Consider the following 72089-nt stretch of genomic DNA (forward strand, 5'->3'; position numbering starts at 1 on the left):
TAGCTCAAACACAGACTCAGATGGGGGGAGGGCGCGCTAGAGCTCAACACTAAAGGCCATAGGCGCATGTTATGCATATTTAAGTCAATTATGGGATGCATAGGTCAGACCGGTGGGTCCCCTCGGCCTTTTCTCACTTTGCAGTTTGCAGAGTCAAGTTTAAGGGTGGTGCCGGCTCAGACATCTGGGGTGGCATTTCGGCAGCACCTGTCATGCAGAGCCTGCCTGAGAGCGCACACGCAGCCCATAAGGCAGCGTTGCAAGGGGATACGTATACCTGCAAGGCGCATTCATTTCACTCTCACTCAAAGCCAAAAACGATCAAAAAGATTAGGGACGGTAGATACGTCAATATTTTTGAGCTATCCATGGAAGCTTATAGAGTAAAGGAGCTTAGCAAGGATGGCACAGGGCCTAAGAATGTGAAATGGCTGGACACCTTTGACGAGTGGCGGCGCTGTTTCCGGGTCCTCACTTCCTGTTTTATTGAACAATGGCCAGGCCGAGCGCTGGATCTATTCAAGTATATGAAAGTGATTGAGGTAATTCATGAGAAATACGGTGAGGGGGTGTGGTGCAATTACGACGCTGAGTTCCGCCGAAAAATAACTGTCAACTCCCTGCTGATGTTTGGCTCTAAGGACATAGACCTGTGGTCTGGTCAGGGGCCCGAAAAAGTCCCTAGTCTGGTCCCAGTATCTAGGGTGGGGGTGACCAAGCCCCAGAACCCCACGAAACGTCGGGAGAGGGAGTGTTGAAAATTCAATGAGCAGTGTGACAGGGGAGCACCGTGCTCCTTTCTTCATGTCTGCCTGTACTGCGGGGGCCAGCACGCAGGGGTGGAGTGTCAAAGACAGACAGCGGGTACAGCGGGGGCCTGCTAGCAACAAGAGCTCCAACCCCGCTAAAGCTGGCTGCAATTAGGCTGTGGTTGGCGGCTTATCCCGACACTGATCTGTTGCTGGGAGGGATTCAAGAGGGTTTTAGGATCCCTACGTCAGGGGCGGTAGTGGGGTCTCAAACACATCGCAGTCTGCATATGAATTCCCAACAATAGTGAGGGAGAAGCTGGCTAAAGAGCTAGCGCTGGGTCGTATAGCGGGTCCCTTTGCAGAACCCCCACTGGCTTCACTGGTCATCTCCCCATTGGGGGTGGTGCCCAAGAAGGAAGAAGGGAAGTTCCGCCTCATACAGCATCTGTCATTTCAAAAAGGCAGATCTGTGAATGATGCAATCAACCCGGAAATCAGCTCCGTAAAGTACCAGTCGTTTGACCAAGTGCTGGGTTTGGTTAGGCAGGTAGGTCGACGGGCGCTGTTAGCCAAACTGGACATTGAGTCCACATTTCAGCTCCTCCCTATTCACCCATCGTCTTTCCGGCTCATGGGTTGTAAGTTTGAGGGCAACTTATAAGTTGATTGTTGCCTTCCAATGGGCTGCTCAGTATCCTGTGCCTTCTTTGAGACCTTTAGTTCCTTCCTGCACTGGGCTTTGGTGACAAAGGCAGGAGGGGGTCTGTAGCACACTATCTCAACGACTTCCTGCTAGTAGGCAAGGAGGGAACTGAGGAGTGTGCTAGGCTGATGGTAATGCGAGCTCTAATGCTGGAGTTTTGAGTTCCCCTTGCCGAGGACAAGACCCAGGGTCCTTGTACCAGGCTGACGTTCCTGGGTATTGAGATTGACACTGTGGAGGAGCTCTCCCAGAGGACAAGGTACAACGTATGCTGGGAGTGGTTGGAAGGGCTGCTGCGGCACAACATTTACCATTAAGAGACCTTCAATCGGTTCTGGGCCTCCTCAACTTCACCTGTAAGGTGATCCCAATTGGGAGAGTTTTCAATAGAAGGCTAGATGTTCCTGGAGCTCTTTCCCATAGTTGCAGCAATTGAACTTTCGGTACAGGAGCTGAGAAACAGTTTTATAGTTTTTTGGATGGACAACATTAGCGTGGTGTTTGCCATTAACCACCTGTCAGCGTTTTTCCCACTGGTGGTGCGGTTTCTCAGACATTTAGTGCTTAGATGCTTACAGTTTAACATCCACTTTGTAGCTAAGCACATCCCAGGGGTGAATAACGTAGTTGCAGATGCGTTATTGTGCTTCCAGTGGGAACTGTTTAGGAAGCTTGTACTACAAGCAGCAGCTCACGACTTGCCATGTCCCTCTTATCTTTTGCAGATGACAAGACATGGGCCCCATACATCCACTTGATTCGGGCATCAGTGTCTCCGATGATGTGAATAACTTATACCCAGCACTGGGCCGAATGGACACAGTTTTGCACAACTTGACACTGTGAGGTATCACTGGGGTCACAGGTAACACTGCTTGAATGGCTTGGGTGTTTGAGGCTAAATGGAGTAAAGAAGGGTGCTGCGGGCAGACGGGTGGCTCCGCTATCATTCTTTCACAAACTGTTTGGGTATAGCAACCCTACCACAGCCTTTGCAGTACGCCAGGCTGTAAAGGGATGGGGGAGGTTGGAAGGTGCTAAGCTTGACGCAAGGGAGCCAGTTACGCTAACTCGACTAATTGCCCTGCTGGGCGCGTTGTGTTCATCCGAATACGAGGTGAGGCTGTTCAAAGCGGTATTCACTGTCGCATTTTTCAGGGCATTGCATCCTGGGGAATTGGTGGCAGTTTCCAAAATGGGTAAAGGGGCGGGAATACAAGCACAGCATGTTTGGCATGTTTTAACAGATACTGCAGTGCTTCTGCACATTCCACCCTCAAAGACCTATCAGGACGCATGGGGAACTTGGCTGTTATTGCCGGCCTGCCCAGGAACACCATCATGTCCCGTGAGACTGGTGGGAGAGTATATGGCAGTGAGGCCCCAGACGTCACCTCAGTTTCACATGCACGTAGACTGGTCTAGCCTATCCACATTCCAGTTTGCTGCAGTGTTGCGTAAGGCGGTTAAGACTGCGGGTTTAGAGGGCTGTAGAATCACTCCTCATTCATTCGAATAGGCGCAGCTACTAGCGCCGCAGCTATTGGGGGGCCTGAGAAGGCTATACAAGGGCTAGGCAGATGGAGGTCTCGGGGTACAAACTCTATGTGCAGCCTCCATTGGTAGACTAGGGAAGTTTGTCTTGTCTGTGTGTGCCAGGGAAAGGGTGGCCAACAGGGAGGTAGGGGGACTTTTGTAACACTGTTATCTATTTACAGGTACAAGCAAAGGTCCTACCAGAATATGGATTGTGGGCCATTCCTTTGTCCACCAGCTGGGGCTCCCAGTTTCCTCCCTGGGGTAAAAATAGGATGGTCCAATATAGTGGGCAGATTACAGTGGAGAAACTTCCCTTCCCCTAAATCATCTTATAGGGTTAGGAAGAAGGTGAACAGAGAGCTGAGTAGAGCTGTAGTGGTTGCTGGGGGATTTGTTCTCCGGCATGATTGTCTCTTGGGGGACAAGAAGTTCTTGTACAGCCAGGAAGGAGTGCACCTTTCGGACGAAGAGTGCAAATATTTTTAGCCGACCTGAAAGCAGTGTTGGCAGCCCAAAAAAAAATAAAAAAATAATAATAATTAAAAAAAAAAAAAAGAAAAGAAAGTTTTATGCTATTTAATATTAAAGGGACAGTCAAGGGGTGGGTTTTAGCTTACCAGAAAATTATAGTGAATGTAAATTTTGATGATAAAGTGCCCGGTTTTTAAAACTTCGATTAAAAACAGGGGCACTTTAATTCATCAAAATTTACATTTCGCTCGTGTTGTGAAAATACTTACCTTTTAATCTTGACAGCCGCTGCATCGCTTCCTCCGTCCGCCGCAAAGCCTCTTCCTGGGTCTAAAATGAGGAATCCGGCTTCCTCCAATCACGGTGTTGAATCAGTCACTGATTCCCCCGGGGGGAAGCCGTGATTGGAGGATGACCGATCCGTCATTTCTGACTAGGAAGAGGCTGGCGCGGCTGTCAAGATAAAAAGGTAAGTATTTTCACAACACGAATGAAATGTAAATTTTGATTAATTAAAGTGCCCCTGTATTTAATCGGATTTTTAAAAACCGGGCACTTTATCATCAAAATTAAAATTCACTTTAAAAAAGGGAGAGGAAAGTCAAAATTAAACTTGCATGATTCAGATAGAGTATGTCATTTTCAGACACTTTTAAATTCACTTCTATTTTAAAATGTGCTTTGTTCTCTTAGTATCCCTTGTTAAAAAATGAATACGCAGATATCATACACTAGTGGAAGCTGCTGCTAATTGGTTCCTGCGCACATTTGTCTCTTGTGATTGGCTAAATAGATATTTTCAGCTTCCTGTCAGTAGTGCAATGCTGTCCCTTCAGCAATGGATTGCAAGAGAATGAAGAAAATTTTATAATAGAATTAAATTGGAAAGTTGTTAAAAATTGTATGTTCTATCTGAATCATAAAAGAAAAATTTTGGGATTTACTATCCCTTTAAGCCCAGGGTTCTGCCTCTTTTTCCTGGTGACTACAGTCTGGAAGTTTTCCCTGCCCGCCCGTTCCCAACATGTTTGAGTTTTGTGAGGTGACGGCATCAGGCAGTTAGATGTCTTCCTTCGGTTGCTGGTTAGAAGCAAAGGCAGGGATAGGGTTAATTGGCCTAGTCTTAGTAAGCCCTTAGCCGTTAAAGTTTAGAACTCCCAGAGGTAGTTTACTGTAGGGCTCATTACACCGGTGCCTTAGTGGCAGGAGTATTCCAGTTAATTGTAAATTATAAAAATTGTGATTATCTCCTAGTAGCAGGAGGTCACGCCCATTGAATGTCATAGTACAGAGTCTGGAAGGGTGACAGTCGAGCTAATGGGCGGGGATGACGTCCCCCAGGGTGCCCCTCTCTGCAGGCCTGCTGGCTGAAGATCCCCAGGGCGTCTGTACACAGGTGTGTGGGTAGGGACCTGGCGAGGCCCTCCCTCCTATTTCCATTTGATACCCTCTTTCAAGGGGCGTGACCTCTGGCTGCATGAAGTTTAGTTTAGGGCCCTGCTTGCCGCCACCATAGGTTTACGGCTTATGAAGCCAAGTTTAAAAGTTAATATTTGTTATTGCAAATAAACGCAACCTTCGTATGGTTTTATACCTAGCTCTTTGTGTAGTGTTTTCATTAAAGGGACTAAAGGGGGGATATGTACATATGTTTAAGTAGTTGGTTAATGGTTCAGAATGACGATATGAGGGAGCAGCACTTAAAGGGACAGTCAATATCCGGCAGAACTTAATCCCATAATTCAGATCCTCAGAATAAGATGCATCTGCACAGCCTCCCATGTTAAATACCTGTAACGATATGGAGTAATCATCCACAGCACATACCTTTTTCTGCTGTAGACATGGCCACCAAACTCCACCCAACCTAACGTATTAACTTTCTTTTTAAACTTAGCAGACAATCAGAATAGAATCCTCGGTGGGATTCTTTACCCGCATTCACAGAGATTTACAGCAGCACTTCAGATTTCTGCTTGTGAGCGGGCAGAAATTGATATGCGCATGCACATTAGCAAGAACAGGAATGAGCATTGAATTCTATAGAGAAGGGGACGAAGGAAGAGGGGGAGAAGTTTGTCGGCCATGTCAACAGCAGGAAAACGTATGTGCTGTGGACGCTAACTCCTATAACGTTAGAGGTATTTAACATGAGAGGAGGTGCAGGTGCATTTTATTCTGAGGATCTAAATTACGGGATTAAGTTCTGCCGGGTGTTGACTGTCCCTTTAAAGCTTTTTTACATTGCTTTCCCAGGGAAATGTCAGTAGCTTATCAGCAGTTTACAAAGCACAAAACTTGAAAAATAAAAAATAAAATTAAGGAACTACCAAAGGCATAGTGATCTGTTTTTATCACAATGTGTTGGCTAACAGATGAATGTTAAGGAAGTGAAATTACATTGTAAAACACAAGAGCAAATTATCATATGACAGCAATAAAAAGAACTTACTGGTTTTCATAATGGGACTACTATTATAGAACCTAAAGAGATATGGTCATTTGCAATTCATTTTAAATTCTTAAGTGCTTTAAATTCTTCATCTAAGTACCCGTGCTTAAACATTAACCTTACAGTAGCCTTATTCTATCAAGATATTTATTTATATTTAAAATCCTATATTCTTTTAACAATAGCCAATTTGGTTAATAAATTGTTCCTAAGTAGGTTGTTATAGCCCTTAGCTCACTGTCACCTAGATTACAAGTTATGTGCGCTATAGGGAAATTAACGAACGCAACAAAAGTTGCGTTATTTAACCCTCTATAGCGCTACCATTACAAGTTTTCAGACAGCCGGCTTGTGCGTGCGATATGGTTGCATTGAGCTTTATACCGCACACAATTCAAGCGCTGTTTTGACGTGCTCGTGCACGCTTTCCCCATAGACATTAATGGGGAAAAGGTGTCAGATAAAAACCTAACACCTGAAGCGTGGAATGAAAAGCTCCGTAACGCAGCCCCATTGGGGAAAAAAAGTTATGTTTAAACCTAACACCCTAATATAAACCTCACATCTAAACACCCCTAATCTGCAACCCCCAACATCGCCAGCACCTACATAATGTTATTAACCCCTAATCTGCCGCTCCCAATATCGCCGCCACCTAAATAAAGCTATTAACCCCTATTCCCCTGCACCCCAACATCGCCCGCACTATAATAAATCTATTAACCCCTATTCCGCCGCTCCCCGACATCGCCACCACTAAATATAGCTATTAACCCCTAAACCTCTGGCCTCCCACATCACTACCACTAAATAAACCTATTAACCCCTAAACCGCCAGCCCCCCACATCGCAACAACCTAAATTAAACATTTAACCCCTAAATCTAACCCTAACACCCCCCTAACTTTAACATAATTAAAATAGAGCTAAATTAAAATTACAATTATTAACTAAATAATACCTATTTAAAGTGAAGGTCCATTTTGATGAATTAGGGCCCGGTTTTTAATAAACCATTTAAAAACAAGGGCACTTTAATTCATCAAAATTGATATTTCACAGTTTTCTTCAAAAACTTACCTTTTAATCCTGGCAGCCGCTCCAGCACTTCCTCTGCCCGTCGCAAGCCGTCTTCGTGGGTCCAAAATGACGAATCCGGCTTCCTCCAATCACAGCGTTGCATCAGGCCCAGATTCCCCGGGGGGAAACTGTGATTGGAGGAAGCCTGATTCGTCTTTTCTGACATCTGCAGAGGCTTCCGACCGCCAGGGGAATTGCTGGAGTGGCATTCAGGATTAAAAAGTAACGCCTAGATTACGAGTTTTTGTCAGTAAGGCTTGTGTTGCTAACGAGCCTTTTTTTCCCACCACTCCCTTAAGACAACGCTGGTATTACAGGTTTATTTAAACTCGGCGTTAGCCGCAAAATGGTGAGCATAGAGCAGAATTTAGCCCTACATCTCACCTCAATACCAGCGTTGCTTAAGTCAGCAGTAAGATGGCTAAACGTGCTCGTGCACGATTTCCCCATAGGACAACAATGGGGCTGAACTGGCTGAAAAAACCTAACACCTGCAAAAAAGCAGCATTCAGCTCCTAGCGCAGCCCCACTGTTTCCTATGGGGAAATGAAATTTCTTTCATGTAATTAGCAAGAATCCATGAGCTAGTGACGTATGGGATATACATTCCTACCAGGAGGGGCAAAGTTTCCCAAACCTCAAAATGCCTATAAATACACCCCTCACCACACCCACAAATCAGTTTTACAAACTTTGCCTCCCGTGCAGGTGGTAAAGTTAGTTTGTGCTAGATTCTTCGTTGATATGCGCTTCGCAGCAGGCTGGAGCCCGGTTTTCCTCTCAGTGTGCAGTGAATGTCAGAGGGATGTGAAGAGAGTATTGCCTATTTGAATTCAATTATCTCCTTCTACGGGGTCTATTTCATAGGCTCTCTGTTATCGGTCGTAGAAATTCATCTCTTACCTCCCTTTTCAGATCGACGATATACTCTTATATATACCATTACCTCTACTGATTCTCGTTTCAGTACTGGCTTGGCTTTCTACTATATGTAGATGAGTGTCCTGGGGTAAGTAAGTCTTATTTTTTGTGACACTCTAAGCTATGGTTGGGCACTTTTATATAAAGTTCTAAATATATGTGTTTAAACATTTATTTGCCTTGATTCAGGATGTTCGATATTCCTTATTTCAGACAGTCAGTTTCATTATTTGGGATAATGCATATGAATTAATAACATTTTCTTACCTTAAAATTTGACTTTTTTCCTGTGGGCTGTTAGGCTCGCGGGGGCTGAAAATGCTTCATTTTATTGCGTCATTCTTGGCGCAGACTTTTTTGGCGCAAAAAAATTTCTTTGTCATTTCCGGCGTCATACTTGTCGCCGGAAGTTGCGTCATGTTTTTGACGTTTTTGCGCCAAAAATATCGGTGTCACCGGATGTGGCGTCATTTTTGGCGCCAAAAGCATTTAAGCGCCAAATAATGTGGGCGTCTTTTTTGGCGCTAAAAATGGGCGTCATTATTGTCTCCACATTATTTAAGTCTAGTTGTTTATTTGCTTCTGGTTGTTTGAAGCTTGTTCATTGGCATTTTTTCCCATTCCTGAAACTGTCATTTAAGGAATTTGATAAATTTTGCTTTATATGTTGTTTTTTCTATTACATATTGCAAGATGTCTCAGATTGACCCTGAATCAGAAGCTACTTCTGGAAAATCGCTGCCTGATGCTGGATCTACCAAAGTTAAGTGTATTTGCTGTAAACTTGTGGTAACTGTCCCTCCGGCTGTTGTTTGTGATGAATGTCATGATAAACTAGCTAATGCAGATAATATTTCCTTTAGTAATGTTCCATTACCTGTTGCTGTTCCTTCAACATCTAATACTCAGGGTGTTCCTGTTAATATAAGAGATTTTGTTTCTAAATCTATTAGGAAGGCTATGTCTGTTATTCCTCCTTCCAGTAAACGTAAAAGGTCTTTTAAAACTTCTCATTTTCCAGATGAATTTTTAAATGAACATCATCATTCTGATTCTGTTTCTGATGATGATTTGTCTGGTTCAGAGGATTCTGTTTCAGAGATTGACACTGATAAATCTTCATATTTATTTAAAATGGAATTTATTCGTTCTTTACTTAAAGAAATCTTAATTGCATTAGAAATAGAGGAATCTGGTCCTCTTGATACTAAATCTAAACGTTTAAACACGGTTTTTAAATCTCCTGTAGTTATTCCGGAGGTTTTTCCCGTCCCTGATGCTATTTCTGAAGTAATTTCCAGGGAATGGAATAATCTGGGTAATTCATTTACTCCTTCTAAACGGTTTAAGAAATTATATCCTGTGCCATCTGACAGATTAGAGTTTTGGGACAAAATCCCTAAGGTTGATGGGGCTATCTCAACTCTTGCTAAACGTACTACTATTCCTACGGCAGATAGTACTTCCTTTAAGGATCCTTTAGATAGGAAAATTGAATCCTTTCTAAGAAAAGCTTATTTATGTTCAGGTAATCTTCTTAGGCCTGCTATATCTTTGGCGGATGTTGCTGCAGCTTCAACTTTCTGGTTGGAGGCTTTAGCACAACAAGTAACAGATCATAATTCTCATAGCATTGTTAATCTTCTTCAACATGCTAATAACTTTATTTGTGATGCCATCTTTGACATCATTAGGGTTGATGTCAGGTATATGTCTTTAGCTATTTTAGCTAGAAGAGCTTTATGGCTTAAAACTTGGAATGCTGATATGTCTTCTAAGTCAACTTTGCTTTCCCTTTCTTTCCAAGGTAATAAATTGTTTGGTTCACAGTTGGATTCTATTATTTCAACTGTTACTGGGGGGAAAGGAACTTTTTTACCACAGGATAAAAAATCTAAAGGTAAATATAGGGCTGCTAATCATTTTCGTTCCTTTCGTCACAATAAGGAACAAAAGCCAAAGCCAGCTCCCAAGTCCACATGAAGGTGCGGCCCTCATTCCAGCCCAGCTGGTAGGGGGCAGATTACGATTTTTCAAAGAAATTTGGATCAATTCGATTCACAGTCTTTGGATTCAGAACATTGTTTCTCAAGGGTACAGAATAGGTTTCAAGATGAGGCCTCCTGCAAGAAGATTTTTTCTTTCTCGCGTTCCAATAAATCCAGTGAAGGCTCAAGCATTTCTGAAATGTGTTTCAGATCTAGAGTTGGCTGGAGTATTTGTGCCAGTTCCAGTTCTGGAACAGGGTCTGGGGTTTTACTCAAATCTATTCATTGTACCAAAGAAGGAGAATTCCTTCAGATCAGTACTGGATTTAAAGATATTGAATCATTATGTAAGAATACCAACATTCAAAATGGTAACTATAAGGACTATTCTGCCTTTTGTTCAGCAAGGGCATTATATGTCCACAATAGATTTACAAGATGCATATTCCGATTCATCCAGATCACTTTCAGTTTCTGAGATTCTCTTTTCTAGACAAGCATTACCAGTTTGTGGCTCTGCCGTTTGGCCTAGCAACAGCTCCAAGGATTTTTACAAAGGTTCTCGTGCCCTACTATCTGTAATCAGAGAACAGGGTATTGTGGTATTTCCTTATTTGGACGATATCTTGGTACTTGCTCAGTCTTCACATTTAGCAAAATCTCATACGAATCGACTTGTATCGTTTCTTCAAGAACATGGTTGGAGGATCAATTTACCAAAGAGTTCGTTGATTCCTCAGACAAGGGTAACCTTTTTAGGTTTCCAGATAGATTCAGTGTCCATGACTCTGTCGTTGACGGACAAGAGACGTCTGAAATTGGTTTCAGCCTGTCGAAACCTTCAGTCTCAATCATTCCCTTCGGTAGCCTTATGCATGGAAATTCTAGGTCTTATGACTGCTGCATCGGACGCGACCCCTTTGCTCGTTTTCACATGCGACCTCTTCAGCTCTGTATGCTGAACCAGTGGTGCAGGGATTATACAAAGATATCACAATTAATATCTTTAAAACCGAACGTACGACTCTCTCTGACGTGGTGGACAGATCACCATCGTTTACTTCAGGGGGCTTCTTTTGTTCTTCCGACCTGGACTGTGATCTCAACAGATGCAAGTCTGACAGGTTGGGGAGCTGTATGGGGGTCTCTGACAGCACAGGGGGTTTGGGAATCTCAAGAGGCGAGATTACCAATCAACATTTTGGAACTCCGTGCAATTTTCAGAGCTCTTCAGTCGTGGCCTCTTCTAAAGAGAGAGTCATTCATTTGTTTTAAGACGGACAATGTCACAACCGTGGCATATGTCAATCATCAAGGAGGGACTCACAGTCCTCTGGCTATGAAAGAAGTATCTCGAATACTTGTATGGGCGGAATCCAGCTCCTGTCTAATTTCTGCGGTTCACATCCCAGGTATAGACAATTGGGAAGCGGATTATCTCAGTCGCCAAACATTACATCCGGGCGAATGGTCTCTTCACCCAGAAGTATTTCTTCAGATTGTTTAAATCTGGGGACTTCCAGAAATAGATCTGATGGCTTCTCATCTAAACAAGAAGCTTCCCAGGTATCTGTTCAGATCCAGGGATCCTCAGGCGGAAGCAGTGGATGCATTGTCACTTCTTTGGAAGTATCATCCTGCTTATATCTTTCCGCCTCTAGTTCTTCTTCCAAGAGTGATTTCCAAGATTCTAAAGGAGCGTTCGTTTGTTATGCTGGTGGCTCCAGCATGGCCTCACAGGTTTTGGTATGCAGATCTTGTTCGGATGGCTACTTGCCAACCGTGGACTCTTCCGTTAAGACCAGACCTTTCTATCGCAAGGTCCTTTTTCCATCAGGATCTCAAATCCTTAAATTTGAAGGTATGGAGATTGAACGCTTGATTCTCAGTCATAGAGGTTTCTCTGACTCCGTAATTAATACTATGTTACAGGCTCGTAAAACTGTATCTAGGAAGATATATTATAGAGTCTGGAAGATTTACATTTCTTGGTGTTTTTCTCATAATTTTTCTTGGCATTCTTTTAGAATTCCTAGAATTTTACAATTTCTTCAGGATGGTTTGGATAAAGGTTTGTCTGCAAGTTCCCTGAAAGGACAAATCTCTGCTCTTTCTGTTCTTTTTCACAGAAAGATTGCTAATCTTCCTGATATTCATTGTTTTGTTCAGGCTTTGGTTCGTATCAAACCTGTCATTACGTCAATCTCTCCTCCTTGGAGTTTGAATTTGGTTCTGGGGGCTTTACAAGCTCCTCCGTTTGAACCTATGCATTCTCTGGACATTAAATTACTTTCTTGGAAAGTCTTGTTCCTTTTGGCCATCTCTTCTGCCAGAAGAGTTTCAGAGTTATCTGCTCTTTCTTGTGAATCTCCTTTTCTGATTTTTCATCAGGATAAGGCGGTGTTGTGAACTTCATTTAAATTTTTACCTAAAGTTGTGAACTCTAGCAACATTAGTAGAGAAATTGTGGTTCCTTCGTTGTGTCCTAATCCTAAGAATTCTAAGGAAAGATCGTTGCATTCTTTGGATGTAGTTAGAGCTTTGAAATATTATGTTGAAGCTACTAAGGATTTCCGAAAGACTTCTAGTCTATTTGTTATCTTTTCCGGTTCCAGGAAAGGTCAGAAGGCCTCTGCCATTTCTTTGGCATCTTGGTTAAAATCTTTGATTCATCATGCTTATGTCGAGTCGGGTAAAACTCAGACTCAAAGGATTACAGCTCATTCTACTAGGTCAGTTTCTACTTCCTGGGCGTTTAGGAATGAAGCTTGGGTTGATCAGATTTGAAAAGCAGCCACTTGGTCTTCTTTGCATACTTTTACTAAATTCTACCATTTTGATGTGTTTTCTTCTTCTGAAGCAGTTTTTGGTAGAAAAGTACTTCAGGCAGCTGTTTCAGTTTGATTCTTCTGCTTATAATTTCAGTTTTTTTCATTATAAGATTTAAACTTTATTTTGGGGTGTGGATTATTTTTTCAGCGGAATTGGCTGTCTTTATTTTATCCCTCCCTCTCTAGTGACTCTTGCGTGGAAGCTCCACATCTTGGGTATTTATTATCCCATACGTCACTAGCTCATGGACTCTTGCTAATTACATGAAAGAAAACATAATGTATGTAAGAACTTACCTGATAAATTAATTTCTTTCATATTAGCAAGAGTCCATGAGGCCCACCCTTTTTTGTGGTGGTTATGATTTTTTTGTATAAAGCACAATTATTCCAATTCCTTATTTTTTATGCTTTCGCACTTTTTTCTTATCACCCCACTTCTTGGCTATTCATTAAACTTATTTGTGGGTGTGGTGAGGGGTGTATTTATAGGCATTTTGAGGTTTGGGAAACTTTGCCCCTCCTGGTAGGAATGTATATCCCATACATCACTAGCTCATGGACTCTTGCTAATATGAAAGAAATGAATTTATCAGGTAAGTTCTTACATAAATTATGTTTTATGTCTGCACCTAACACCCTAACATGAACCCTGAGTCTAAACACCCCTAATATTACACTTATTAACCCCTAATCTGCCGCCCCCGCTATTGCTGACAACTACATTATATTATTAACCCCTAATCTGCTGCTCCGGACACGCCGCCACCTACATTATACTTATGAACCCCTAATATACTGCCCCCAACATCGCCGACACCTACATTATATTTATTAAAGTGAATATCAATTTTACACTTACTGACGACTGCAATCCATTTCTTGACACTAGCTTAATGTAGTCGCTATTTTTTTTGTAATATTATATCCTTCATTATTAAAATATATTTATTTTAAAATCTCTACCTTTTCCCTGCCGACTCCTCCCCAAACCAACTTCCTGTTCTCCTTGTAAAGCGCATTCACGATCGTGGAACGGCGCAGGCGTCAAACCCCGCAATATTGTAAATAACAAATAGTATTCAATGAATGAATTACTACATTCATTGAGTACTATTATATCGCCGAGAGCAGCAGCATCTCCGCTATAGTGTTAACGGAGCAACCAAAGATTATAACCCCTTACGTGCATTTCTGCTTGCTCCTGTGTTTTCTGCTTGCTCCTGGCTGTGAAATGAAATTGGAAGCCCTTTAGCCACATGGAGAACACAAGACAAGTGATAAATTAAAGACAAAAATAACCACCATTTCTATCCTGTAATGCAAAACAATCTTACATTGGTACATGTCTGCCGCAGATGAATCATGCTTGTCAACTTTGATAGCCAATTGGTCATTTTATTTAGAAGGTGTGTTCCCACTGACCAATTAGATTGCATAGATTGTTGAATTGCGCGTCCCGTGAACGCGCATTGCATCTGAAGGTGGCTAAAAATTTATAACGCATGTGCTGAAGAGGCCCATGACGTTTCTGAAAAGGGGTTGAACGCCATGGGGGTAAAAAGCGGATTAGCAAGATTAGCTGTCAATCATTGCACTAAGGAGGGACAGTATGGCGGGCGGAGGAAGCGCAGCCCGAAAACTGAGATAAAAAGGTAAAATTTAAGATTTAATAATAAAATTGGGAACATTGATGAATTAAAGTCCCCCTTAATTGAATTGCTTCTCAATATTGTGTTAAGCACTAGAGGTGACTTTACATTCACTTTAACCCCTAATCTGCCCCCCCCCCAATGTCGCCGCAACTATATTAAATGTATTAACCCCTAATATGCCGCCGCCAACATCGCCGCCACTATTATAAATGTATTAACCCCTAAACCTAAGTCTATCCCTAACACCCCCTAACTTAAATATAATTTAAATACATCTAAATAAAATTACTACAATTAAATAAATTATTCCTATTTAAAACTAAATACTTACCTGTAAAATAAACCCTAAGCTAGCTACAATATAACTAATAGTTACATTGTAGCTAGCTTAGGGTTTATATTTATTTTACAGGCAACTTTGTATTTATTTTAACTAGGTACAATAGTTATTAAATAGTTATTAACTATTTAATAACTTCCTAGTTAAAATAAGTACAAAAGTACCTGTACAATAAACCCTAAGTTACAATTACACCTAATACTACACTATAATTAAACTAATTACCTAAACAGCCTACAATTAATTACAATTAAATTAAATAAACTAAATTATGGGGAAAAAAAACTAAATTACAGGGAAAAAAAAGAATTACAAGAATTTTAAACTAAATATACCTAATCTAATCCCCCTAATAAAATAAAAAAGCCCACCAAAATAATAAAATTCCCTACCCTATACTAAATTACAAATGCCCTTAAAAGGGCCTTTTGCGGGGCATTGCCCCAAAGTAATCAGCTCTTTCACCTGTAAATAAAATACAATACCCCCCCCAACATTAAAACCCACCACCCACACACCCAACCCTACTCTAAAACCCACCCAATCCCCCTTAAAAAAACCTAACACTACCCCCCTGAAGATCTCCCTACCTTGAGCCATCTTCACCCAGCCGGGCACAAGTGGACCTCCAGTGGGGCAGAAGTCTTCATCCAGGCGGCATCTTCTATCTTCATCCATCTGGAGCGGAGCGGGTCCATCTTCAATCCAGCCGACGCAAAGCCATCCTCTTCAAACGACGTCCTAACACTGAATGAAGGTTCCTTTAAATGACGTCATCCAAGATGGCGTCCCTTGAATTCTGATTGGCTGATAGGATTCTATCAGCCAATCAGAATTAAGGTAGGAAAAATCCTATTGGCTGATTGGATCAGCCAATAGGATTTTTCCTACCTTAATTCCGATTGGCTGATAGAATCCTATTGGATTGGGTGGGTTTTAGAGTAGGGTTGGGTGGGTTTTTAGAGTAGGGTTAGGTGTGTGGGTGGTGGGTTTTAATGTTGGGGGGTATTGTATTTTATTTACAGGTGAAAAAGCTGATTACTTTGGGGCAATGCCCCGCAAAAGGCACTTTTAAGGGCATTTGTAATTTAGTATAGGTTTTTTTTATTTTATTAGGGGGATTAGATTAGGTGTATTTAGTTTAAAATTCTTGTAATTCTTTTTTTTCCCTGTAATTTAGTGGGGGGGTTTTTTCATAATTTAGTTTATTTAATTTAATTGTAGGCTATTTAGGTAATTAGTTTAATTATAGTGTAGTATTAGGTGTAATTGTAACTTAGGGTTTATTTTACAGGTACTTTGTACTTATTTTAACTAGGAAGTTATTAAATAGTTAATAACTATTGTACCTAGTTAAAATAAATACAAAGTTGCCTGTAAAATAAATATAAACCCTAAGCTAGCTACAATGTAACTATTAGTTATATTGTAGCTAGCTTAGGGTTTATTTTACAGGTAAGTATTTAGTTTTAAATAGGAATAATTTATTTAATTGTAGTAATTTTATTTAGATGTATTTAAATTCATTCAGTATTAGGATGTCGTTTGAAGAGGATGGCTCCGCGTCGGCTGGATTGAAGATGGACCCGCTCCGCTCCGGATGGATGAAGATAGAAGATGCTGCCTGGATGAAGACTTATTCTGCTTGGAGGACCTCTTCTGCCCAGGTTGGATGAAGACTTCTGCCCCTCTGGAGGTCCACTTGTGCCCAGCTGGGTGAAGACAGCTCAAGGTAGGAAGATCTTCAGGAGGGTAGTGTTAGGTTTTTTTTAAGGGGGGGATTGGGTGGGTTTTAGAGTAGGGTTGGGTGTGTGGGTGGTGGGTTTTAATGTTGGGGGGTGGTATTGTATTTTTTTTACAGGTGAAAGAGCTGATTACTTTGGGGCAATGCCCCGCAAAAGGCCCTTTTAAGGGCTATTTGTAATTTAGTATAGGGTAAGGAATTTTATTATTTTGGTGGGCTTTTTTATTTTATTAGGGGGATTAAAGTAGGTGTAATTAGTTTAAAAAAAATTTTATTATTTTTTTATTTTCTGTAATTTAGTGTTTGTTGTTTTTCGTACTTTAGTTTATTTTATTTTATTGTAGCTAATTGTAGTTAGTTTATGTAATTAATTTAATGATAGTGTAGTATTAGGTGTAATTGTAACTTAGGTTAGGATTTATTTTACAGGTATATTTGTATTTATTTTAACTAGGTAGTTATTAAATAGTTAATAACTATTTAATAACTATTGTAGCTAGTTAAAATAAATACAAAGTTGCCTGTAAAATAAATATAAACCCTAAGCTAGCTACAATGTAACTATTAGGGTTTATTTTATAGGTAAGTATTTAGTTTTAAATAGGATTACTTTATTTAATTGTAGTAATTTTATTTAGATTATTTTAAATTATATTTAAGTTAGGGGGGTTAGGTTTAGACTTAGGTTTAGGGGTTAATACCTTTAATATAGTAGCGGCGACGTTGGGGGATGGCAGATTAGGGGTTAATAAATGTAGGTAGGTGTCCGCGATGTTAGGGACGGCAGATTAGGGGTTAATAAAATTTAACTAGTGTTTGCGAGTCGAGAGTGCGGTGGTTTAGGGGTTAATATATTTATTAAAGTGGCGGCGATGTCCGGTCGGCAGATTAGGGGTTAATATATTTAATAAAGTGTTTCCGATGTGGGGGGGGGGGCCCGGTTTATGGGTTAATAGGTAGTTTATGGGTGTTAGTGTACTTTGTAGCACTTTAGTTAAGAGTTTTATGTTACAGCGTTAGCCCATAAAACTCTTAACTACTGACTTTTAAATGCGGTAGAAGTCTTGACAGGAGAGGGTCTACCGCTCACTTCTTTCAAGACTCGTAATACCGGCATCAGTGGCGGCTCGTGGGTTATTCAAATGGGGGTTCACAGTACATGAACTGGGGTTAAACACCATCTCTCCTCTTTTTCTCTCTCTCTCTCCTCTTTTTCTCTCTCTCTCTCCTCTTTTTTTCTCTCTCTCTCTCTCTCCTCTTTTTCTCTCTCTCTCTCTCTCCTCTTTTTCTCTCTCTCCTCTTTTTCTCTCTCTCCTCTTTTTCTCTCTCTCTCTCTCCTCTTTCTCTCTCTCTCTCTCTCTCTCTCTCTCTCCTGTTTTTCTCTATCTCTCTCCTTTTTCTCTCTCTCTCTCTCTCTCTCTCTCTCTCTCTCTCTCTCTCCTCTTTTTCTCTCTCTCTCTCCTCTTTTTCTCTCTCTCTCTCCTCTTTTTCTCTCTCTCTCTCTCTCTCTCCTCTTTTTCTCTCTCTCTCCTCTTTTTCTCTCTCTCTCTCCTCTTTTTTTCTCTCTCTCTCTCCTCTTTTTTTCTCTCTCTCTCTCCTCTTTTTATCTCTCTCTCTCCTCTTTTTATCTCTCTCTCTCCTCTTTTTCTCTCTCTCCTCTTTTTCTCTCTCTCTCTCCTCTTTTTCTCTCTCTCTCTCCTCTTTTTCTCTCTCTCTCTCCTCTTTTTCTCTCTCTCTCTCCTCTTTTTTTCTCTCTCTCTCTCTCTCTCCTCTTTTTCTCTCTCTCTCTCTCTCTCTCTCTCTCTCTCTCACACACACACACACACAAACATAAAAACACACAAATATAGAAGCATTTAGTATCTTCCCTCACTGTTCCTTTCAGTGTTCTTAGCTATTGTGCAAACATTGTTTTCCTTTATTGATTGTAAAAACATTTATTGATATGGGATTATGTGGTGAGTTGGAGAGGGGAATATCACTGAGACAAACAGACAATGCATACAATATTGTTATTTGCAGGTCATTTCTGGCATTTTATAGAACCAGTGTAAGGCAAAAGAAGGGGTCAGCATGTCAGTTGTATTTTTTAAAAAAAGCAGAGTTCATAGGTTGGGTCAGATAACAGATTAACAACTTCATGTGTCTCCTTTCAGTAAAGCTGAGAGGAGACCCATGAGATCGTTAATCTGTTTAACGCTACTAAAACAAGTCCATTTGTCAGTACAGTCTTACTTAGCCTGTCTGTGTAAAATATCCTGGCAGTCTGCAGACCAGTCTAAACTAATAGCTTAGCAAATGTGAAACGTCTCCTGCAAACTGCCGGAGACTTTAGAACATGAATCTTAACAGATAAGCTGACAGGCGACAGCTTACAACATTTTTAAGTAAACTAAAATGAGGCTCCCACCTTGTTAGGTTTGTTAACGGCAGGCAGCAGCAGAGAAGTTTTTTTCTAACAAGCGATCATGTCAGCAACATGCCTAGTAAGACTCTGAGATGGACCCCCAGCTTGAAATAATTTCAGAGTGGCCACTCACAGATTTGGCAATTACTACTGCACCAGTGCACTGCCCTCTCTACAGAAGCCCGCGCAGGCTGTTACAATTGCTGTATGTGGCCCCTGCTGCAGCACCCCCGCTGGCCACTATTAAAAATTTTTTAAACTAAATCAACACCTACCTTACAACATTGTTGGAGCTTTGAGGCGAGCCATTTTAAAGGGAGCAGTGCTGATGGGCCCCCCACAAGTGGCAGACCTTTGCAATCGTGGAAGTTACGCCCCTGGTTTTGCGCCGCCGACCAAGCTCCTCCTCCCCTCACTGTGACACTGACATCACATGGCTCCTGCCGCACAGCTAAATCTGTGCGGTTAGGAAGATATAGGAGCTGGGTTGGGGGCGGCGCTACTAGCACTAAGAAATAAGTGCTCTGGGCTTGAAGCCTATACTTCTATGTATCGCACGTGCGATAGATAGAAGTATAGGCATTTAAGGTTAAGCCATGTAATAAAAGTCCCACTCTCCAAGTAAAAAAAGTTTAAAATTTGACTGCAACATTTTGGGTTGATTAAATATAATTTTCCAATAGTGGTGTTATTGGAAAAATTATATTTATTTAGCCAAAAAGTAGGTTTTTTTTGTTTTGTGTTTTTTCCTCTCAGCAGGGGTCAGGGCTCTCATGGGGGTTCACGTGCGACTGTGAACATATAGAGGAGCCTCCACTGACCGGCATTAGGCAAATCCCATTGAAAAGATAGTATACGCAATTGACGTAAGGGGATTTGCGGTAAGCTCGAGTCGCGGAAGAAAAGTGAGCGGTACACCTGTACCTGCCAGACTCGTAATACCAGCGGGCATTAAAAAGCAGCGTTGGGACCTCTCAATGCTGCTTTTTAATGCTAACGCCAAACTCGTAATCTAGCCGTAAGTGTTTGAAGAAAACAGGGAAATGTCAATTTTGATGAATTAAAGTGCCCTTGTTTTTAATAGGTTTATTAAAAACCGGGCATGAATTCATCAAAATTGACCTTCACTTTAAAACTAAATACATACTTACCTGTGAAATAAAACCTAAGCTAGCTACAATATAACTAATATTTATATTGTAGCTAGCTTAGGTTTTATTTTTATTTCACAGGCAAGTTTGTATTTATTTTAACTAGGTAGACTAGTTAGTAAATAGTTATTAACTATTTACTAACTACCTAGTTCAAATAAATACAAACTTACCTGTGAAATAAAACCTAAGCTGCCTTACACCAAAACCTAACATTACAAAATATAAAAAACACTAAAATTACAAAAAATAAAAAAACCTACTATTACAAAAAATAACAAACGAAATTATCCAAAACAATAAAAATTATTAATATTATCAAACTGAGAAAATGTTGTTACACCAGATATGTGATTAGGGTCCTTTTATGCCTCCAGATTGTAAGACCGTGTGTATAGAAAAATATCCTTGAAATAATCCACAGTAGAATTAAATTCACACAGCGGAAAAGCAATATAAATCTCAAAAATACACTCACGGTACTGCTGAGGATACATCTATCAGGACTCCTACAGTCTTCTGCACAGGTTATCCTCTATCGGTAGACTCCATGTTACCTCCATGCAGCATATAGCCCAGGATTCTTTACTCCGCTGTGCCTCTTCCTCCTCCCTTATGAGCTCTGGCTGTGCCCTATGGGAATCTCCAATGATTAACTACAGACAAACAGCACAATCCCAGACCGGCTCAATCCGTAGTATAAAAGGGAGGTTCTTTATTGAAAAGATATGTTAAAAAAATATACAAACCACTAACAAAAAAGCAGCACCTGCTACAGTTAAAAAGACAGAATAAAGCTACGACATGGGGCTGTGTGACATCACTGACGCGTTTCGGATATTCCCGTAGTCATAGTTAGTCACATGTAGCCTCTTTTACACTTATTTATACCAAAGAGTACAGGTAGTAGCTTCACTCTGAATCTGCTGTCAAATCTGTTTTAAAGCAACATAGCTGTATCTCAATTACTGCTCTCGACACAAGAATATATGTTTAACATTACGCATTGTTTATCCACTATATATATATATATATATATGTATAATTTTTTTTACACAGTCATCTAACAGTAAACCATGATTCAATAGAATTAATAATATATATTACTTAAACCAATATATTTTAAACAGGTTAAATTAATATTGCTAGTACATAGATAAGTTAACAAACAAATACGTGAATAGATAGCATCAACTTGTGTTACCATTTCATATGGAATTTTAAAGACCTATATTTAATTTAATTGGTTAGACAAAAAACTTTTCATTTCAGTCATCATCACAGAAAAAACTGATATATATCACTTAAGTTAAATTTAAACTTTATAACAATAATAACTATAATTTAATGTTATTTCCTAGACCTAGAGGATACGTGTACTAATCCTCCAAATCAATTATTCTGTGAGGAAATTACATTTCTTAGTTTTGCTTACTCAATCCATTAATGGAACACTTAGATATTTTGAAAATATTTCATAAGAGCCTAAAAACACACCCCAGTGCTAGCTAGATAGTATTTGATTAAAATAAAAAAATGACTCATAAATATACGTATGGATATGACTTTAACCTAAAAAGGACTAATCAATTACTCCCAGTGATTAAATAGGTCAAACATGCAATTTAATCCCTTGGGTAAGCATGTTTGGAGCTTAAAGATCCAAAACGCCTCCCTCCGATATAAAATCTTAGTCCTGTCTCCTCCTCTCTTAGGGGCAAACACCCTTTCAATTGCCTGCCATTTGAAAGAATTTACATTTTTGTCATGTTTAATAATAAAGTGGGAAGCCAAAGCTGAACATTCTCTCCCGTTATCTATATTGCTTGGATGCTCTCTGATCCTTGACCTCACCTCCCTAGTGGTGAGGCCCACATACAGCATCTTACAGTAAACACAAGAGACCAAATATACCACATATCTCATAGAGCAATTTACACATTGTAGAGTGGTATACTCCTGGCCTGTAGAAAAGGATACAAATTTGCCGGTGACCTGAATGAAGTCACAGGCCTTGTATCTGGCACTTCCACATCTGAGGGTCCCATTGTGGGTAAGCCATGAGCTCCTAGTCCCTTCGGTGGTTTAAGGCAGCTGTGTAGGTGAGAGGATATTTCCTAATGTTACTCCTCGTCTACACGAGAACATACATCCTTCTTTAACATACTTTTTAAGTTTGTTATCAGCTAGCAAGATAGGGAGATGCTAACTCACTATGCTACATACTTTTGAATACTGATTACTGTAACTTTTCATAAAAGTCATCTTATTATCCTCAGTACTGTTTTGTTTCTGTTTGTCTATTAGTAGACTTCGTCTTGAGCAGAAATCTGTGCTTTTGCCCTCTTTATTATCTTATGGGAGTAACCTCTTTCCCTCAAATGTTGGGTCAATATTGCACATTCTTGTTTATATACCTCCGCATTACTACAATTCCTTTTGACCTTCAAAAATTGTCCCTTAGCAATCGCAAAAGGGACATGTGTGGGATGATTGCTTCTTGTGTGTAGCAAGGTATTTTTAGAGATTGGTTTTCTATAAAGTTTACTTTCAATTTCATGGTTATCTCCTATAAAAGTAACATCGAGATAATTAATCTCCCTTGTATCAAACTCCATTGTAAAATTTAGGCCTACACGGTTATTATTTAAATAATCAACAAACAACACCTCTTCTCTAGTACCTGTCCATATAAATATCAGGTCGTCTATGAACCTCTTATAGACCCTGATATACGACCTGTAGGGATTTTTATCTCCAAAGATGTGCACGGCCTCCCACCAACCTAGAAATAGGTTGGCGTATGATGGGGCGAACTTAGCCCCCATCGCTGTGCCACACCTTTGGAGTTAAAATTGTCCCTCAAAGGAGAAGAAGTTATGCTCAAGAAGATAACGTATAACCATTAATACAAAATCGTTTTGATCGATAGAAAGATTGGTGACAGTGCTCAAAATTCTATAAACCGCAGTTATGCCAAATTTGTGCGGGATGGTGGAATACAGGGAAACCCCATCCACCGTGAGCCATCCAAAATGGGGTTCCCATTGTATATCTTGAACCACTCTTAGAAGGTGTTTAGTATCTCATAGATAGCTCCCAAGATGGCTCACAAGTGGTTGGATCACTGAGCCCACCCACTCCGAGAGGGGTTCCAGAAGTTAACCAATTCCTGACACGTTTGGTCTGTCCTTAACTGCATCAAGAGATTTGTGTACCTTAGGTAAATGGTGGAAGAGGGGGATCTTAGGATATTGAACAGTCACAAAATCTGCTGTTTTCAAATCAATAAAACCTTTTTCCACCCCCTCATCCACCATTGACCTCACTTGTTGCTGGTATGTCTTGGTAGGATTATATTTTAATTTGCAATAGATGTTAGTATCTTCTAATTGTTTAAGGGCTTTAGTGACATAATCAGTTCTCTTGAGCACAACCGTACTCCCTCCCTTATCTGATTTTTTATATACCAGATTCTTTTCTTCCTTTAGGGATGTAATGGCTACCTTTAGGTTTCTGCTAGTATTCCTCTGTAGCGACATACTCAAAATTCAGATCTGACTAATCGCTGACTTGTATATTATCTGTGGACGTGCGAGTGTTCTCTATAGTCTGATCTTCACTATAGTGTCTTTTTAAAGTAAGATTTCTTACAAACCTATTAAGGTCAATTAGAGTGTTAAACAACTTAAAGTTATTTACTGGGAAAAACCCAAGCCCAGATTAAGTACTTTATATTCCTCTACAGTTAACTCCTCACCTGAAATTAAATAACATTTCCTACTAGATTAATTTTCTTTTCTAGGGGGGTGACCAGATACTCTGTTGTAAGATCTATTTATCTGTTCTTAGAAATATCTGTTTTTCTCTGTTGGCTCTCTCTGTTCTTTTTTTAAATCCCCCCCCCCCCCCTTTGTTTTTTTCCTTTTCCAGGTGAAAAACCTGCTGCATAGAGCTACATTCTTCACCTGTTATAGAAATTTTGCAACTTAAAGAGACAAGACTCTTTAAGTTGCAACATTTCTATAACAGATGAAGAATGTAGCTCAATGCATGGATGTATGGATTTGAAAACAGCAGATGTTGTGACTGTTCAATATCGTAAGATCCCCCTCTTCCACCATTTACCTAAGGTACACAAATCTATCGATGCAGTTAAGGACAGACCAAACGTGTCAGGGATTGGTTCACTTCTGGAACCCCTCTCGGAGTGGGTGGTCTCAGTGATCCAACCACTTGTGAGCCATCTTGTTAGTTATCTATGAGATACTAAACACCTTCTAAGAGTGGTTCAAGATATACAATGGGAACCCCATTTTGGATGGCTCATGGTGGATGTGGTGTCCCTGTATTCCACCATCCCGCACGAATTTGGCATAACTGCAGTTGATAGCTTTTTGAGCACTGTCACCAATCTTTCTATTGATCAAAATTATTTTGTATTAAAGGGTATACGTTATCTTCTTGAGCATAACTTATGTTATCTTCTTGAGCATAACTTTCGCAATTTTCTCTCCAAAGGTGTGGCACGGCGATGAGGGCTAAGTTCGCCCCATCATATGCCACCTATTTCTAGGTTGGTGGGAGGCCGTGCACATCTTTGGAGATAAAAATCCCTACAGGTCGTATATCAAGGTCTATAAGAGGTTCATAGACGACCTGATATTTATATGGACAGGTACTAGAGAAGAGGCTACATTGTTTGTTGATTATTTAAATAATAACCGTGTAGGCCTAAGTTTTACCATGGAGTTTGATACAAGGGAGATTAATTATCTCAATGTTACCCTTATAGGAGATAACCATGAAATTGAAAGTAAACTTTATAGAAAACCAATCTCTAAAAATACCTTGCTACATGCAAAAAGCAATCACCCCACACATGTCCCTTTGGCAATTACTAAGGGACAATTCTTGAGGGTGAAAAGGAATTGTAGTAATGCTGAGGTATATAAACAAGAATGTGCAATATTGACCCAACATTTGAGAGAAAGGGGTTACTCCCATAAGATAATAAAGAGGGCAAAAGCACAGATTTCTGCTCAAGACGAAGTCTACTAATAGACAAACAGAAACAAAACTGTACTGAGGATAATAAGACGACTTTTGTGACAAGTTACAGTAATCAGTATTCAAAAGTATGTAGCATAGTGAGTAAGCATCTCCCTATCTTGCTAGCTGATAACAAACTTAAAAAGTATGTTAAAGAAGGATGTAGGTTCTCGTATAGACGAGGAGTAATAGGAAATATCCTCTCACCTACACAGCTGCCTCAAGCCACCGAAGGGACTAGGAGCTCATGGCTTACCCACAATGGGACCTTCAGATGTGGAAGTGCCGGATTCAAGGCCTGTGACTTCATTCAGGTCACCAGCAAATTTGTATCCTATTCTACAGGCCAGGAGTATACCACTCTACAATGTGTAAATTGCTCTATGAGCTATGTGGTATATTTGGTCTCTTGTGTTTACTGTAAGATGCTGTATGTGGGCCTCACCACTAGGGAGGTGAGGTCAAGGATTAGAGAGCATCTAAGCAATATAGATAACGGGAGAGAATGTTCAGCTTTGGCTTCCCACTTTATTATTAAACATGACAAAAATGTAAATTCTTTCAAATGGCAGGCAATTGAAAGGGTGTTTGCCCCTAAGAGAGGAGGAGACAGGACTAAGATTTTATATCGGAGGGAAGCATTTTGGATCTTTAAGCTCCAAACACGCTTACCCAAAGGATTTAATTCCATGTTTGATGTAATTAATCACTGGGAATAATTGATTCGTCCTTTTTAGGTCAAAGTCATATCCATATGTATATTTATGAGTCGTTTTTTATTTTAATCAAATACTATCCAGCTAGCACTGGGGTGTGTTTTTAGACTCTTATGAAATATTTTCTAAATATCTAAGTGTTCCATTAATGGATTGAGTAGGCGAGTCTAAGGAATGTAATTTCCTCACAGAACAATTGATATGGAGGATTAGTACACGTATCCCCTAGGAAATAACATTGAATTATAGTTATTATTTTTATAAAGTTTAAATTTAACTTAAATGATATATATAATTTTTTTCTGTGATGATGACCGAAATTGAGAGTTTTTTGTCTAAACAAGTAAATTAAATTAAATATAGGTCTTTAAAATTCCATATGAAATGGTTATACAAAATGATGCTATCTATTTACGTATTTGTTTGTTAACTTATCTATGTACTAGCAATATTAATTTAACCTGTTGGAAATATATTGGTTTAAGTAATATATATTATTAATTCTATTGAATCATGGTTTACTGTTAGATGACTTGATGATGATTGATGATGAAAAATTTGCTACATATATATAGGGATAAACAATGCGTAATGTGAAACATATATTCTTGTGTTGAGAGCAGTAATTGAGATACGGGCTCCTACCTGTACTCTTTGGTATAAATAAGTGTAAGAGAGGCTACGTGTGACTAACTATGACTACGGGAATATCTGAAACGCGTCAGTGACGTCACACGGCCCCAGGTTGTAGCTTCATTCTGTCTTTTTAACTGTAGCAGGTGCTGCTTACTTGTTAGTGGTTTGTATATTAGTGTTTTTTAACATATATTTTTAATAAAGAACCTCCCTTTTACACTATGGATTGAGCCGGTCTCGGATTGTGCTGTTTGTCTGTAATAAAAATTATTCTTATTCTAATACCTTTTAAAAAAAAAAAAAAAACACCCCAAAATAAAAAAGCCTTATCTAGAAAAACTACCAAGGGCCCTTAAAAGGGCCTTTTGTAGGGATTGCCCTAACGTTAACAGCTCTTTTGCTACAAAAGAAAACAAACACCCCCTAACAGTATACAACCCCCCACCATCGCAAACCCACAAAATAAAAATAAAGTAAAACCTAATTTACCCATTACCCTGAAAAGGGCATTTGTATGGGCATTGCCCTTAACCCCTTAATGACCACAATGTACCCTGTATGTCACTGGTCGTTAAGGGTTTTTTAAGGACATAATAGCACAAGTCTAGCAAGAACACGCTATTAATGCACTCCCTCCAGCAGGCTTTGTGGAATAGAGCAGTCTCAACTCTGGTGGCAAGACCGTGCTTTAAATCAATCAAGTCCCAAATAAAGGTCAGCGACATACAGGGTACGTCGCTGGTCCTTAAGGGGTTAAAAGGGCATTTAGCTTGTTTATGAAATGCCCAAGACCTAATCTAAAAATAAACCCCCCCAAACGAAAAAAATACATTACACAAAATAACAAACAAATTATCAAAAATACCCATTTAAAACACCCCAAAATAAAAAACCTAATCTAGAATAAACTACCAATAGCCCTTACAAGGGCCTTTTGTAGGGCACTGCCCTAAGTTAAACAGCTCTTTTACCTGAAAAAATACAAAGACTCACTAACATTACAACCCCCCCCCATCCCACAAAATAAAAAAAACTATCTAAAAAAACCTAAGCTACCCATTGCCCTGAAAAGGGCATTTAGCTTGTTTACAAAAAAAGCCCAAACCCAAAACTAAAAAAAAAAACATCCAAAAAAACCTTAAAAAATCCTAACACTAACCCCTGAAGATCCACTCACAGTTGCTGAAGTGCGCTTAAAGGATCTTCATCCCAGCGGCTCCATCTTCATCCAGGCAACAGGCAGCTCCATCTTCATCCAGGCGGTTCCATCTTCATTCAGGCGGTTCCATCTTCATCCAGACGGCATCTTCTATCTTCATCCCGGCGGCGTCTTCTATCTGTTGGCTGTTTTGAATAGCCAATAGAATTTAAGTAGCTCTCATCCTATTGGATGATTTGAACAGCCAATAGGATTTCAGTAGCTCTCATCCTATTGGATAATCAGCCAATAGGAATGCAACGGACGCCATTTTGAATCGCGTACCTTGCATTGAAGATTCAGTGTACGGTGGCGACCGTATGAAGAGGATGCTCCACGCCGGATGTCTTCAGGATCGATCCGCTCCGTGCCGCCGGGATGAAGATAGAAGATGCCGCCTGGATGAAGATGGAGCCGCCTGGATGAAGATGGAGCCGTCTGCCACCTGGATGAAGATGGAGCCGCCTGGATGAAGATGGAGCCACCAGGATGAAGATGGAGCCGCCTGCCACCTGGATGAAGATGGAGCCATTGGGATAAAGATCCTTCAAGCGGGACTTCAGAAACTGTGAGTGGATCTTCGGGGTTAGTGTTAGGATTTTTTAAGGTTTTTTGGGTGGTTTTTTTTTTTTTAATTTAGAGTTTGGGCTTTTCGTAAACAAGCTAAATGCCCTTTTATGGGCAATGCCCATACAAATGTCCTTTTCAGGGCCATGGGTAGCTTAGGTTTTTGTTAGAGTTAGTTTTTTTTATTTTGGGGGGTTGGTTGGGTGGTGGGCTTTACTGTTGGGGGGTCTTTGTATTTTTTTTTACAGGTAAAAGAGCGGTTTAACTTAGGGCAATGCCCTACAAAAGGCCCTTTAAAGGGCTATTGGTAGTTTCTTGTAGGCTAGGTTTTTTTTATTTTGGTTGGGATTTTGTATTTTTATAGGGCTATTAGATTAGGTGTAATTCTTTTTTATTTTTGATCATTTCGTTTGTTATTTTTCGTAATATAGTCTTTTATTTTTTGTAATTATATAGTTTGTAATTTTTAGAGTAGTGTTAGGATTTTTTAATCTGTATTTTAGCTTTATTTAATTGGTAGTTAGTGTAATTTTAGTTTAATAGTTATATTAGTGTAATTGTTAGTTTAAACTTAGTTTTTTTAATTTGACAGGTTAGTTTTAATTTAATCTAAAATAGGGAAATTGTAATTTTACTATAAAGTTAGGGGGGGCGTTAGGTTTAGGGGTTACTAGTTTAAATTAGTTTATTGCAATGTGGGGGCTTTTGGTTTAAGGGTTAATAGTTTAATTTAGTATATTTCATTTTGTGGGGCTTGCGGTTTAGGAGTTAATAGGTTTAATATAGTGGCAGCAGTGTAGGGCTTAATAACTTTAGTATAGTGGGGGCGATGTGAGGGTTCGGCGGTTTAGGGGTTAATAACTTTAGTATAGTGGCGACGATGTCAGGGAGGGGCGGAATAGGGGTTAATAATTTTTATTAGTGGCGGCGATGTCGGGAGCGGCAGATTAGGGGTTAATAACATTAATATAGTATTTGTGATGCGGGAGGGCCTCGGTTTAGGGGTTAATAGGTAGTTTATGGGTGTTTAGTGTACTTTGTAACACTTTAGTTATGAGTTTTACATAACAGTTTTGTAGCGTTAAACTCATAACTACTGCTTTTAGATTGCGAAACGGATCTATAGGCTGGAACGAAAGCTTTTTAGCCTCACCGCAAAACTCATAATGGCAGCGCTATGTAAATCCCATGAAAAAACTTAATTTTTTAGTGTGCGGGGCTGACATTGCGTTACAGACTAAAAGGCTTGCGGTACAGCTATAACGACAAGACTTGTAATGGCTGAGTTGCTGTTTTAACACTGAAATGGCAATTTTTTCAGCGTTAAAACACGAATGCACAACTTGTAATCTAGGTGTGTGTCACATAGATGGATGGGACATATGGGTACCTTTTCTGTAATCCCATCTCTAATAAACCATTTCAAGTTGCAATCATTGGCCTCTATTTATCAAGCTGTCAACCGCAAATACGCTGGAATTCCGCAGAGTATTTGTGTCGAGCCTGATTCGCCTTAGTTATCAAATGCTATAGACCGGCAAAAGTAGAATATAGTGACGTAACATACGATCCGCCGGACTCAGTCCGACACAGATCGATGGTTACGTCACTCCAGATGTTCCGAACGCAAGTTCGGCACAATCTGACTACTTTTGGAAGTTATCAAATAACTAGCAGGTACGCTCGGCACTTTTCCGGGCTAGCGTACCTGGTTTTCAATCCGCCGCCCTGGAGGCGGCGGATGCCATAGGAATCAATGGGAGTTTGACAGCAGCAAAAGCTCATGTTCTCTGCTTCCCCATATCCCATTAATACCTATGGGAAATGTCTACACCTAACACCCTAACATGTACCTCAAATCTAAACACCCCTAATCTGCCCCCCTACACTGTCGCCACCTACTTTATACTTATTAACCCCTAAACCGCCGCTCCCGGAGCCCACCGCCACTCTAATAAATGTATTAACCCCTAAACCGCCACTCCCGGAGCCCACCGCAACTAAATAAAGTTATTAACCCCTAAACCGCCGCTCCCGGACCCCGCTGCAACTAAATAAAGTTATTAACCCCTAAACCGCTGCTCCCGGACCCCGCCGCCACCTACATTATATTTATTAACCCCTAATCTGCCTCTCCTACTCCACCCCCACCTACATTATATTTATTAACCCCTAATCTGCCACCCCTACACCGCCGCCACTATATTAATTTTATTAACCCCTAAACCTAAGTCTAACCCTAACACCCCCCTAACGTAAATATTATTTAAATTAATCTAAATAAATTTACTATTATTAACTAAATTATTCCTATTTAAAACTAAATACTTACCTATAAAATAAACCCTAAGATAGCTACAATATAACTAATAGTTACATTGTAGCTAGCTTAGGGTTTATTTTTATTTTACAGGCAAGTTTGTATTTATTTTAACTAGGCACAATAGTTATTAAATAGTTATTAACTATTTAATAGCTACCTAGCTAAAATAAATACAAAAGTACCTGTAAAATAAATTCTAACCTAAGTTACAATTACACCTAACACTACAATTAAATAAATTAAATTAATTAACTAAAATTACCTACAATTAAATAATTTAAACAATTTAAAAACAAATTAAATAATTAAATAAAATAAACTAAAGTACAAAAAAATTACAGAAAATAAAAAAAATTACAAGAATTTTAAACTAATTACACCTAATCTAAGCCCCCTAATAAAATAAAAAAGCCCACCAAAATAATAAAAATCCCTACCCTATACTAAATTACAAATAGCCCTTAAAAGGGCCTTTTGCAGGGCATTGCCCCAAAGTAACCAGCTTTTTTACCTGTAAAAAAAGAAATACAACCCCCCCAACATTAAAACCCACCACCCACACACCCAATCCTACTCTAAATCCCACCCAAAGACCCCTTTAAAAAACCTGATAATAACCCCCTGAAGATCACCCTACCTTGAGCCGTCTTCACCCAGCCGGGCACAAGTGGTCCTCCAGAGGGGCAGAAGTCTTCATCCGATCTGGCAGAAGAGGACATCCAGACTGGCAGAAGTCTTCATCCAGGCGGATTGAGCTCGCATTCTATTGGCTGATTGGAACAGCCAATAGAATGCAAGCTCAATCCTATTGGCTGATTGGATCAGCCAATAGGATTGAACTTCAATCCTATTGGCTGATTGGATCAGCCAATAGGATTTTTCCTACCTTAATTCCTATTGGCTGATAGAATCCTATCAGCCAATCGGAATTCAAGGAACGCCATCTTGGATGACGTCATTTAAAGGAACCTTCATTCTTCGTTAGGACATCGATGGAAGAGGATGCTCCGCGTCGGATGGATTGAAGATAGAAGATGCCGTCTGGATGAAGACTTCTGCCGGTCTGGATGTCCTCTTCTGCCCGGATCGGATGAAGACTTCTGCCCCTCTGGAGGTCCACTTGTGCCCGGCTGGGTGAAGACGGCTCAAGGTAGGGTGATCTTCAGGGGGTTAGTGTTAGGTTTGTTTAAGGGGGTTTGGGTGGGTTTTAGAGTAGGGTTGGGTGTGTGGGTGGTGGGTTGTAATGTTGGGGGGGTTGTATTTCTTTTTTTACAGGTAAAAGAGCTGATTACTTTGGGGAAATGCCCCACAAAAGGCCCTTTTAAGGGCTATTTGTAATTTAGTATAGGGTAGGGAATTTTATTATTTTGGGGGGCTTTTTTATTTTATTAGGGGGATTAGAGTAGTTGTAATTAGTTTAAAATTCTTGTAATTTTTTTTTATTTTCTGTAATTTAGTGGGGGTTTTTTTGTACTTTAGTTAATTTTATTTAATTGTAATTAGTTTTATTTAATTGTAGTTAATTTATGTAATTATTTTAATGATAGTGTAGTGTTAGGTGTAATTGTAACTTAGGTTAGGTTTTATTTTACATGTAATTTTGTATTTATTTTAGCTAGGTAGTTATTAAATAGTTAATAACTATTTAATAACTATTGTACCTAGTTAAAATAAATACAAAGTTGCCTGTAAAATAAAAATAAATCCTAAAATAGCTACAATGTAATTATTAGTTTCTTTCATGTAATTGGCAAGAGTCCATGAGCTAGTGACATATGGGATATACAATTCTACCAGGAGGGGCAAAGCTTCCCAAACCTCAAAATGCCTATAAATACACCCCTCACCACACCCACAATTCAGTTTTACAAACTTTGCCTCCTATGGAGGTGGTGAAGTAAGTTTGTGCTAAGTTTTCTACGTTGATATGCGCTTCTCAGCATTGTTGAAGCCCGATTCCTCTCAGAGTACAGCGAATGTCAGAGGGACGTGAAGGGAGTATCACTTATTTGAATACAATGATTTCCCTAACGGGGGTCTATTTCATAGGTTCTCTGTTATCGGTCGTAGAGATTCATCTCCTACCTCCCTTTTCAGATCGACGATATACTCTCATTTTACCATTACCTCTACTAATAACTGTTTTAGTACTGGTTTGGCTATCTGCTATGTGTGGATGGGTGTCTTTGGGTAAGTATGTTTTTATTACTTAAGACACTCTCAGCTATGGTTTGGCACTTTATGCAATTATATAAAGTTCTAAATATATGTATTATACTTATATTTGCCATGAGTCAGGTTCATATATTTCCTTCTGCAGACTGTCAGTTTCATATTTGGGAATGTAAACACTTTAAGAAATTATTTCTTACCTGGGGTTTAGTCTTTTTTTCAATTTGACTACTTTTTGCAATTGCGGGTGTTAGGCCCGCGGGTGCGTCAAATGCTAGACTTTATTGCGTCATTTTTGGCGCAAACTTTTTTGGCGCGAAAAGATACGTTTATGACGCAACTTCGTCATTTCCGGCGTCATACGTGACGCCGAGACCTTTCATACGGCGGCGTCATTAGTGACGCAAGTGTGTCATTTCTGATGATTATTTCAATACCCCATTCATGTTTGCCTCCTGCTTCTTCTCTATCAAGAGGCCTATGCTTTTGCATTTTTTCCCATTCCTGAAACTGTCATTTAAGGAAATAGATAATTTTGCTTTATATGTTGTTTTTTCTTTTACATTGAGCAAGATGTCCCAATCCGATCCTGTCTCTCAAGTTTCTGCTGGAACATTGCTGCCTGACATCGGTTCTAATAAAAGCTAAGTGCATTTGTTGTAAAATTGTAGAAATTATTCCACCGAATGTCATTTGTAGTAGTTGTCATGATAAACTTTTACATGCAGATAGTGTTTCTATCAGTAATAGTACATTGCCAGTTGCAGTTCCTTCAACTTCTAATGTGCATGATATACCTGTAAATTTTAAAGAATTTGTTTCTGAATCTATTATGAAGGCTTTGTCTGCATTTCCACCTTCTAATAAACGTAAAAGGTCTTTTAAAACTTCTCATTTAGCTGATGAAATTTCAAATGACCAACAACATAATAATTCATCCTCTTCTGGTGAGGATCTATCTGAAACAGAAGATCCTTCCTCAGATATTGACACTGACAAATCTACTTATATATTTAAAATAGAGTATATGCGTTCTTTATTAAGAGAAGTGTTAATTACTTTGGATATTGAGGTAACCAGTCCTATTGACGTTCAGTCTAATAAACGTTTAAATGATGTTTTTAAACCTCCTGTGGTTTCCCCAGGTGTTTTTCCCATTCCTGAGACTATTTCTGATATGATTTCTAGGGAATGGAATAGGCCAGGTACTTCCTTTATTCCTTCTTCAAGGTTTAAGAGATTGTATCCTTTACCAACAAAATCTATAGAGTTTTGGGAAAAGATCCCCAAAGTTGATGGGGCTATTTCTACTCTTGCTAAACGTACCACTATTCCTATGGAAGATAGCACTTCCTTTAAGGATCCTTTAGATAGGAAGCTTGAATCTTATCTAAGGAAGGCCTATTTATATTCAGGTCATCTTCTCAGACCTGCTATTTCTTTGGGTGATGTTGCGGCTGCATCAACTTTCTGGTTGGAAAATTTAGCGCAACATGAATTGGATTCTGACATATCTAGCATTGTTCGCTTACTGCAACATGCTAATCATTTTATTTGTGATGCCATTTTTGATATTATCAAAATTGATGTTAGATCTATGTCTTTAGCTGTTTTAGCTAGAAGATCTTTGTGGCTTAAATCTTGGAATGCTGATATGACATCTAAATCTAGATTACTATCTCTTTCTTTCCAAGGTAATAATTTATTTGGCTCTCAGTTGGATTCTATTATTTCAACTATCACTGGAGGAAAAGGAGTTTTTTTGCCTCAGGATAAAAAACCTAAGGGTAAATCTAAGGCTTCTAACTGTTTTCGTTCCTTTCGTCAGAATAAGGAACAAAAACTCAATCCTCCTCCCAAGGAATCTGCTTCCAGTTGGAAGCCTTCCTCAAATTGGAATAAATCAAAGCCATTTAGGAAAACAAAGTCTGCCCCTAAGTCCGTATGAAGGTGCGGCCCTCATTCCAGCTCAGCTGGTAGAGGGCAGATTAAGGGTTTTCAAGGATTTTTGGATAAAATCTGTCCAAAACCATTGGATTCAGAGCATTGTCTCTCAAGGGTATCGAATAGGATTCAAAGTAAGACCTCCTGTGAGAAGATTTTTTCTCTCACACATTCCTGTAAATCCAGTAAAAGCTCAGGCTTTTCTGAAGTGTGTTTCAGACCTGGAGTCTTCAGGGGTAATCATGCCAGTTCCTCCTCAGGAACAAGGTTTGGGGTTTTATTCAAACCTATTCATTGTACCAAAGAAAGAAAATTTGTTCAGACCAGTTCTGGATCTGAAAATTTTGAATCGTTATGTAAGAGTACCAGCTTTCAAGATGGTGACTATAAGGACTATTCTGCCTTTTGTTCAGCAAGGACATTATATGTCCACAATAGACTTGCAAGATGCATACCTTCATATTCCGATTCATCCAGAACACTATCAGTTTCTGAGATTCTCTTTTCTAGACAAGCATTACCAATTTGTTGCTCTTCCATTTGGCCTAGCAACAGCTCCAAGAATCTTTTCAAAGTTCTGGGTGCCCTACTATCTGTAATCAGAGAACAGGGTATTGCGGTGTTTCCTTATTTGGACAATATCTTGGTACTAGCTCAGTCTTTACATACTGCAGAATCTCACACAAATAAACTAGTGTTGTTTCTTCGGAAACATGGTTGGAGGATCAATTTACCAAAAAGTTTCTTGATTCCTCAGACAAGGGTCACCTTTTTAGGCTTTCAGATAGATTCAGTGTCCATGACTCTGTCTCTAACAGACAAGAGACGTTTAAAATTGGTCGCAGCATGTCGGCTCCTTCAGTCTCAGTCATTCCCTTCAGTGGCTATGTGCATGGAAGTTTTAGGTCTCATGACTGCAGCATCGGACGCAATCCCCTTTGCTCATTTTCACATGAGACCTCTACAGCTTTGTATGCTGAATCAATGGTGCAGGGATTATACAAAGATATCACAATTAATATCCTTGAATCCCAATGTACGACACTCTCTGACATGGTGGATAGATCACCATCATTTGGTTCAAGGGGCTTCTTTTGTTCGCCCAACCTGGACTGTGATCACAACAGATGCGAGTCTTTCAGGTTGGGGAGCTGTTTGGGGGTCTCTGACAGCACAAGGGGTTTGGAAATCTCAAGAGGCGAGATTACCAATAAATATTTTAGAACTCCGTGCAATTCTCAGGGCTCTTCAGTTCTGGCCTCTGCTAAAGAGAGAACCGTTCATTTGTTTTCAGACAGACAATATCACAACTGTGGCTTATGTCAATCATCAGGGTGGGACTCACAGTCCCCAAGCTATGAAAGAAGTATCTCGGATACTTGCTTGGGCGGAATCCAGCTCCTGTCTAATCTCTGCGGTGCATATCCCAGGTGTAGACAATTGGGAGGCGGATTATCTCAGTCGCCAGACTTTACATCCAGGGGAGTGGTCTCTCCATCCAGATGTATTTTCTCAGATTCTTCAGATGTGGGGGCTTCCAGAGATAGATCTCATAGCCTCTCATCTAAACAAGAAACTTCCCAGATACCTGTCCAGGTCCAGGGATGTTCAGGCGGAAGCAGTGGATGCGCTGACACTTCCTTGGTGTTATCAACCTGCTTACATCTTCCTGCCTCTAGTTCTCCTTCCAAGAGTGATTTCCAAAATCATCATGGAACATTCTTTTGTGTTGCTGGTGGCTCCAGCATGGCCACACAGGTTTTGGTATGCGGATCTGGTTCGGATGTCCAGTTGCCCGCCTTGGCCACTTCCGTTAAGGCCGGACCTACTATCTCAAGGTCCGTTTTTCCATCAGGATCTCAAATCATTAAATTTGAAGGTATGGAAATTGAACGCTTAGTTCTAAGTCATAGAGGTTTCTCTGATTCAGTAATCAATACTATGTTACAAGCTCGTAAATCTTTCTCTAGAAAGATTTATTATAGAGTTTAGAAGACTTACATTTCATGGTGTTCTCATAATTTCTCCTGGCATTCTTTTAGAATCCCTAGAATTTTGCAGTTTCTTCAGGATGGTTTGGATAAGGGTTTGTCTGCAAGTTCCTTGAAAGGACAAATCTCCGCTCTTTCTGTTTTATTTCACAGAAAGATTGCTTCACTTCCTGATATACACTGTTTTGTACAGGCTTTAGTTCATATTAAGCCTGTCATTAAGTCAATTTCTCCTCCTTGGAGTCTTAATTTGGTTCTGAGGGCTTTACAGGCTCCTCCATTTGAACCTATGCATTCTTTGGACATTAAACTACTTTCTTGGAAAGTGTTGTTCCTTTTGGCTATCTCTTCTGCTAGAAGAGTTTCTGAGCTATCTGCTCTTTCTTGTGAGTCTCCTTTTCTGATTTTTCATCAGGATAAGGCAGTTTTGCGGACTTCTTTTCAATTTTTACCTAAGGTTGTGAATTCTAACAACATTAGTAGAGAAATTGTTGTCCCTTCTTTATGTCCTAATCCTAAGAATTCTCTGGAGAGATCCTTACATTCTTTGGATGTGGTAAGAGCTTTGAAATATTATGTGGAAGCTACTAAAAATTTCAGGAAGACTTAAAGTCTATTTGTTTTATTTTCTGGTCCTAGGAAAGGTCAAAAAGCTTCTGCTATTTCCTTGGCTTCTTGGTTGAAACTTTTGATTCATCAAGCTTATGTGGAGTCGGGTCAAACCCCGCCTCAGAGAATTACAGCTCATTCTACTAGATCAGTCTCCACTTCATGGGCTTTTAAGAATGAAGCTTCAGTCGATCAGATTTGCAAAGCAGCCACTTGGTCCTCTTTGCATACATTTACTAAATTCTACCATTTTGATGTATTTGCTTCTTCGGAAGCAGTTTTTGGTAGAAATGTTCTTCAGGCAGCTGTTTCAGTTTGATTCTTCTGCTTTTTGTTTTAAGTTTTTTTCTTTCAAAAGTGAAATTAAACTTATTTTTGGGTTGTGGATTATTTTCTCAGCGGAATATGGCTGTTTTTTGTTTTAGTCCCTCCCTCTCTAGTGACTCTTGAGTGGAAGACTCCACATCTTGGGTATTTATATCCCATATGTCACTAGCTCATGGACTCTTGCCAATTACATGAAAGAAAACATAATTTATGTAAGAACTTACCTGATAAATTCATTTCTTTCATATTGGCAAGAGTCCATGAGGCCCACCCTTTTTATGGTGGTTATGATTTTTTGTATAAAGCACAATTATTTGCCAAATTTCCTTTGTTGATGCTTTCTACTCCTTTCTTTATCACCCCACTGCTTGGCTATTCGTTAAACTGAATTGTGGGTGTGGTGAGGGGTGTATTTATAGGCATTTTGAGGTTTGGGAAACTTTGCCCCTCCTGGTAGGATTGTATATCCCATATGTCACTAGCTCATGGACTCTTGCCAATATGAAAGAAATGAATTTATCAGGTAAGTTCTTACATAAATTATGTTTTTATTGTAGCTATCTTAGGGTTTATTTTATAGGTAAGTATTTAGTTTTAAATAGGAATAATTTAGTTAATAATAGTAATATTTATTTAGATGTATTTAAATTAAATTTAAGTTAGGGGGTGTTAGGGTTAGACTTAGGTTTAGGGGTTAATAACTTTATTATAGTGGCGGCGGTGTAGGGGATAGGGGTTAATATATATAATGTAGGTGGCGGCGGGCTCCGGGAGCGGCGGTTTAGGGGTTAAACAATTTATTTAGTTGCGGCGGGCTCCGGGTGCGGCGGTTTAGGGGGTTAAACAATTTATTTAGTTGCGGCGGGGTCCGGGATCGGCAGGATAGGAGTTAATAACTTTATGTAGGTGGCGGCGGGCTCCGGGAGCGGCAGGATAGGGGTTAATAACTTTAGGTAGGTGGCGGCGGGGTTCGGGAGCGGCGGTTTAGAGGTTAATATATTTATTATAGTTGCGCGGGGTCCGGGAGCGGCGGTTTAGGGGTTATTACGTTTATTTAGTTGCGGGGGGCTCCGGGAGCGGCGGTTTAGGGGGTAAAACTGTATAGTATATTGTGCTTAGTGACAGTATAGCAAGAAAGCTGCAAATAAGCTGAAGAGCAGCGAGATCGTTGACTGTTAGTTAACAACAGTCCGCTGCTCATCACACCGTACTTGGTGCGCGGCTTTTTGACAGCTTTCTTGATAAATTTGGCAAACGTATTCAGGTCCGCGGTGGCGATGTTAGAGGAGCGTATTGGGGCCGTCGAATGCAGGTAAGTAGACAGCTTGATAAATAGAGGCCATTGCATGAAACAAATCCTACAGTTTTCAGAAAACACAACAATGGCAAAATTCCACCGTGCAGAATGGAAAAATAAAGTTTGTGTGTGTCATTATTTCCTATATAGTTTAAAGACATATTATATTATACAATAAAAGCTGCTTAATTAAAATGATTGCCTCTTTGCACCAGCTTGCAGTTTATACATAAAATGGGTATGGATAATATCTAACTACAAAAATATAAACTACACAGAATTCTGATTTCCCAGAGGGTTAACATAAAGGGACAGTCTAGTGAAAATTAAACTTTCATGACTCAGATAGGGCATGAAATTTTAAACAACTTTAATTTTTTATATCAAATTTGCTTTGTTCTCTTGGTAATTGTTTTGAAAGCTAAACCTAAGTAGGCTCATATGATAATTTCTAACTCTAAGCCCTTGAAGGTCGCCTCTTATTTCAGTGCATTTTGACAGTTTTTCACAGCTAGACAGTGCTAATTCATGTGTGCCATATAGATAGCATTGTGCTCACTCCCGTATAGTTATTTATAAGTAAGCACTGATTGGCTAAAAGGCAAGTCTGTCAAAAGAACTGAAATAATGAGGTAATCTGCAGAGGCTTAGATACAAGGTAATCACAGAGGTAAAAAGTATATTAATATAACCGTGTTGGTTATGCAATACTGGGGAAGGGGTAATAATGGGATTATCTTTTAAAACAATAACAATTCTTGAATAGACTGTCCTTTTAAGCTAATTTTCATAATGTCTGCATCAGGGACACCCTAAGCATTTGCGGGGGCCTGGGCAAGGCAAATTTATGGGGGCCTCACAGCCAAGCGCTCTTATTTCCCACCCCTTGTATGGCCCACCCCTGTCCCAACATTCAGTGTTACCTATGTAAAGAATAACAGTATATATAACAACTCATGGTACCATAAACACTTATTCATAAACTACTGGATATTCATTGCACCTTCTCACACCCTCATCCCTAAAAGTGTAGGCCCCCCAAAGTGTGGGGCCCTGGGCGGGTGCCCCTCTCACCCTGCCCAAAGGGCAGGCATGGTGTGCATGTTCCTACCTTTATTACTAGAAATTCTTACTAGCAATTCAATAAGAATTTAGGATATGCTCTATTACCCTTTTCAAATACTAAATATTATTAAATATTAAATAATACCACTAACAGTTCTTCTAAGAAATGGCCAGCATCACTACTTGCTGAGAAATGTGTTGCCTAGAATTGTGTATACATTTATTAGGCTTTGATTGTCATTTTTAAACAATAAATATTTTATGAGATACAGATCTTGGAGTGTTACCTTCCAGTGTAAGTATTGTGGAAAGATTTTGTATGTATGTGGAGCAGATAGAGACTTAGTGGATTCATTGGTTCTTAAAACCAGGCTCACCCAGATGAGGGGTTGCTAATTTGTATATATATATATATATATATATATATATATATATATATATATATATATATATATATATATACATATATTATATATATATATATATATATATATATATATATATTTATATATATATATATGGAGGAAGTAAAAATATAGATAAAGGGTAATCAGTTGATGTGATATACTTGGATTTTGCAAAGGCGTTTGATACAGTGCAACATGAGAGATTAATGTACAATGGGAATAGCTGAAAATGTTAGCTCATGGATAAATAACTGGATAAAAGACAGGGAGCAACAAGTGGTAATAAACAGGTCATACTCAGATTGGACAAAGATAATCAGTGGAGTCCCCAAGCGATCAGTACTGGGAAAACCACTGAAGAATCCGGCTAACTGTAGAACACATCCACGGACTCGTAATAGAGTAATAGAGTAAAAAACTCTGACTTTATTTGCAAGGTGAGATGAATATTCATCAAACCTTGCAAATAAAGTCAGAGTTTTTTTACTCTATTACGAGTCCGTGGATGTGTTCTACAGTTAGCCGGATTCTTCAGTGGTTTTCCCTGTGATTTTGACGTCATTGGACGGAGATGTCCTTTCTGGCTACTGCAGGCACCCATAGGAATGTCCACAGAGGGCACACGCTGAAGACACGCTGCCGCTACGCAGAAGAGGCCTGTCTCCTTTACGCTGGGGGGTAAGCACCGCTTTCTTTCATGTAATTAGCAAGAGTCCATGAGCTAGTGACGTATGGGATATACATTCCTACCAGGAGGGGCAAAGTTTCCCAAACCTCAAAATGCCTATAAATACACCCCTCACCACACCCACAATTCAGTTTTACAAACTTTGCCTCCGATGGAGGTGGTGAAGTAAGTTTGTGCTAGATTCTACGTTGATATGCGCTCCGCAGCAAGTTGGAGCCCGGTTTTCCTCTCAGCGTGCAGTGAATGTCAGAGGGATGTGAGGAGAGTATTGCCTATTTGAATGCAGTGATCTCCTTCTACGGGGTCTATTTCATAGGTTCTCTGTTATCGGTCGTAGAGATTCATCTCTTACCTCCCTTTTCAGATCGACGATATACTCTTATATATACCATTACCTCTGCTGATTCTCGTTTCAGTACTGGTTTGGCTTTCTACAAACATGTAGATGAGTGTCCTGGGGTAAGTAAATCTTATTTTCTGTGACACTCCAAGCTATGGTTGGGCACTTTATTTATAAAGTTCTAAATATATGTATTCAAACATTTATTTGCCTTGACTCAGAATGTTCAACTTTCCTTATTTTCAGACAGTCAGTTTCATATTTGGGATAATGCATTTGATTTAATCATTTTTTCTTACCTTCAAAAATTTGACTCTTCCCTGTGGGCTGTTAGGCTCGCGGGGGCTGAAAATGCTTCATTTTATTGCGTCATTCTTGGCGCTGACTTTTTTGGAGCCAAAAATTCGTTTCCGTTTCCGGCGTCATACGTGTCGCCGGAAGTCGCGTCATTTTTTTGACGTTATTTTGCGCCAAAAATGTCGGCGTTCCGGATGTGGCGTCATTTTGGCGCCAAAAAGCATTTAGGCGCCAAATAATGTGGGCGTCTTATTGGCGCGAAAAATATGGGCGTCGCTTTTGTCTCCACATTATTTAAGTCTCATTTTTCATTGCTTCTGGTTGCTAGAAGCTTGTTCTTTGGCATTTTTTCCCATTCCTGAAACTGTCATTTAAGGAATTTGATCAATTTTGCTTTATATATATATGTTGTTTTTTTCTCTTACATATTGCAAGATGTCTCACGTTGCATCTGAGCCAGAAGATACTACAGGAAAATCGCTGTCTAGTGCTGGATCTACCAAAGCTAAGTGTATCTGCTGTAAACTTTTGGTAGCTATTCCTCCAGCTGTTGTTTGTATTGATTGTCATGACAAACTTGTTAAAGCAGATAATATTTCCTTTAGTAAAGTACCATTGCCTGTTGCAGTTCCTTCAACATCTAAGGTGCAGAATGTTCCTGATAATATAAGAGATTTTGTTTCAGAATCCATAAAGAAGGCTATGTCTGTTATTTCTCCTTCTAGTAATCGTAAAAAATCTTTTAAAACTTCTCTCCCTACAGATGAATTTTTAAATGAACATCATCATTCTGATTCTGATGACTCTTCTGGTTCAGAGGATTCTGTCTCAGAGGTTGATGCTGATAAATCTTCATATTTATTTAAAATGGAATTTATTCGTTCTTTACTTAAAGAAGTACTAATTGCTTTAGAAATAGAGGATTCTGGTCCTCTTGATACTAATTCTAAACGTTTGGATAAGGTATTTAAAGCTCCTGTGGTTATTCCAGAAGTTTTTCCTGTTCCTAATGCTATTTCTGCAGTAATTTCCAAAGAATGGGATAAATTGGGTAATTCATTTACTCCTTCTAAACGTTTTAAGCGATTATATCCTGTGCCGTCTGACAGATTAGAATTTTGGGACAAAATCCCTAAGGTTGATGGGGCTATTTCTACCCTTGCTAAACGTACTACTATTCCTACGTCAGATGGTACTTCGTTTAAGGATCCTTTAGATAGGAAAATTGAATCCTTTCTAAGAAAAGCTTATCTGTGTTCAGGTAATCTTCTTAGACCTGCTATATCTTTGGCTGATGTTGCTGCAGCTTCAACTTTCTGGTTGGAAACTTTAGCGCAACAAGTAACACATCATGATTCTCATGATATTATTATTCTTCTACAGCATGCTAATAATTTTATCTGTGATGCCATTTTTGATATTATCAGAGTTGATGTCAGGTTTATGTCTCTAGCTATTTTAGCTAGAAGAGCTTTATGGCTTAAAACTTGGAATGCTGATATGGCTTCTAAATCTACTTTACTTTCCATTTCTTTCCAGGGTAACAAATTATTTGGTTCTCAGTTGGATTCCATTATTTCAACTGTTACTGGTGGGAAAGGAACTTTTTTACCACAGGATAAAAAATCTAAAGGTAAAAGCAGGGCTAATAATCGTTTTCGTTCCTTTCGTTTCAACAAAGAACAAAAGCCTGATCCTTCATCCTCAGGAGCAGTTTCAGTTTGGAAACCATCTCCAGTCTGGAATAAATCCAAGCCAGCTAGAAAGGCAAAGCCTGCTTCTAAGTCCTCATGAAGGTGCGGCCCTCATTCCAGCTCAGCTGGTAGGGGGCAGGTTACGTTTTTTCAAGGAAATTTGGATCAATTCTGTTCACAATCTTTGGATTCAGAGCATTGTTTCAGAAGGGTACAGAATTGGTTTCAAGATGAGACCTCCTGCAAAGAGATTTTTTCTTTCCCGTGTCCCAGTAAATCCAGTAAAAGCTCAAGCATTTCTGAAATGTGTTTCAGATCTAGAGTTGACTGGAGTAATTATGCCGGTTCCAGTTCCGGAACAGGGGATGGGGTTTTATTCAAATCTCTTCATTGTACCAAAGAAGGAGAATTCCTTCAGACCAGTTCTGGATCTAAAAATATTGAATCGTTATGTAAGAATACCAACGTTCAAGATGGTAACTGTAAGGACTATCTTGCCTTTTGTTCAGCAAGGGAATTATATGTCCACAATAGATTTACAGGATGCATATCTGCATATTCCGATTCATCCAGATCATTATCAGTTCCTGAGATTCTCTTTTCTGGACAAGCATTACCAGTTTGTGGCTCTGCCGTTTGGCCTAGCTACAGCTCCAAGAATTTTTACAAAGGTTCTCGGTGCCCTTCTGTCTGTAATCAGAGAACAGGGTATTGTGGTATTTCCTTATTTGGACGATATCTTGGTACTTGCTCAGTCTTTACATTTAGCAGAATCTCATACGAATCGACTTGTGTTGTTTCTTCAAGATCATGGTTGGAGGATCAATTTACCAAAAAGTTCTTTGATTCCTCAGACAAGGGTAACCTTTCTGGGTTTCCAGATGGATTCAGTGTCCATGACTCTGTCTTTAACAGACAAGAGACGTCTAAAATTGATTGCAGCTTGTCGAAACCTTCAGTCACAATTATTCCCTTCGGTAGCCTTATGCATGGAAATTCTAGGTCTTATGACTGCTGCATCGGACGCGATCCCCTTTGCTCGTTTTCACATGGGACCTCTTCAGCTCTGTATGCTGAAGCAATGGTGCAAGGATTACACGAAGATATCTCAATTAATATCTTTAAAACCGATTGTTCGACACTCTCTAACATGGTGGACAGATCACCATCGTTTAATTCAGGGGGCTTCTTTTGTGCTTCCGACCTGGACTGTAATTTCAACAGATGCAAGTCTCACAGGTTGGGGAGCTGTGTGGGGATCTCTGACGGCACAAGGAGTTTGGGAATCTCAGGAGGTGAGATTACCGATCAATATTTTGGAACTCCGTGCAATTTTCAGAGCTCTTCAGTTTTGGCCTCTTCTGAAGAGAGAATCGTTCATTTGTTTTCAAACAGACAATGTCACAACTGTGGCATACATCAATCATCAAGGAGGGACTCACAGTCCTCTGGCTATGAAAGAAGTATCTCGAATTTTGGTTTGGGCGGAATCCAGCTCCTGTCTAATCTCTGCGGTTCATATTCCAGGTATAGACAATTGGGAAGCGGATTATCTCAGTCGCCAAACGTTGCATCCGGGCGAATGGTCTCTTCACCCAGAGGTATTTCTTCAGATTGTTCAAATGTGGGAACTTCCAGAAATAGATCTGATGGCGTCCCATCTAAACAAGAAACTTCCCAGGTATCTGTCCAGATCCCGGGATCCTCAGGCGGAGGCAGTGGATGCATTATCACTTCCTTGGAAGTATCATCCTGCCTATATCTTTCCGCCTCTAGTTCTTCTTCCAAGAGTAATCTCCAAGATTCTGAAGGAATGCTCGTTTGTTCTGCTGGTAGCTCCGGCATGGCCTCACAGGTTTTGGTATGCGGATCTTGTCCGGATGGCCTCTTGCCAACCGTGGACTCTTCCGTTAAGACCAGACCTTCTGTCACAAGGTCCTTTTTTCCATCAGGATCTGAAATCCTTAAATTTAAAGGTATGGAGATTGAACGCTTGATTCTTGGTCAAAGAGGTTTCTCTGACTCTGTGATTAATACTATGTTACAGGCTCGTAAATCTGTATCTCGAGAGATATATTATAGAGTCTGGAAGACTTATATTTCTTGGTGTCTTTCTCATAATTTTTCTTGGCATTCTTTTAGAATACCGAGAATTTTACAGTTTCTTCAGGATGGTTTAGATAAGGGTTTGTCCGCAAGTTCTTTGAAAGGACAAATCTCTGCTCTTTCTGTTCTTTTTCACAGAAAGATTGCTATTCTTCCTGATATTCATTGTTTTGTACAAGCTTTGGTTCGTATAAAACCTGTTATTAAGTCAATTTCTCCTCCTTGGAGTTTGAATTTGGTTTTGGGAGCTCTTCAAGCTCCTCCGTTTGAACCTATGCATTCATTGGACATTAAATTACTTTCTTGGAAAGTTTTGTTCCTTTTGGCCATCTCTTCTGCCAGAAGAGTTTCTGAATTATCTGCTCTTTCTTGTGAGTCTCCTTTTCTGATTTTTCATCAGGATAAGGCGGTGTTGCGAACTTCTTTTGAATTTTTACCTAAAGTTGTGAATTCCAACAACATTAGTAGAGAAATTGTGGTTCCTTCATTATGTCCTAGAATTCTAAGGAGAAATTGTTGCATTCTTTGGATGTTGTTAGAGCTTTGAAATATTATGTTGAAGCTACGAAATCTTTCCGTAAGACTTCTAGTTTATTTGTTATCTTTTCCGGTTCTAGAAAAGGCCAGAAAGCTTCTGCCATTTCTTTGGCATCTTGGTTGAAATCTTTAATTCATCTTGCCTATGTTGAGTCGGGTAAAACTCCGCCTCAAAGAATTACAGCTCATTCTACTAGGTCAGTTTCTACTTCCTGGGCGTTTAGGAATGAAGCTTCGGTTGACCAGATTTGCAAAGCAGCAACTTGGTTTTCTTTGCATACTTTTACTAAATTCTACCATTTTGATGTATTTTCTTCTTCTGAAGCAGTTTTTGGTAGAAAAGTACTTCAGGCAGCGGTTTCAGTTTGAATCTTCTGCTTATGTTTTTCGTTAAACTTTATTTTTGGGTGTGGATTATTTTCAGCAGGAATTGGCTGTCTTTATTTTTATCCCTCCCTCTCTAGTGACTCTTGTGTGGAAAGATCCACATCTTGGGTAGTCATTATCCCATACGTCACTAGCTCATGGACTCTTGCTAATTACATGAAAGAAAACATAATTTATGTAAGAACTTACCTGATAAATTCATTTCTTTCATATTAGCAAGAGTCCATGAGGCCCGCCCTTTTTTGTGGTGGTTATGATTTTTGTATAAAGCACAATTATTCCAATTCCTTATTTTATATGCTTTCGCACTTTTTTATCACCCCACTTCTTGGCTATTCGTTAAACTGAATTGTGGGTGTGGTGAGGGGTGTATTTATACGCATTTTGAGGTTTGGGAAACTTTGCCCCTCCTGGTAGGAATGTATATCCCATACGTCACTAGCTCATGGACTCTTGCTAATATGAAAGAAATGAATTTATCAGGTAAGTTCTTACATAAATTATGTTTTTTTCTGTTTTTCTGTGTTTTTGTCAATCAGTACTGGGCCCTGTTATTTTTAATATTTTTATTAATGACTTGAAGCATACATTACATAGCAACATATCTATTTTGTGCACACAATGCAGGGCAGCGGTTTCTAAGGCTAATAAGATACTAGCATGTATTAAAAGAGGCATTGATGCAAGGGAAGAAAGCTTAATTCTGTCACTATATAAATCCCTGCTAAGACCTCACCTTTAGTATGGAGTGCAGTTCTGGGGACCAATCTCAAAAAAAGACATTGCAGACTTCGAAAATGTTCAGAGAAGGGCCACAAAGCTAATAAGGGGAATGGAGAATTTAAGCTAAACTTGGTCTGTTTTCTCTCGAAAAATGTGGTAGGGAGGTGACATGATTACTTTATATAAATATATCCAAGGCCCATATACAGAGATGGCAAAGCTCTGTTTATTCCGAGAACATTTTTGTGACAAGAGGACACAATTTAAGACTGGAGTTAAGGAGATTTAATCTCCTGCAATAGAGAAAACATTTTTTTGCCATAAGAGCAATACATTTGTGAGACTCAATACCTGAGGAGGTAGTGAATACCTTAGATATATTTAAAAATGTTTTTCCCTAGAAACAGAATTCAGGGATATGATTGTTTGTGTTAAATGGGTCACCTTTATAATGGGATTAATTTAAGCTCAACTGAAGCTTTTTTGTAAGTATATTAAATTTGTATAGGTTGAACTCGATGCACTCCAGTTTTTTAACCTCATTTACTATGTTACAACGTTAGTATGTATATATGCATTGCAATCCGCATATTGCTGCACTCTAAGGTAAATGCTCTGTATTTTATATTTTAGTATGCATCTATCCTTACTTAGCATAGTATCAATTAATTAAAAATAGAAAAAAAAATTACTTGCTCTCAAAACCATTCTATTTAGAATTTTACAAAATGTTTAAAAAAACTAAACAAAAAACAGTGTGTCCATTAATTTGGAAACCTGCAATGTTTATTGAGCTCAGGGAAACAAGGATCTGTAATCACTAACATAAAATGCATAATTAAATGCTGCCAGTTTATTGTTGTTGGACGTCTTTAGAGTTGTCAGTACCCCCTAAAAAGACAAAGGACAAATAATTTGAAAAAGGAGGATTGCCTCTTTTAAATAAGGGAATTTACACCCCACCACATCACCTACATCCTTGGGGACAAGTGACATCTTATTTTAAAGAGGGATGAACCCCTATGTTTTCTAGTTTGCTTGTAAGTAGTACCTGAGAATTACATTTCGAGTTACTGTAGTTTTTCTGTAAATCTGACTCAACTAATACCTCCTCTATTGGCTTTACATTTATGGATTTTTAGAAGACTTTAAAAAAGGGAAATTATAATCGGTCCAAATAAATAACTGAATCATCCAAAAAAAACGATAAGGAAGAAAAAGTGTAAATCTTAAACCGCGGGAAGATAGTCTTCCCACACATGACAATTTCGCAAGATCCAGGATTGCTTAGAGGTTTAGAGAAAGGATACTCTATTAATGAGCTAGGGACTGAAGGAGGCTAGATTTAACAATTAAAATATATGTCAAATAGACATAGAAATCTCAATTACTGTAACAACACTTGTGAGAAGCAAATTTTTAATTAAATGTAATATCGGGAATATGAAAACCTTTCAAAAACCATTGTCAATAAGTGATGTCGCAAACCTAAAAATTTTGGTTCGCGAACGGCGAACGCGAACTTCCACAAAAGTTTGCGAACGGGCGAACCGCCATAGACTTCAATAGGCAGGCGAATTTTAAAACCCACAGGGACTCTTACTGGCCACAATAGTGATGGAAAAGTTGTTTCAAGGGGACTAACACCTGGACTGTGGCATGCCGGAGGGGGATCCATGGCAAAACTCCCATGGAAAATTTCATAGTTGATGCAGAGTCTGGTTTTAATCCATAAAGGGCATAAATCACCTAACATTCCTAAATTGTTTGGAATAATGTGCATTAAAACATCAGGTATGATGTTGTATCGATCAGGTAGTGTAAGGGTTACGCCCGCTTCACAGTGCGCAGTGTAGGTGATATACCTGCCCTGACCATGCTTTGCAGACCAGGTATCAGTGGCCAGATGGACCCTTGCCCCAACACTGTGTGCCAGACATGCCATTATAGCATACTTATATGGCTTTGGCGTTGCTTTTTGGTAATTAGAAGGCTGCTAAATGCCACTGCGCACCACACATGTTTTATGCCCAGCAGTGAAGGGGTTAGTTAGGGAGCATGTAGGCAGCTTGTAGAGTTAATTTTAGCTTAAGTGTAGTGTAGTAGACAACCCAAAGTATTGATCTAGGCCCATTTTGGTATATTTCATGCCACCATTTCACCGCCAAATGCGATCAAATAAAAAAAAATTGTTCACTTTTTCACAAACTTTAGGTTTCTTACAGAAATTATTTACAAACAACTTATGCAATTATGGCATAAATGGTTGTAAATGCTTCTCTGGGATCCCCTTTGTTCAGAAATAGCAGACTTATATGGCTTTGGCATTGCTTTTTGGTAATTAGAAGGCTGCTAAATGCCACTGCGCACTAGACGTGTTTTATGCCCAACAGTGAAGGGGTTAATTAGGGAGCATGTAGGGAGCTTGTAGAGTTAATTTTAGCTTAAGTGTAGTGTAGTAGACAACCCAAAGTATTGATCTAGGCCCATTTTGGTATATTTCATGCCACCATTTCGCCGCCCAATGCGATAAAAAAAAAAAATTGTTCACTTTTTCACAAATTTTAGGTTTCTCACAGAAATTATTTACAAACAACTTATGCAATTATGGCACAAATGGTTGTAAATGATTCTCTGGGATCCCCTTTGTTCAGAAATAGCAGACTTATATGGCTTTGGCGTTGCTTTTTGGTAATTAGAAGGCTGCTAAATGCCACTGCGCACCAGACGTGTTTTATGCCCAGCAGTGAAGGGGTTAATTAGGGAGCATGTAGGGAGCTTGTAGAGTTAATTTTAGCTTAAGTGTAGTGTAGTGTAGTAGACAACCCAAAGTATTGATCTAGGCCCATTTTGGTATATTTTATGCCACCATTTCACCGCCACATGCGATCAAATAAAAAAAAATTGTTCACTTTTTCACAAACTTTATGTTTCTCACAGAAATTATTTACAAACAACTTATGCAATTATGGCATAAATGGTTGTAAATGCTTCTCTGGGATCCCCTTTGTTCAGAAATAGCAGACTTATATGGCTTTGGCGTTGCTTTTTGGTAATTAGAAGGCTGCTAAATGCCACTGCGCACCACACGTGTTTTATGACCAGCAGTGAAGGGGTTAATTAGGGAGCATGTAGGGAGCTTGTAGAGTTAATTTTAGCTTAAGTGTAGTGTAGTAGATAACCCAAAGTACTGATTTAGGCCCATTTTGGTATATTTCATGCCACCATTTCACCGCCAAATGTGATCAAATTTAAAAAAAACTTTATTTTTTCCGCAATTTTAGGTTTCTCACTGAAATTATTTACAAACAGCTTGTGCAATTATGGCACAAATGGTTGTAAATGCTTCTCTGGGATCCCCTTTGTTCAGAAATAGCAGACATATATGACTTTGGCGTTGCTTTCTGGTAATTAGAAGGCCGCTAAATGCTGCTGCGCATCACACATGTATTATGGCTAGCAGTGAAGGGGTTAATTAGGTAGTTTGTAGGGAGCTTGCAGGGTTAATTTTAGCTTTAGTGTAGAGATCAGCCTCCCACCTGACACATCAGACCCCCTGATACCTCCCAAACAGCTTCCTTCCCTCCCCCACCCCACAATTGTCCCGCCATCTTAAGTACTGGCAGAAAGTCTGCCAGTACTAAAATAAAAGGTTTTTAAATTTTTTTTTTAGCATATTTACATATGCTGTGATGTAGCATCCCCCCTTAGCCCCCAACCTCCCTGATCCCCCCCAAAACAGCTCTCTAACCCTCCCCATCTGCCTTATTGGCAGCCATCTTGGGTACTGGCAGCTGTCTGCTATTATTTCACAGTCAAAAAAGTGTTTTTTTTTTTTTAAATGTACACTACTGTTACACCAGATATGAGTGGTGGCACTGGGCAAGTGGGCACAGTATACGCTGTGAGCCTGACACACGCTGGCAGGCAGGCAACTGCAATTAGATTACACAGGAAAAAAAAAAAGCAGACTGATGTTCTAGCCCTAAAAAGGGCTTTTTGGGGTGCTGTCCTTACAGCAGAGATCAGATGAGTCCTTCAGGACTGTAGTGGACACTGATTACACTAGCCTAGCTATCGATTTCCCTATTAAATCAGCAGCAGCTACACTGTCCCTCCTCTCACTAAGAATGCAGCTTCCGAATTAATCTAAAATGGATGCTGTCCAGGAGGTGGGAGGGTCTGGGAGGGAGGGTCTGCTGCTGATTGGCTGGAATGTGTCTTCTGACTGTGAGGTACAGGGTCAAAGTTTACTCAATGATGACGAATAGGGGACGGATCAAACATTGCATATGTTCGCCGTCCGCGGCGAACGCAAACATGCTATGTTCGCCGGGAACTATTCGCCGGCGAACTATTCGCGGCATCACTATTGTCAATTACTTTTCCCATCAGTGCTAATACAACCACTATTTAGGGATACCATATGCAATCCATCCCCAGGCCAAATTTAAAGTGAAAGTTAATCCTAGCGTTTCACAAACGCTAGGATTGACTTTCTAAAACAATAAAAGGGACTTTCATTCATGGAATATAAAATACTTCATGTAGAAAGCTCCTTTATTTGATTCAACCGATCAGCGATTTGAGCTGCTAACAAATGCCACGGCAAAAAAATTTTTTCCTAAGAGGTGACGTTTTTACCTCTTAGCCAATAGCAGTGCGGTAAATCCATCTCCCATGGGTGCCAAGCCAGATTTACCGCACTGCTTTTGGCTTAGAGGGGAAAACGTCACCTCTTAGCAAAAAAATGTTTTAGCCGTGGGCTTTGTTAGTAGCTCAAATCGCCGATCGGTTGAGACAAATAAAGGAGATTTCTACATGAAGGATCTTATACTTCATGAATGAAAGTCCCCTTTATTTGTTTCAATAGTCAATCCTAGCGTTTGTGAAATGCTAGGATTAACTTTCACTTTAATTTAGACAGGTGCATTAGTTTTGGTCGTAGCTTTGTCTAAAAATTGCAAAAATATGTGATTTTACGCTAGCTAAAAAATAGTAAACTCTTCAGAGGTTGTAGAAATCAATGTTTTTGTAAGGATAGTAAAGGGAATTTTATAAATCAACCTGTACCCCTTATATAACTGTCATAAAGGCAGAGGACTAGAAAAGGGAAAAAATACTAGCTTCCTTTTTATACAAAATGTTACAATTAGAGTATGTTTAAGAACTTACAAAAATGCTACATTTAAATACAATTGTAGAAATCAAAACAAAATTGGCAAATTTCAGGCAATTTGCTCATTATTATTATACATAAAGAGCCAGATTACGAATGGAGCGCAAAATATCTCTTACCCATGTGCGATATTTATGCTCCACTCATTAATACCAGCGCACGCAAATGTGTGCTGGTATTACAAGAAAAGCGCAATGTGAATGCAACCTCGCGTTCACATTGCATGGAAGCTTCGCGCTCATGAGAGAGCGCTTCCATAGGCTGCACTCGGAGCCTCGTTCTCTTGCCGTGAGACACGGCATGAGAACTAATGCAGTGAAGTCACACAGCAATGAGCAGCAAATTAAAATATGTATATGTATATATATATATATATATATATATATATATATATTTGTATAAGATTATATACATATAGATTTATGTGTTTAACACACAGTCTCCATAGACCACAGTCCGCCAACTTTAAGCCCAAAAACTGCTTTGTGCAGTTATTATTATATATATTTTTAAATGCTACATTTTTTTTTCTTATTATCAACACTACACTGAAATTTGGGGGCAATTGGGGGTTATGTTTCAGAGCGCTAACTGCTTCTGCGAGCTTGCGGTAGCAATAACCTGCCACTTGTAATGGTAATTTATTGTGTGCCGATAAACGGGCGAATTTGCCCGTTTACGGGCGCATGATAAATTAGTGCTCCACTTGTAATCTAGCCCATTATTTGTAAAGTGTCAACAAATTTCGTCCTGCTTCAAAAAGCTTACAATCTATATGTTGAAATGAGTTTAAAAGTTATAGGCATCTAATAAATATGATTTAACAAAGAATGCTTTTGAGAACTAAAGCAGTACTTCTTAAACTGGGTGTTGGGACTCCTGGGGGTTTCTTAAAATGTTTAGGGTGGCCTCCACAATATTTCACATTGTACTGTGCTTAGGGAGAAAGGAGAGCAGGAGGAGTCCCTGGTATAATGCTAGGCTAAGTTGCAATTACTAACCAAACAACAGGCATAAAGGAGTAGGAGATTGCTATTGACCTCCACTTGTTCTTCAAAGGTATTTTTTGTTTGGCTAAATGCCTTCAACTCTTCACACAACCTTGTTCATAAATGAGATTTATTTTTATTAATTTTTATGGGATGCCCAGGCTGTATGTATGTAAATGTTTGTGTGTGTGTGTGTGTGTATGTATGTGTGTGTGTGTATATATATATATATATATTTATGTGTGTGTTACTGAGTGTGTGTTGTGGTTGTGTATGTATATGTGTGTTTATATGTGTATGATTATGTGTGTGTTTGTGCGTTGTGAGTGTGTTTGAATGTGTGTATATGAATGTGTGTGGTTGATTATGAGTGACTAACTTTTTACGTATTTTGTGTAATGTGATGTAGGCACATAGCTAATTTTGTACCTCTTCAAATGTGTGCACAATTATTTTAGGGAACATTGTGTGCAGAGTACACACAGTGGGGCATATTTATCAAGCTCCGAATGGAGCTTGATGCCCCGTGTTTCTGGCGAGCCTGAGCAGTGGTCACAAAGACCGCTGCTCCATAACCTGTCCACCTGCTCTGAGCAGGCGGACAGATATCGCTGGAAATCAACCTGATCGAGTACGATCAGGTTGATTGAGACCCCCCTGCTGGCGGCCTATTAGCGGCGAGTCTGCAGGGGGCGGCGTTGTACCAGCAGCTCTTGTGAGCTGCTGGTGCAATGCTGAATACGGCGAGGGTATTGCTCGCCGTATTCAGCGAAGTCTGTCGGACCTGATCCACACTGTCGGATCAGGTCCAACAGACCTTGATAACTATGGGCCAGTGTGTGGGCATTGCACATGTGGTGGGAAAGTCTACATGGAGTTAGACAAGAGTCCACTAATAATCCCCTCACTTGTATGGTATATTGATAAATAAAAAAGTGAAAAAAGTTAAAGAAACTTTCAGCTAAAGTACTGTGCAGCTAACTTGTTGCTTTATTTTTAGCTTCTGCATATTTACTCACCTGTGCAGTTATAATTTTTGTATTTCCCACATTACATTACTGATATGTGTGTTTTCCTTTCTGATATAGTACAAATACTAATGCTTTAGGTTGTCATTTACTTTAATAGAATGTTACATTTGAACTGATTGCTGTATTGCTGGTGTTTATAATAATTTCCCCCTAGGGAATTATTATGACAACTAGGCTAAATTTCCCAATAAAAGCAGTAAAATGCCTAGTCATGTCCTTTGTAGTGTTTATCTAGGAATACTGCCAATACAGATTTTATAATTACTGCTTAAAACCAGACTGTTATTTAAAGATGTCAACACTGGTGAGATATTAACATTGCATGTTTCTCATATCTGACTCAGACATATTATTCCATGCATATTTCCACAAAGAAATGATATGAGAATGAAATTTGAGAGCAATAAATTATATTAAAACCTAATGTGGCAGACAAGGTTTTTTTGCTGTCAACGTTTCTACCAGACAAGTTTTTGTGGTGTAAGAGTGGACTGGAGTCCATAGCAAGTTAAAAACAATATGGAAGTTATGAGGGAAATGGAAAGTCCTGGAGGCAATGGGACCTTAATGCAATACAATAGTGTTACCAGGGAAAGTATCTTGTTAATCCCAGAAATGAAAGCCCTTTACAATTATGTATTCAGCATTGGCACTCTTATATCTCTTTAAACTTGTTGTTCTTTAACTACAGCTGTCAGCTGAATTTTTTTTTTCACAAGTGGCCACCAAATTTTAAGTAATCTTTATTTATGTTAGTTTTTTCTTATTTGCTTATTTATTTTGCAGTATATAACAAGCTAACTGGTTGAATGTAGTGGACAGTTATGGTTTTATCCATTGCTTATACAAATGTAAGATGTCCACACTCCTATTATTATGAAGAAGTAACCATTCAAAACTTTGGAACCTGCTAAATAAAAATGTAATACAGGGGGAACTTCCGGGCGACAGCCATGATTGGTCGCAAGACTGTTTCCTGCTAAAGGACCTAGCATAAATCTGCTCACAACCCATTCAGAAATGATCCATCAAGTATTTATTTACGCCTAATGATACACAGCAGAGGAAGCTTTTTCGAATTATAACATTATTTTAGGACTTGTTGTCGGATTCAGCCTACCAAAGCTTTATACAGGTTGCAGCCTATAATCCAACCCCCAGCAGGACACCTGTGTGCCTCTGTCGTTAATGAGCAGTAAAGTCCCGCAAGACACTGCCATCGCACCATAGGGAACCACTTACTTAGCGAAGCAGCTACACTGCCCAATGCAGGAAAGTACTGAATGTTTCAAATAGCGCAAAAGAAAGGGCGCAACCCATAGGCAGGCAGCGATCCACATAATACATGCCTTGGAACTTACAACCCATAAAGGAAAAAATGGATGGATGAAGGGGCAACAAACAGAATGCAGCTTCTATATCAAGTTTCGCCAATAAAGCCCCCCTTCCTGCCCGTCTCACTACCCCCAATGCGCTATCAAAGGACTGATAGCGCACCGACACGAGTTGAGGGTCTATGGTGTCATTAATTGAACTACCCTTTTGGTAGGAAAGGTTCTGAATGAGGCAAAACTTCCCCTCCTCTTTTTTGGGTACTACCTCAAGTGGGGACACTACTAGGTTTGTTAGTGGTGGGTAACAAAAGGGGCCTACCATCCGTCGTAGAGACAATTCCTTCTTAATTTTGCCTATGACTGCCTGGGAGTATTGATAAGCAGAAATCAGGTTCCGGTGTACCCGTGAACCCTTGATTTGTGCATATATTGGGATGATAAACCCATTGCTAAACTCTTCCCACAATAACCTGGCAGCCGCCTGATCTGGGTATGCCCATAACCATGGCTCAAGCTCGCGAGCCCTCACCGGGTACTCCGCTTTTTGCCATAGGGTTTGCCACATGTGTTCTTCTGACGGGGGGGTTATCCTTATTTTTTGGGCAATCGCATCCTGGATGTGTGCACACGCAGAACCTGCATGCATGTCTAAAATTACATGAGTTGCTCCGCCCTCTGTATGTTCCCGCTCTAACACTGGTCCTGCCTGTGCTGGAGCAGTGAGAGGGCTCATGACGCAGTGTGACTGGACCTGCGGGTGGCGGCATGTCCCGGGCCCGGAGACCGGGAGCACTGCGGACTGAGCTAGACAGCTTCAGTTCACGTGTGCCCTATAGATAACATTGTGCTCACTCCCGTGGAGTTATTTAGGAGTCGAATCAGCACTGATTGGCTAAAATGCAAGTTTGAAAAGGGACTGTCTGCAGAGGCATCAGAGATTAATGATGAAAAGGGACAAAAAGAGAGAGATTCTGATCTGAACCAAAAGCTTCAGCACGATGCAGAGGAGGGAAAAAGGATCATGGAAGAACCACTGGGAAGAGAAGGACTGATGACTCTGAAAAACAGCCATTTAGGGCACTCGCTGCATCTCTCTGATTCAGAGAATGAAGAACCATTGCTTGGTAGGATCTCTCATCGATCAGCTTTTGTTTTAAAAGGCAACTGTAACACTCTGACCTCTCTGGCCTGGAACATTGATTCCAAGATTGAAAGGAGTCAAAGCTGTAATGATACGTAGAATGAAAGTGGTTTACACAGCAAGAGGAGGACACCACTAGCTGAAAAAGCCAAGGTCCACACTGGAGGTTTTACATCCACTGGCATTCTTGGTGTACTGTTGTCTAAAGAGAACAGTCGTTCTTTCTCTGCTCCAGTGCTAACTTCTGAGAAGTGACTCTCTGTAAACTCTCTTACCTCCTTTACACCTCTACATAAGCCTGAAAGATCCATTAGTCCAGAGATTAATGAAAGCATTTCTGAAGAACTGAATCATTTCAAGCCAATCATCTGTTCTCCCTGCACCCCACCCAAAAGGCTTCCTGATGGTAGAGTTTTAAGTCCTGTTATCATAAAGTCGACTCCAAGAAACCTGAGGAAGAGCCTACAGAAGCCCACCACATATGAGGCAAGCCCAGTGATTTTAAAGAAATGGGAGCAAGTCTTCCAGGAGCGTCAGATGAAGAGGACTCTGTCCAAGGGTACATTGACAACATCAACTGGAGTTGAAGATGCTCACACCCAGAACAATAATTTACCTTCCAAAAAGGAGCTAAATCTCAACTTGATAGTAAGCAGTACCAATGTTATTGCGCATGGGGATCTTGAGTCTTCTTCCAGTAAGGAACTGGGTCTACAAACTAACAATGATAAAAACATGAATTTATCTGCCAGTGAATTCCTCAGTGATTCAAGTCATATGTCTGAGGACAGCACTACTAAAGAACATATGGATACTGGCAAAGCCACAGCCCAGCAGTTATCAAAAGTAAAGACACTACCTCCATGTAAGTGTTTGGGAGATGCCTCAATGAAGCCACCAGTGACTCAACCTCACAAAAAACATTCCCAGACAAAGACCATGCAAAATGGCATTGCTGGGGAAAATATTACTCTTGTGTTTCCTCAGCGTAGGGGCCAGAAGAGGAGATGCAAAACCAAGCACTTAGAAAAAAATGGTTCTCGTAAGAGATTAAAACTAAAGTGTGAGGACAGCTGCACACAGGGCTTTGAGCTGCTCTTGAGGGAGGCTGAGAAGAGGTTGCACCAAGAGGAGGAAGATAAAAGGTTTGCACTAAAACTTCAACAAATGTTTGACAAAGAAACACGGACGGTCAATCGATGTAAAGGGAGTAGAGATGAATACCCATTGCGCTCAAAAAGCACTGCAGGTGCAAACTAGCACTACTAGATAACTTTGCCTTTTTTTTTTTTTTTAAAACATAATTATCCAAATGATATAACTATTTTTATCACTTTTTTTTTTTCTTCCTTCTATAGACTTTAACAAAAATGGGTATTTTATTATCTAAATTTGTAGGTATCTGATGTGTACAGCATGAGCGCTTTAATATTAAACTGAATCACCAGTGATGCAGAGCTGCTGTTATATGGTATTGAAGACTGAACTGTAAGTATTGATCACTTTTTTTAAAATTGTGTGTGCTGATGCTTAACCCCTTGGCAGCCAAGGGTTTGAACATTTATCTATTTTAGCCACTTATAGCAAGGGCTGTGCACAATACTATGCAGTGTTTATGCATAATACTACCATGTGGTGGGGTGGGCAAACAGACTGATGCCTAGATTTAGAGTTCTGCGTTAGCCGTCAAAACCAGCGTTAAGGGGTCCTAATGCTGGTTTTGGCTGCCCGCTGGTATTTAGAGTCAGTCAGGAAAGGGTCTAACGCTCACTTTCCAGCCGTGACTTTTCCATACCGCAGATCCCTTTACGCCAATTGCGTATCCTATCTTTTCAATGGGATCTTCCTAACGCCGGTATTTAGAGTCTTGGCTGAAGTGAGCGTTAGAACTCTAACGACAAAACTCCAGCCGCAGAAAAAAGTCAGGAGTTAAGAGCTTTATGGGCTAACGCCGGTTTATAAAGCTCTTAACTACTGTGCTCTAAAGTACACTAACACCCATAAACTACCTATGTACCCCTAAACCGAGGTCCCCCCACATCGCTGCCACTATAATATTTTTTTTTAACCCCTAACCTGCCGACCGCACACTGCCGCCACCTACATTATCCCTATGTACCCCTATTCTTCTGCCCCTAATATCGCTGACACCTACATAATATTTATTAACCCCTAATCTGCCCCTCCCAACGTCGCTGCTACCTACCTACACTTATTAACCCCTAATCTACCCCTCCCAACGTCGCCGCTACCTAACTACACTTATTAACCCCTAATCTGCCGACCGGACCTCGCCGCTACTCTAATAAATTTATCAACCCCTAAAGCTAAGTCTAACCCTAACACCCCCCTAAGTTAAATATAATTTTTATCTAACAAAATAAATGAACTCTTATTAAATAAATTATTCCTATTTAAAACAAAATACTTACCTGTAAAATAAACCCTAATATAGCTACAATATAACAAATAATTATATTGTAGCTATTTTAGGATTTATATTTATTTTACAGGCAACTTTGTATTTATTTTAACTAGGTACAATAGCTATTAAATAGTTAATAACTATTTAATAGCTACCTAGTTAAAATAATTACAAAATTACCTGTAAAATAAATCCTAACCCTAAAAGTTACAATTAAACCTAACACTACACTATAAATAAATACATTAACTACCTACAATTACTTACAATTAAATCAACTAAACTAAATTACAAAAAAAAACCCACTAAATTACAAAAAATAAAAAAAGAATACAAGATTTTTAAACTAATTACACCTACTCTAAACCCCCTAAAAAAATAACAAAGCCCCCCAAAATAAAAAAATGCCCTACCCTATTCTAAAATAAAAAGTTAACAGCTCTATTACCTTACCAGCCCTTAAAAGGGCCTTTTGCGGGGCATGCCCCAAATAAATCAACTCTTTTGCCTGTAAAAAAAAGCATACAATACCCCCCCCAACATTACAACCCACCACCCACATACCCCTAATCTAACCCACCCAAACCCCCCTTAAAAAACCTAACTCTAAGCCCCTGAAGATCTTCCTACCTTATCTTCACCCAGCCGGGTATCACCGATCCGTCCAGAAGAGGGTCTGAAGTCTTCATCCTATCCGGGCAGAAGAGGACATCCGGACCGGCAGACATCTTCATCCAGGCGGCATCTTCTATCTTCTTCCATCCAGCGCGGAGCGGGACCATCTTGAAGCAGCCGACGCGGAGCCATCCTTCTTCACCGACGGACTAACGATGAATGAAGGTTCCTTTAAATGACGTCATCCAAGATGGTGTCCCTCGAATTCTGATTGGCTGATAGGATTCTATCAGCCAATCGGAATTAAGGTATGAAAAATCTGATTGGCTGATTGAATCAGCCAATCAGATTCAAGTTCAATCCTATTGGCTGATTCAATCAGCCAATCAGATTGAGCTTGCATTCTATTGGCTGTTCCGATCAGCCAATAGAATGCGAGCTCAATCTGATTGGCTGATCCAATCAGCCAATCGGATTGAACTTGAATCTGATTGGCTGATTCAAGCAGCCAATCAGATTTTTCCTACCTTAATCCCGATTGGCTGATACAATCCTATCAGCTAATCGGAATTCGAGGGACGCCATCTTGGATGACGTCATTTAAAGTAACCTTCATTCATCGTTAGTCCGTCGGTGAAGAAGGATGGCTCCGCGTCGGCTGCTTCAAGATGGTCCCACTCCGCGCCGGATGGAAGAAGATAGAAGATGCCACCTGGATGAAGATGTCTGCCGGTCCGGATGTCCTCTTCTTCCCGGATAGGATGAAGACTTCGGACCCTCTGGAGGAGCTCTTCTGCCCGGATAGGATGAAGACTTCGGACCCTCTTCTGGACGGATCTGTGATACCCGCCTGGGTGAAGATAAGGTAGGAAGATCTTCAGGGGCTTAGTGTTAGGTTTCTTAAGGGGGGTTTGTGTGGGTTAGATTAGGGGTATGTGGGTGGTGGGTTGTAATGTTGGGGGGGGTATTGTATGGTTTTTTTTACAGGCAAAAGAGCTTTTTTTACAGGCAAAAGAGCTGTAATAGAGCTGTTAACTTTTTATTTTAGAATAGGGTAGGGCGTTTTTTTATTTTGGGGGGCTTTGTTATTTTTTTAGGGGGCTTAGAGTAGGTGTAATTAGTTTAAAATTCTTGTATTCTTTTTTTATTTTTTGTAATTTAGTGTTTGTTTTTTTGTAATTTAGTTTAGTTGTTTTTTTTTTGTTTTTTTTTTAAATGATTTTTATTGTTTTTTTAGTAATATGGTATCAATATATTCACAAAAATCAAAACAAAACATTTTCATACATACAGTCATAACATTAGCCAGACTTACCTAACCATATCTACTAACTATTACAATATTTCCTTTACCTTTGTAAAAGGAAGTTAATACAAAAATTGGTGACTTTTCCAATTTCAACTTTGATTCTGGCTTCAAGTAATTCACTATATCCAATGAAACTAAATTCAGTCTAGCTGTTAATCGCGAGGTCAGTGCACCTGCTCCCTAGGTCTGTGACCTTAGGAGGGCAAGTGCTCTTCCCATCGCAATTTGGGTTAGCCAGTTAAATTAACACTGGCTTACCAGAAAAGAAAAAAAAAAAAAAAAAAAAAAAAAAGGATGAAAGGATGAAGAGGGAAAAAAAGGGAAAAGGGGGGTACCCCTCCCCCACTACTGGTCCTGATTCGGTAGCCATATTCTTGGGAACTGTCCCCTTTCTACTTGATGTTTAAACCACTCCGACTTTTGGAAGGGAGAAGTTAATTGGAGCTGCACTATCATGGGGAAGGATAGAATCGTCAACTTCCACTTAGTGAAAAATTGCTGTAATTGCCTATTATTATAATTTTTCATATTATACTGTTCTAATATTATTTGATGCTGGAGTTTCTTCAGAAATTCTGAGAATCTGGGATTTGTTTTAGCCTTCCAGTTCGTGAATATCACATTTCTTCCCACTAATATCACTACGTTCAGAAATTTAAAGTTAGCTTTTACTATGTCATATTTAAATAAGAGGAGAATTTCATTTATTGTAATATTAATCTGTGTTCCCAGAACCTTATTACACCAAAAATTCACTCTTTTCCAGAATTGAATAACTTTAGGGCAGGCCCATATACAGTGTAACAGATCTGCCATTTCCTTCCTGCACTTGGGGCATAAACCTGCCCCTCCGTCCCATTTAGCTAGCCTGGCTGGTGCGAGATATGCCATATTGATTAGTTTAGTGTGCGATTCACGCCAACTTACTGAGACCGTCGCTTTAGTAGCTAGACTTACACTTTTAGTGATCGCCTCGCCCTCCACCTGAGGCAGAACTTTCTTCCACTTCCTAACTAGTATATTGATATGAATTCCTCCATAATAATTAATTAACAATTTATATATCTGTGCAATATTATTAATGCCTTCATGATGTAACTTTATTATCCTACCTAAATTACCCATATCTAAATCGGGCCCTGTTTCTGCCTTTAAAGTCCCTATCCAGTGACGAATTTGTAGGTAAGCATAAAACGATGTTTTTGATAAATTATATTTGGTTCTTAATTCATCAAAAGTTTTTACTATCAATTTATTTCCCTGACAAACCTGCCCTAAAGAATGCAGGCCTTCTTGTGCCCAAACCGAAAAAACTGATGCTGTCAAGCCTGGGAGGAAATTTGGATTGCCCAGTATGGGAAGAAATTCGGACTTACGGAAATTATTTTTAGTTCCTGTACAAATCTTCTGCCAAGCACCTATAATGTCTTTAATAGTAACAAACTGTGTTATACTGGCAGGCAATTTGGCCAATGGACAATGCAGAGCAGCTTTCAGACTAAATGGTTCTATTAAATGTGCTTCTAATCTCAATAACGTAACTTGTTCTTTTTCAGTGATCCAATCGATCGCAAATTTGCAAAGCGCCGCATAATTGTAAAATCTAATGTTTGGACAGACAAGTCCACCACAGACTTTTGGAAGTGTTAACTTAAATAGAGCTATACGCGGTTTTTTATCTTGCCATATAAAGTTATTGAAGCTCCTCTGCAGTCGCAGAATATCTTTATTGTATAATAGTAGGGGAAAATTTTGGAGGAAGTATAACAATTTAGGGAACAGAATTGCCTTAATAAACATAATTCTAGCTGAGATACTTAGAGGAAGATTAGCCCAGGTTTTCATTTTGTCTTGTATCTCCGCGATACATTTAGGAAAATTAAGTTCATACCAGAATTCTGGATTATTGCTAAGTATTGTACCTAGGTATTGTATCTGTTTAGTTTCACGGAAAGGGTGGGGAAGCTTAATTCTTGGTTTATATATCCATAGTAATTCAGATTTTTCATTATTAATCTTATACCCCGAGAAGGAACCGAATAGCCTGAATATCTCTAAAACTTGTGGTATAGATTGTGTTGTATTACTTAAGAATAGGAGAAGATCATCAGCATAAAGTGATAAAACAAAATCTTGACCAGCTATTCTTATCCCCTTCAACTCCTGTCTCAAATAGATTGCCAAAGGTTCCAACGAAAGGTTGAATAGTAAAGGCGACAGTGGGCAACCCTGCCGCGTACCTCTCTTCAGAAGGAACCTGTCTGATGTATCTCCATTAACTATAACTGATGAGAAAGGATTTTGATAAAGCTTTCGTATGAACTGCTGAAAACGTCCTCTCATACCAAAACCTTCTAGCGAGGTAAAGAGATGGTCCCAACCTATCGAGTCGAATGCCTTTTCGGCATCGACCGTGAGTATCGCTAAGTCTGGTCTCGACTGGGATTTCCTAAATACCTTATTTGCAAAAAAATCTAATATTAGCTGGACTTTTCGTATGTTTTTGACTGGATTTCTCCCTGTCATGAACCCGACCTGATCTGGATGTATAATATATTCTAAACATCTTTTCAGTCTATTAGAAATAATAGCCGTCATCAGCTTGTAGTCCTGATTCAGAAGAGATATAGGCTTGTATGATGTTGGTAATTCAGGATTTTTTCCCTTCTTCAAAATCAGGACCACATTCGAGGCAGCAAATAGAGAAGATTGTGTCTTATTGCTAACAAAATATTGATTAAATAAATCACAAAGAGGGGAAAGAAGATATTCCTGTAAGAGTTTATAGAACTCAGCTGGGAGAGCGTCAGGACCTGGGGCTTTACCTGATTTAAGCTTTTTTATTGCTTCAGCTACCTCTTCCATTGAGATAGGGTTATTAAGCATTTGTAAATCGTGACTCTGAATTTGTGGTAGTTTTATTTTTTGCCAAAAATTTCTTTTGTTAACTTTGTCTACTGGCCTGGAGGCGTATACTTTTTGAAAGTAATCTAAGAAAGCATGTCTTATTTCTGAAGCTTTAGTCAGTTTTTTGTTCTGATAATTTATAGCTGCTATATAATTTTTCTGTTGCCTTAATTTAGTAATCTTAGCTAAAATTTTTGCAGAAATACCCTGGCTTCCAGAAAAAAAAGCTTTCTGCTTATGTTCCTCCATAATCATCATTTGTTTATAAAAGATATCTCTTTCTATTCTTGCATTATTATATTTATTCCAATTAGGTGTTGATGGGGTCTGAATATAGCGTGAATAAGCATTTTTAACTGTGTTGGCTAACTGTTCTTCCCTATGCTTTCTTAATGCCTTATGTTTAACCATATAGGCTATTATTTCTCCCCTCAGTACCGCTTTCGCGGTCTCCCAGAATACTTCTGGTTTATCTCTGTGGTCTTTATTAAAATCCGAAAACTCTCTCCACCTTTCTTGTAGCCAGGCTCTAAATTTTATATTATGAGTGAGATACTGGGGAAAGAAAAACCGGGCTTTATTACCTTGTATAGGGTCTTTATATTTTATCTCTAAAGAAATTATTGCGTGATCCGAAAGCTTAATTTCCTTTATATCAGTTTTAATATCTAGCCTCATCAATGAAGTGGAAATTAGGAAGAAGTCAATTCTTGAAAAGGATCTAAAGGACTTTGATTCGCACGTATATTCTCTATAGTCTGGGTGTTGAGCACGCCAGATATCCTTAAGGGCGAGTTTCTGACAAAACCTGCGAAGTATTATAGCTTCCCTTGTCTTCTTATCTGTAGATTTGCTGTTAAATCTATCCAGGGTGTATGAAAATGTCATATTATAGTCACCCCCTACTATTATATTTTTTCCTGCAAACTGAAATAGTTTAAGACTTAACAATTCCCAAAATTCTTTCTCCGTTTTATTCGGACCATAAAGATTACATAAAACAAAGTGATTTTTATTAATTTGGACTTCTAAAATTTGGTACCTTCCTTCTTTGTCATTATCTGATGTTAGTATCTGATAATTCAACTGTTTATTAAAAAGAATTGCCAGCCCCCTTTTCCGCTGATTGTATGGTGTATAGACCACCTCCCCTACCCATTTAGTTTTAAGTTTTAATGCTTCTATGGGGGATAAATGTGTCTCCTGTATAAGAGCTATGTCTGGTTTATGGGTACTTAAATGTTTAATCATTAATTTCCGTTTTATCGGGGAAGAAATTCCCCCTATATTCCAAGACAAAAAATTAAGTCTGTGGGCCATTAATTAAGAATTTAGTAGTGGGGGAGAGAAAACCTCAAAAGGGGGTAAAGGGAAAAAAAAAAAGGGGGGGGGGAGGAGAAAGACATGCAAATTATAAGTAAAGCTTAAAAATATAGAGAATAAAAATGCAACATATATCTCCATTCGTGAAGACATTATCAACAAAAATACCATTATCATAGAGAAAACAGAAATTTAGACCTACTATCGTGAATCCATTCAGCTAATTACTCCACCTTATTGTTACGGCAAAAAGTCTGCACATCTTCTGCTTTCGTAAACGTGAGTATGTCACCATCCTTTACCAGTACAATTTTCGCCGGATAAACTAATCTGGCGTTAAAATTAGCTCTGATTAGTCTGGAACAGTATGGTGACATTTCTCTTCATTTTGCTTGGGTTTCTGATGAAAAATCTTGAAACAGTAAGAGCCTCGCTTGACCTAACATAATACCATTATTTTTACGATACAACCTCAATATGTGAAATTTATCTTGAAAATTTAAAAATCTGATAATTACAGGTCTAGGTTTAGTCATCCCGTCCATCTTATTCCGGACTGGGCCAATTCTATGGGCTCTTTCCACTGGAATTACTAAATTTTCTGCCTGACTACCTAAAAGTCTGGGAAGTGTAGTGGAGGCAAATTTTAAAAGATCCATAAATTCCCCACTTTCTGGGAGGCCAATAACTCTAAGGTTATTGCGGCGTGACCTGTCCTCTAACTCCTCCACTCTAGAGTGTAGTACAGTTAGCCTCTTATCCTGTCTGGTAGCTATTTGTTCCTGAGTAATAATCCTGTCATCTATATCCGAAACTCTAGTTTCCAACTCAGACATTCTAGATGAAAATTGTCTAATCTCAGTTGTCAAACTGGCTATTTCTTGTTTCACTACATCAAATTGAGGCATTAACAACTCTGAGATCTGATGGAGAAGTACTGTATTATCAATATTATTCGAGTTTCCCTCGTTGCTAGTTTCTAAATCATTGGGCTTAGGCCTTTTCTCCTTGTGTTTAGGTGGCATTGCGGGTGAATTGGATTTGGAATGTGACATATATTTGTCCATAGAGATAAAAGGAAATTGTGTTTTTATCACAGAGAGTGTTGTGTAGAAAGGGGAAGGTGCAAAGGACAAGTGAGACCAAGGGGTGAGAATCGTATTCGTGAGAAAATATACAGGAGTGTGATTGTGTCAATGTGCCGTATAGAGAGTGGAGTGAGAGAAAAAAAAAAAAAAAAAAGATATTGTGACTGTGAAGTTAGAAAGGTGAACGTGAAATCACAAAAAAAAAAAAAGAATATTAGTGTACGTGTGATAAATGCAGTGCCACCTGCTCTTAAATCTGCTATAAGGGGAAAAAAAAAAAAGAAAAAAAAAGTGGCCTAAGAAAAATTTATGTAGAATCCTCAAATATCTAATATCTATCTAAATAGCTACACCAGCAGAGAGACCACTAGGAGAGTCTTATTTCTCCTTCACTGTTATGTTCCCCTGATCTTTCACTATTTCAACTTCTCTATTATAGGTCAGGGGGGGACAATATTAGAAACGTAGCTATTTTTAAGCTCCCATATTGGTGCCAGATTTAAATTAGTGATCATCAAATACCTATATATCTCATAGGTGCTGTTTCCTCCAACTCTCCTTACAATATAATTGAATAACTACACCTTAATCAATATATTTTCTTATAGAGAGATAACAGGGAGAGAACATTTGGTACAGAGCTTAAGAGTAACCAAGAACACAAAAACACAAAGAACACAAAATAACCCAGCAAAGTCCGATAGTCTCTGGAACAGGCACAGGATTTGCTTCACTTAGTCAGTCCCGGTCAAATTTCTTGTTGGAAAAAGAGAATTAGCATATATGAGAAGGGATATTGTCCCATTCCTATTCCATTTTTCCCTCCTCCTAATATAGAAAGTTCTCAAAGACTCTATTCAGAGGGTACTAAACTAAACATAAATCGATAGCCAGGTGGTCCTTACTGATATTATCAGAATCTTTTGCTTCTTCCCAGCTGTTAAAGGCCTTTTTGTGTATTTGTGTCTCAGTTGAATTGGGTGGCGTATTTTTTCCCTTTTAGTAGAACTGTGTTTTTTAAGGCATAAGCGTGATAATATTAGTGCAAGCAGGTCAGCTTTTCCGTCTCAGTTAATACCTTTTAGCCGTTAACAGCCCCCAACTCGCCCGTCTGTACTCCTAGGCCAAAACAGGAACTAAAGAAAGGGTCATACAAAAAAGTCCCAAGCTGTTGCAAACAAGTCAAGTTTAACAGTGTTGAAAAGTTTTCGGAAAATTTTCTTTTTCCTTTCCCCTCTCTCTGCTTCTCTTCAGCTCTTCCCCTCTCTCTCTTTACTTCTAACTGGGGGTCTAAATCCGGTGGGCACTGCAGTGGTTCACTGAACAATTTTGCCACTTGCCTTCTATATGGCTGCTTGCCCTCTTTTAGGCCTATCCACCACCCCCTTCCCGTGTGCTTATTGTCAGAGTGAAGCCGTAAGCACAAAGTTATTAGTGCAAGCGGATAGGGTTTGAATATGGGCACAGGCAGGAAACAAGAAAGCAGTCTCAGTTCAGTGTTAGTGCATGCGTCAAGTTTAAAATGCAGAAAGACAAGCAGTAATCCTTTTAAACGTATTTAGCCCCCAGCATGTCAGCCTCCGTGGCCAAGCGTACCTGATTATGGATAGCGGTTATGCGGGGAAGCCCCCTCTGTTACTCACGGCTCTGGATCCTCAGCACGAGCTGATTGCATGCCCTCCGCTGGAGTTTTTCAGACCGCCGGGCACAATGATGGATCTCTGCTCGCTCACCTTCTCTGCGGGTGGCTGCCCTTTTTCCGGCGTCTCTGCCACTGTACTCCGCGCTCACCGTGAACTCAATTAGCGAGGTTGGCTCAGTCTTGCTCCTCCTTGTTTCCGGGATGCGATACCTCCAGGTTAATCTTGCCTGCTGTCAAGCCCTAGCCGACAGGGCCTCTTAGGCGTATGTGAGACTTCCCAGCACGTAGCGATGTTAGCTACACCTTCCAGGCCACTACAGACACGGGCCAAGGAAGCCAAAAGCTTAGGGTCGATGTTGGTTAGCTCTTTTCCTCAGAGCTCTGTGCTAGCATAACCTCCGCTAGCTCCGCCCAACAGGAAGTCCGGCAGATCACTTTCCAGCCAAATGCCGAATCATGAAAACAGTTTAGTTGTTTTAATTGTAGGTAATTGTAGGTAGTTTAGTTAATTTATTTATTGATAGTGTAGTGTTTGGTTTAATTGTAACTTAGGTTAGGATTTATTTTACAGGTAATTTTGTAATTATTTTAACTAGGTAGCTATTAAATAGTTATTAACTATTTAATAGCTATTGTACCTAGTTAAAATAAATACAAAGTTGCCTGTAAAATAAATATAAACCCTAAAATAGCTACAATATAATTATTCGTTATATTGTAGCTATATTAGGGTTTATTTTACAGGTAAGTATTTAGCTTTAAATAGGAATAATTTATTTAATAAGAGTTAATTTATTTCGTTAGATAAAAATTATATTTAATTTAGGGGGGTGTTAGTGTTAGGGTTAGACTTAGCTTTAGGGGTTAATACATTTATTAGAGTAGCGGCGAGGTCCGGTCGGCAGATTAGGGGTTAATACTTGAAGTTAGGTGTCAGTGATGTTAGGGAGGGCAGATTAGGGGTTAATACTATTTATTATAGGGTTTGCGAGGCGGGAGTGCGGCGGTTTAGGGGTTAATACATTTATTATAGTGGCGGCGAGGTTCGGTCGTCAGATTAGGGGTTAATAAGTGTAGGTAAGGTAGCGGCGACGTTGGGGGGCAGATTAGGGGTTAATAATTATAATGTAGGTGTTGGTGACGTTGGGTCAGCAGATTAGGGGTTCCTAGGGATAACGTAGGTTGCGGCGGTGTCCGGAGCTGCAGATTAGAGGTGAATAGTATAATGCAGGGGTCAGAGATAGCGGGGGCGGCAGATTAGGGATTAATAACCTTAAGGTTAGGGGTGTTTAGACTTGGGGTTCATGTTAGGGTGTTAGGTGCAGACTTAGAAAGTGTTTCCCCATAGTAAACAATGGGGCTGCGTTAGGAGCTGAACGCTGTTTTTTTTCAGCTCAAACTGCCCCATTGTTTCCTATGGGGAAATCGTGCACGAGCACGTTTTTCAAGCTGGCCGCTACCGTAAGCAACGCTGGTATTTAGAGTTGAAGTGGCTGTAAATTATGCTCTACGCTCCCTTTTTGGAGCCTAACGCAGCCCTTCAGAGAACTCTAAATACCAGCGGTATTTAAAAGGTGCGGGGGGGAAAAAACACGCGTAGCTAATGCACCCCTTTGGCCGCAAAACTCTAAATCTAGCCAATAGTGTCTTCTCTAACCAACCTTATCATGGAATGTTATCTCCATTAATAAAGCCTGGAACTTGGCCTTGCCTGTGTAGAAGAGACACTTGGTACATTGTGATCCACTGACGTTGTTGGCTTTATATGTTCAGTGTTGCTATTTCAGTGTTAAACACTAAATTATGGTTCATCTATTTTTTCAAATGAAAATCATATGTTCTCTAATGCCAAAATTACAAATAAATGAGTAGATTAACATTTTATAAATAAATGGGATCTGCACACTTCAAAAAATTTTTTTTTTAAAAATTACATGAGTTACCCCTTTCGCATTTTTTTCTCCTGATATGACCAACATGTTACCCCCCCCTTTCCCTATTTCTGTTCCCTTGAAATGGCTGATTATGGGTGCTAGTGGATTGAGGTGTGTAAGCACTATGGTGGCCCATTCGCTGCCATAATTGTGAATTAGTGGCATCAAATGTTAGAATGGGGTTACCTGCCATTTTACGTCTAAACTCTGAGTAATAGTCCCTCCATGTCCCTTCAGCATAATATTTCTGGATCCAGTGTATGGTATCTGTGTATTTCAGAATAGCTAAGCTTTGTGAGGGATATTTCTCTAAATAGCATGACGAGAAGACCCTAAAACATAAAAGCCATTCATCGAACGTGTCAGGGCGCTTGAATCTTTTAGGACCTGTCCCGTCAGAGCTTCTTTCCCTTTGTCTTTAGGCTTCCACTGACAAGTCACATGTGTTAACAAATATACCCTGTTGAATCCGCTTTATGACCTTTGGTCGTAAATGGGCGTGTAAGGAATACATTTTTGATGGGTGAGAGTCACCATATACTGCTGCCTTTCTATCTGACGTGGCAGCATGTGCATGTATTAAATTATGAGTTAAAGAGGAGCCTATTTCTCTTTGAGGGGGCTGTGCTGGTGCTACACTGGTTTGTTTTGCAGCCCTTGATGTATCACCCTTTAGAATTTTCTTAATCATCCTAAACATCCTCTGTTGACCCTTACCCTGAAGCCCTAAAGATGTGTCACTATCTGAATCAGAGTCTGTATTAGAGGAGTCAGAAGAGTCATGGCGTTTGTGCGTAAATTAAGTGAACTCACCATGCTCCGCCGACCTGTGCTCTTGTATGGGGCAACCAGGGTCTTCTGATGACGCCGATGCTGCCACCGTGGACGGCAATGAGTGAGTTCCGGAAGTGTTCATGGCCACTTGATCCTTCTGGGGGACTGCAGAAGACGATGTTGATGCTGCTTCAGCTGTTCCTAAGACTCTCTGCAAAAGATTTAACAACTGGCGAGCACTTTGTACATTGAGGTTGGGGGAGTGAGGGTTAGAAATAAGAGAGGTGGAAGGGTCATGCAAGGAATACTGATTGAGATTAACAAGACCTCCCATCTCCCTTTCAGCAGCTAGCCTAACCACCTCCTCACCTGTAATCCCTCCCCTGACCAGAGAACCCACAGCTGGGTAACAATGTTGCCCTTGTGCAGAGCCATTCGTAACATCCTCATTCACCCTAGAGCAGGCTGCATTAGGCCCTCATGGAGAGCCATTCATAACCCCAGCATTCACTCTAGCACAGGCTGCCTGGTCAAGGGGGGGAGAGCATACAAAACAAGTGAAACTGGGTTGGGGGGTGCTGCAGGGGGACCGCCACTATTCCCAGGCATAAAATAATCATTCACCACATATATGTTTGAATTCATCCTGTGATGAGATGGATCATGTCTGCCCAAATTTCCGCTAATAAACTGTAGTTGTTTCTTGGACTGACGTCCCTTAATAAGTGTGATTTTCTTATGTGCCACCCCCATTTTGTACTTTATTGTGTGCACCTTGCCTCTGAATTTTTTATGAGGCTTTAAGGGCATGAGGACGACTGGAGGCCTACTTAGTGTTTCCCTATGAGCCGTATTAACCCCCAATTTCCCCAGTGTTTTTGTATTCACTGCCACTTGTGACCCCGGTGCCTGCTGAGCTACGCCGTCCTTGCCATTGTTACACCGCTCCCTGATGCCTATACCCTGGCTCCCCCCTCCCAAGGTCGCCTCTTGGTGCTCACCTTCTCTGAGCTCCTGAGGGACCGTCCGTGTTTGCCGCCACAAACCGAAAGTAGCGGACCCTGAAGCGACCACTTCCGGTGACGTCACCAAGGCTTCTGGTAAACCGGAAGTAGGCCGCAAGGCCTGATGAGTGGCTCTATAGTCAGAGGAAGGCCCCTGGACCGGAAGAATAGGCCACACATTTTAACAAAAGATCCTCTGTGGGGTGAGTGAGAACCGGGGTGTAAGGGGGCTGATTGTGGGCCAGGCTGTAAGGTGGGCAACCGTGAGTGGGCACCGGAGGGCA

General features: G+C 39.7%; 1 pseudogene; it reads left to right on the plus strand.

The window, feature by feature from the left end:
- The first annotated feature begins 2190 nt into the window (after positions 1-2190).
- On the plus strand, positions 2191-58077 carry LOC128659252 (E3 ubiquitin-protein ligase RNF169-like; annotated as a pseudogene).
- Positions 58078-72089: the final 14012 nt, after the last annotated feature.

Source organism: Bombina bombina, chromosome 1 (genome assembly GCF_027579735.1).
Source record: "Bombina bombina isolate aBomBom1 chromosome 1, aBomBom1.pri, whole genome shotgun sequence".
In the NCBI taxonomy this organism is placed as follows: Eukaryota; Metazoa; Chordata; class Amphibia; order Anura; family Bombinatoridae; genus Bombina; species Bombina bombina.